Source organism: Aristolochia californica, unplaced genomic scaffold (genome assembly GCF_029961685.1).
Source record: "Aristolochia californica isolate CCGP_79_NKW_82.1479 unplaced genomic scaffold, dmAriCali1.0.hap1 SCAF_6, whole genome shotgun sequence".
In the NCBI taxonomy this organism is placed as follows: domain Eukaryota; kingdom Viridiplantae; phylum Streptophyta; class Magnoliopsida; order Piperales; family Aristolochiaceae; genus Aristolochia; species Aristolochia californica.
The window spans coordinates 5,978,875-6,050,963 of record NW_027182257.1 but is presented as its reverse complement, the minus strand read 5'-3'; the positions used below and the strand labels follow the sequence as shown (position 1 = coordinate 6,050,963).

General features: G+C 36.3%; 2 protein-coding genes and 3 non-coding genes across 6 annotated transcripts; 3 read left to right on the top strand and 2 right to left on the bottom strand.

Annotated features, from left to right (window-relative positions):
- Positions 1 to 14,193: 14,193 nt before the first annotated feature.
- Positions 14,194 to 22,342, bottom strand: LOC137934083 (RNA-binding KH domain-containing protein PEPPER-like). The gene is made up of 6 exons (XM_068778303.1): positions 21,825 to 22,342; positions 21,452 to 21,695; positions 16,190 to 16,338; positions 15,862 to 16,101; positions 15,516 to 15,710; positions 14,194 to 14,655 (listed from the first exon to the last, which is right to left on the bottom strand). The coding sequence occupies exons 1-6, from the start codon at positions 22,215 to 22,217 to the stop codon at positions 14,479 to 14,481; spliced, it is 1,398 nt and encodes a 465-aa protein (XP_068634404.1). The 5' UTR covers positions 22,218 to 22,342; the 3' UTR covers positions 14,194 to 14,478.
- Positions 22,343 to 39,925: 17,583 nt separating this feature from the next.
- On the bottom strand, positions 39,926 to 44,877 carry LOC137934628 (protein ORANGE-GREEN, chloroplastic-like). 2 transcript variants are annotated; one of them, XM_068779076.1, is made up of 9 exons: positions 44,325 to 44,877; positions 43,821 to 43,935; positions 43,568 to 43,684; positions 43,381 to 43,467; positions 42,860 to 42,936; positions 42,111 to 42,238; positions 40,815 to 40,951; positions 40,631 to 40,729; positions 39,926 to 40,527 (listed from the first exon to the last, which is right to left on the bottom strand). In XM_068779076.1, exons 1-8 carry the CDS (start codon positions 44,519 to 44,521, stop codon positions 40,652 to 40,654), a joined length of 936 nt encoding a protein of 311 aa, XP_068635177.1. In that variant the 5' UTR covers positions 44,522 to 44,877; the 3' UTR covers positions 39,926 to 40,527; positions 40,631 to 40,651. The 2 variants fall into 2 exon arrangements, with proteins under 2 accessions (XP_068635177.1, XP_068635176.1); XM_068779075.1 differs by having other exon boundaries at positions 39,926 to 40,729.
- A 20,729-nt stretch (positions 44,878 to 65,606) lies between these two features.
- LOC137935579 (small nucleolar RNA Z107/R87) lies at positions 65,607 to 65,708 on the top strand. The gene has a single exon (XR_011109280.1). It is a non-coding gene; the product is annotated as a small nucleolar RNA Z107/R87 (small nucleolar RNA).
- A 124-nt stretch (positions 65,709 to 65,832) lies between these two features.
- On the top strand, positions 65,833 to 65,932 carry LOC137935596 (small nucleolar RNA R30/Z108). Its single transcript, XR_011109296.1, has one exon. It is a non-coding gene; the product is annotated as a small nucleolar RNA R30/Z108 (small nucleolar RNA).
- Positions 65,933 to 66,033: 101 nt separating this feature from the next.
- Positions 66,034 to 66,120, top strand: LOC137935586 (small nucleolar RNA snoR31). Its single transcript, XR_011109287.1, has one exon. It is a non-coding gene; the product is annotated as a small nucleolar RNA snoR31 (small nucleolar RNA).
- The last annotated feature ends 5,969 nt before the right edge of the window (positions 66,121 to 72,089 follow it).

The following is a 72,089-nucleotide window of genomic DNA, read 5'->3' as shown; positions in this document are numbered from 1 at the left end:
GTTAATGTGGAATATTTAATTTTTTAAGTTAGCTTAATGACAAGAGAACCATATCAAGTTTGGTTAATGAGGTAGTTTAATTCAAGTTTTTAATCCTTAGAACCAAGTGGCATTGATTTGTCTCCGTAAATCAATTGCGCCACAAATTTCACTCATACTTCTCAAACTAGAAGGGTTTGAATTTTTGTTTTTATTTTGAGGTTGGAGACACCTAACTTCCAAGGTCTGAATTGATTATACATTTAACCTAAATCTTTGGACAATGATAACCTTGCTTTATTTCACATGTCTTAGCATACTCTAAATCACACAAATTTATTTTTAGCTAAGATGTCAAAATAAAGTAACTATCTTGGAGTGTGGATTATAATATATCTTGGATAGGAATAATAGGCTGACTTGTACCAAAGTAACAAATCATGGGTTCTTGGGTAACTAATTTGGCTTATTGAGAGTCACCGAAGGCTACCTTTATTGGATGATTACAAGACTTACTAAAGTATTATCTATCTGATAGATGAAAGTGGATGCTTCAATCAAATCAAGCCACTAATAACATAAGTTAGATGGTATCTAATATGAGTGACTTGTTATTCTCTCGAGACACTCCAAAAAGCAAGATGTGTAATCCTTTCTAAATTATGAATTCTCTTTTGATGCTATAAGAAGATAGGGAATGCATGAGCACATGACAAAGGAAAGCTACTCATTTTAAAGAATTTCTTTTTTTATGTCTTAGTGAGTAGGCCTTATCCCTTTAAGGCTTGTTGTTCTAGTTAGGCATGGGTCGATTCTTGTGAATCCCATGTAGTGATTAAGATGGACATGGATTTCAGAATATGAGTTTAGAATGTTCATGTTGACATGAGTCAATCAATTGAGCCATAACCACTTAATTCAACAAAAACTATGGATCAAGATTAATCAAAAGAACACTAATATGCACAACTTTACCTAAGAACCACCAATTTTATTTCCAACACGTGTCAACTAAATTCATATTGGTTAGGAAACTTACATGATCTTTACTTGACATGTCATTGACTAATGATAATCTAACAAGCCAATGGTTGCTAATGTGCTAGTTCATATAGGATTTTGATTTTCATAGAAATTTCAAGTCTACATAAACTAGACAAGGATTGGTATGTGAGGTTAAATGATGAAATTATCATTGAGTCAATCCTCAAAACCAAGTCCCATACAAGAAATCTCTTAAATGATATGGACATAAAATTTAGAGTTCAATTTTCAAAATTCATGTCCCAAAAGTTATTTTAGGTGATTTTCATGTAGTATATAGCTTGAGTTGGAGAATTCACTCCTTGCTTGCAATCAAGTGACCTTGGGAACCCAAATTTACCCGAGTCCCATCATCTTAACTTTTGAAAACAAATATAGAAGTTCCTTGGGAATCCAAATTTTCTTAAGCTCATTTAGCTTTGATCTTCTAGTTGAACACTCAAATGCATAAAAGCCTTTGTTTCCACATTGGTAACACCCATCATTATGCATAGGTGATGTTGTGACCTTTGTCACTTTTGTCCAATGAGAACTAGATTTCTTTCTATTCTAGTCTCATGAACCTTAGTTCTAAGTTCTACTTTTTCACATATTGTATATGATGTTTTCATTTATTCAAATGAGTGATTTTTCATATCATTAATTTCTCTAAAGCATAGGGTAAGTCGAGGGTTTTTCTATCAGCTACACATTTGTGGGATTTTAGAAAATTGTTTTCTTCTTGAAGTTCTAAAATCCTAAAGCAAAAATTATCATTTTCATTTCTCAACTCATGAATGTTTGAAGAATGGTGTTCAAGTTTCTCATATTCTGAGATGAGCCTATTTTTTTTCTTTTTTAAGCTTGCTTTTCTAGCTTGGAGGAACAATCAACTTTTAAAGATTCAATCTTGTTGAAGTAGTATGTGTGACTTCTATTGTAATTAAGTGAGTGCGTGGCGTGATTTATAATTATGATAGGTTTATGTTCCTTTTATTTTTTATCCATGTACTGGGGTTTCTACCCTAAAAATATAAGTATCAATCTAAGGGGGAGAGCTCTAATTCCTCACTTTTTCCATCTCCTTTCTTGCCTCATGTGCCTAGCCTTCTCATCTAAACACTCTTATCTCTTTTCCTCTTTTCTCCTTCTTTTTTGCCTAAACTTTAGTTGTTCTAAGCATGAAACCCTAGAATCTAACATGGTCTCAGAGCAAGGATTTTAGTGTTTCAAGTAAAGTGTCTCCCAAAGTGTTCAAAGTGTTCAAAGAAGAAAAATTTTCCAGCTATTGAAGGAAGCAAGGTGCTGTATTTTTCAAATTCCAGCAAGGTTCTAAATCAAATCAGTGATTCTTTATCCTTGAAACTTGTTTTAATTCCTCCAAAACTAATTCCTAAACATTCCAATTTCTTTTTAGCTTCGATCTCCATGATTTGGTGAAAAACAAGCCTTTTCATAGTCATGTATGGCGGAATCCAAATTTGTTTTCTATGTTCTTATATCTCAATTGTTTGGCCCTGAATTTGATGCCAAAGCTTCAGGCATTCAATTTATAAAAATTCTATTTTAATGCTGGATTATATCTCCATTTTTCAATTAAAAATTTACTTTTTAAATCAATGAAACCTTAAAGTAGGGTTTGAAGTTAATTGTTGAAGGAAAAGTTTTTGTGTAAGTCAACCTTCGATCGCACCTTTAAGTGTGTTGTCGTGGGTTAATCATCATGTTTTGAGCATTGATTCAATGTTTAATTGCTGGAATTGATTCAAAATTCGAATTTTGCATGTTTAGTTCATATATGAACTCATATTCTTCATAGAGTTATTTTACATCTATTCATCCATACCTTGTAAATTAGTGTTAATTCTAACTAAGAAATTTTGTATTTCCCTTTCTAATATATTGAATTAATTGTAAAATAGAGTGTTAGTAATTATATTTTTCACAGAGTGTTTTTACACCAGTCATGTGCCTTGAACAACCGCTATCCAAAATCTCAATATTTTTTGGTGTCTTGGTTCAGAGACAAACCTATCTTGCGTGCGAATTTTTGAGAGAGAATTTTGACTTCCTAGTCCAAGTCTATACACGTTTTTTCAAATGCAAGTCTATCACATGATAGCTTACCTATCCATCCACTTGGCCTAAAGGCACTAAATTCTTGTTTGAGCTTCGCAATCTCGTGTCTTTGACCATGACATTACTACCTATTTAGACTCTGAATGGATTTTTTTTAATAACAATTCACACTCATTTTCATATTCTAAGTCACTTACCTCTTCGGAAGTGGTAGACTCATCATCATCTTCAATAGCCATGAGTCCAAGATCACTTTCTTCTTCGTCTAAGTGGCTAGACTCTTCATCCATAGCATCCCAAACTGAGATCAAGACCTTCTTCTTGTTCATAGGATCTTTGCTTGAGGATAGGGTTCTTCCTTTTTCATCACTCACTTTGGCCTTAAGAGCAATAGTTTTCTTTTGGGTTGCTCTGGCTCAATTTCTTGAGGTTTCATCTCATGTGTAAGAAGGATTCCATATAGCTCTTCTGAGCTCATTGTTCTAAAATTTTAATTTTCACGATTGGTTCTCTTCCTCATGTCCCATGACTTTGGAAGCGCCTTGAGAAGCTTATCATTTTGCGCTTATCATTTTGCCTATAAAATGAAATCTCTTCTCCTAAGATATTCAATTCATTGAGGATATGAGTGAACCAATAGTTCATCTTAGCTATTAATTTTCCCACTTTCATCTTAAAATCATTATATTGGGTTATCAACAAACTAATTCTACAGTCATTGACTGTAGTGGTTCCCTCATGTGTGACCTCTAGTTTTTATCAAAAAACATTAGCGGTCTTACATGTGGAGACCCTATTGAACTCATTTGGTCATAAGACACATAACAATAAGTTGATGGCCTTGTAATTTGTTTTGATCTGCTCTTTGTCTTTCCTAATCAACTTTATAAAGTCCTTACTGACTAGAATACCATTTTCCAACTTTTGAGGTTTAAATGGTCCATTCTTGGTCACATGTCATATGTCAATTCTTGATTCTTCAAGAACAACCAATAATTGAAGAACAATATCATCATGAGGATATTCCTATAGATCCAGTTACTTAGCATTCTTAACCTTGAAATATTAAAGTACCATTAAGAAGAACTTCAAGAGTTAGGAAACCTACAATTACTTCAGTATGAAGTGTACCTTCAATAATCTGACATGGATATTAGTGTTAAAGATGATCCTATTACGTTTCACAAGCTATGAGTGAAAATAAATTAACATTATGGAATGATGTCATGAAGGAAGAGTTGGATTCAATGGCATTGAATGTAAGTAGGTTTTTAAAACCAAAAGAAACTCTTTAGGCAATATTAAAAGATATAAGACAAGACTGGTAGCCAAAAGATTTACTCAACAAGAATAAATTGATTATCATGATACATTCTCTCCTATTTCAAAAAGAGATTCATTTCGGATAATCATGACATTAGTAGCTCATTTTGATATGGAGTTACATCAAATGGATGTGAAAGCAACTTCTCTCAATGGAGACCTAGAAGAAGAGGTTTATGTGACACAACCTGAAGGTTTCAATTCATAAGGGAATGATCACTTGGTTTGTAAACTTAAGAAATCTATAAGAAGAATGAAACAAGTCTCCCATTAGTGGTATATAAAATTCCTTGATGTTATTTCTTCATTTGGTATTACGAAGAATATCATGGATCAATGTATATACCATAAGGTTTGTGGGAGCAAAATAATTTTCGTAGTCCTATATATAGACGATATTCTACTTTCTTCAAGTGATTTAGGATCACTTCATTAGGTTCAATGATTTCTCTCGATGAAATTTGATATGAAAGATAAGATATGGGTGAAGCTTCTTATGTCATAGGCATAAAGATTGATAGAGACAGATCCCAAAAGACATTAGGATTTAGTGTAAGTAGGTTTTTAAAACCAAAAGAAACTCTTTAGGCAATATTAAAAGATATAAGACAAGACTTGTAGCCAAAAGATTTACTCAACAAGAATAAATTGATTATCATGATACATTCTCTCCTATTTCAAAAAGAGATTCATTTCGGATAATCATGACATTAGTAGCTCATTTTGATATGGAGTTACATCAAATGGATGTGAAAACAACTTTTCTCAATGGATACCTAGAAGAAGAGGTTTATGTGAAAGAACCTGAAGGTTTCAATTCATAAGGGAATGATCACTTGGTTTGTAAACTTAAGAAATCTATATGAAGAATGAAACAAGTCTCCCATTAGTGGTATATAAAATTCCTTGATGTTATTTCTTCATTTGGTATTACGAAGAATATCATGGATCAATGTATATACCATAAGGTTTGTGGGAGCAAAATAATTTTCGTAGTCCTATATATAGATGGTATTCTACTTTCTTCAAGTGATTTAGGATCACTTCATTAGGTTCAACGATTTCTCTCGATGAAATTTGATATGAAAGATAAGATATGGGTGAAGCTTCTTATGTCATAGGCATAAAGATTGATAGAGATAGATCCCAAAAGACATTAGGATTTAGTGTAAGTAGGTTTTTAAAACAAAAAGAAACTCTTTAGGCAATATTAAAAGATATAAGACAAGACTTGTAGCCAAAAGATTTACTCAACAAGAATAAATTGATTATCATGATACATTCTCTCCTATTTCAAAAAAAGATTCATTTCGGATAATCATGACATTAGTAGCTCATTTTGATATGGAGTTACATCAAATGGATGTGAAAATAATTTTTCTCAATGGAGACCTAGAAGAAGAGGTTTATGTGAAACAACCTGAAGGTTTCATTTCATAAGGGAATGATCACTTGGTTTGTAAACTTAAGAAATCTATCTGTAGAATGAAACAAGTCTCCCATTAGTGGTATATAAAATTCCTTGATGTTATTTCTTCATTTGGTATTACGAAGAATATCATGGATCAATGTATATACCATAAGGTTTGTGGGAGCAAAAAAAATTTCGTAGTCCTTTATATGGATGATATTCTACTTTCTCCAAGTGATTCAGGATCACTTCATTAGGTTCAACGATTTCTCTCGATGAAATTTGATATGAAAGATAAGATATGGGTGAAGCTTCTTTTGTCATAGGCATAAATATTGATAGAGACAGATCCCAAAAGACATTAGGATTTAGTGTAAGTCGGTTTTTAAAACCAAAAGAAACTCTTTAGGCAATATTAAAAGATATAAGACAAGACTTGTAGCCAGAAGATTTACTCAACAAGAATAAATTGATTATCATGATACATTCTCTCCTATTTCAAAAAAAGATTCATTTCGGATAATCATGACATTAGTAGCTCATTTTGGTAAGGAGTTACATCAAATGGATGTGAAAACAATTTTTCTCAATGGGGACCTAGAAGAAGAGGTTTATGTCAAACAACCTGAAGGTTTCATTTCATAAGGGAATGATCACTTGGTTTGTAAACTTAAGAAATCTATATGTAGAATGAAACAAGTCTCCCATTAGTGGTATATAAAATTCCTTGATGTTATTTCTTCATTTGGTATTACGAAGAATATCATGGATCAATGTATATACCATAAGGTTTGTGGGAGCAAAATAATTTTTGTAGTCCTATATATGGACGATATTCTACTTTCTTCAAGTGATTTAGGATCACTTCATTAGGTTCAATGATTTCTCTCGATGAAATTTGATATGAAAGATAAGATATGGGTGAAACTTCTTATGTCATAGGCATAAAGGTTGATAGAGACAGATCCCAAAAGACATTAGGATATAGTGTAAGTAGGTTTTTAAAACCAAAAGAAACTCTTTAGGCAATATTAAAATATATAAGACAAGACTTGTAGCCAAAAGATTTACTCAACAAGAATAAATTGATTATCATGATACATTCTCTCCTATTTCAGAAAGAGATTAATTTCGGATAATCATGACATTAGTAGCTCATTTTCATATGGAGTTACATCAAATGGATGTGAAAACAACTTTTCTCAATGGAGACCAAGAAGAAGAGGTTTATGTGACACAACCTGAAGGTTTCAATTCATAAGGGAATGAACACTTGGTTTGTAAACTTAAGAAATCTATATGAAGAATGAAACAAGTCTCCCATTAGTGGTATATAAAATTCCTTGATGTTATTTCTTCATTTGGTATTACGAAGAATATCATGGATCAATGTATATACCATAAGGTTTGTGGGAGCAAAATAATTTTCGTAGTCCTATATATAGACGATATTCTACTTTCTTCAAGTGATTTAGGATCACTTCATTAGGTTCAATGATTTCTCTCGATGAAATTTGATATGAAAGATAAGATATGGGTGAAGCTTCTTATGTCATAGGCATAAAGATTGATAGAGACAGATCCCAAAAGACATTAGGATATAGTGTAAGTAGGTTTTTAAAACCAAAAGAAACTCTTTAGGCAATATTAAAAGATATAAGACAAGACTTGTAGCCAAAAGATTTACTCAACAAGAATAAATTGATTATCATAATACGTTCTCTCCTATTTCAAAAAAAGATTCATTTCGGATAATCATGACATTAGTAGCTCATTTTGATATGGAGTTACATCAAATGGATGTGAAAACAACTTTTCTCAATGGAGACCTAGAAGAAGAGGTTTATGTGAAACAACCTGAAGGTTTCATTTCATAAGGGAATGATCACTTGGTTTGTAAACTTAAGAAATCTATATGTAGAATGAAACAAGTCTCCCATTAGTGGTATATAAAATTCCTTGATGTTATTTCTTCATTTGGTATTACGAAGAATATCATGGATCAATGTATATACCATAAGGTTTGTGGGAGCAAAATAAATTTCGTAGTCCTATATATAGATGATATTCTACTTTCTTCAAGTGATTTAGGAGCACTTCATTAGGTGCAACGATTTCTCTCGATGAAATTTGATATGAAAGATAAGAAATGGGTGAAGCTTCTTATGTCATTGGCATAAAGATTGATAGAGACAGATCCCAAAAGACATTAAGATTTAGTGCAAGTAGGTTCTTAAAACCAAAAAGAAACTCTTTAGGCAATATTAAAAGATATAATACAAGACTTGTAGCCAAAAGATTTACTCAACAAGAATAAATTGATTATCATAATACATTCTCGCCTATTTCAAAAAAAGATTCATTTCGGATAATCATGACATTAGTAGCTCATTTTGATATGGAGTTACATCATATGGATGTGAAAACAACTTTTCTCAATGGAGACCTAAAAGAAGAGGTTTATGTGAAACAACCTGAAGGTTTCATTTCATAAGGGAATGATCACTTGGTTTGTAAACTAAAGAAATCTATATGTAGAATGAAACAAGTCTCCCATTAGTGGTATATAAAATTCCTTGATGTTATTTCTTCATTTGGTATTACGAAGAATATCATGGATCAATGTATATACCATAAGGTTTGTGGGAGCAAAATAAATTTCGTAGTCCTATATATAGATGATATTCTACTTTCTTCAAGTGATTTAGGATCACTTCATTAGGTGCTACGATTTCTCTCGATGAAATTTGATATGAAAGATAAGATATGGGTGAAACTTCTTATGTCATAGGCATAATGATTGATAGAGACAGATCCCAAAAGACATTAGGACTTAGTGTAAGTAGGTTTTTAAAACCAAAAGAAACTCTTTAGGCAATATTAAAAGATATAAGACAAGACTTGTAGCCAAAAGATTTACTCAACAAGAATAAATTGATTATCATGATACATTCTCTCCTATTTCAAAAAAAAATTCATTTCGGATAATCATGACATTAGTAGCTCATTTTGATATGGAGTTACATCAAATGGATGTGAAAACAACTTTTCTCAATGGAGACCTAGAAGAAGAGGTTTATGTGAAACAACTTGAAGGTTTCATTTCATAAGGGAATGATCACTTGGTTTGTAAACTTAAGAAATCTATATGTAGAATGAAACAAGTCTCCCATTAGTGGTATATAAAATTCCTTCATGTTATTTCTTGATTTGGTATTACGAAGAATATCGTGGATGAATGTATATACCATAAGGTTCGTGGGAGCAAAATAATTTTTGTAGTCCTATATATGGATGATATTCTACTTTCTTCAAGTGATTTAGGATCACTTCATTAGGTTCAACGATTTCTCTCGATGAAATTTGATATGAAAGATAAGATATGGGTGAAGCTTCTTATGTCATAGGCATAAAGATTGATAGAGACGGATCCCAAAAGACATTAGGATTTAGTGTAAGTAGGTTTTTAAAACCAAAAGAAACTTTTTAGGCAATATTAAAAGATATAAGACAAGACTTGTAGCCAAAAGATTTACTCAACAAGAATAAATTGATTATCATTATACATTCTCTCCTATTTCAAAAAAAGATTCATTTCGGATAATCATGACATTAGTAGCTCATTTTGATATGGAGTTACATCAAATGGATGTGAAAACAACTTTTCTCAATGGTGTCCTAAAAGAAGAGGTTTATGTGAAACAACCTGAAGGTTTCATTTCATAAGGGAATGATCATTTGGTTTGTAAACTTAAGAAATCTATATGTAGAATTAAACAAGTCTCCCATTAGTGGTATATAAAATTCCTTGATGTTATTTCTTCATTTGGTATTACGAAGAATATCATGGATCAATGTATATACCATAAGGTTTGTGGGAGCAAAATAAATTTCGTAGTCCTATATATAGATGATATTCTACTTTCTTCAAGTGATTTAGGAGCACTTCATTAGGTGCGACGATTTCTCTCGATGAAATTTGATATGAAAGATAAGATATGGGTGAAGCTTCTTATGTCATAGGCATAAAGATTGATAGAGACAGATCCCAAAAGATATTAGGCCTTAGTGTAAGTAGGTTTTTAAAACCAAAAGAAACTCTTTAGGCAATATTAAAAGATATAAGACAAGACTTGTAGCCAAAAGATTTACTCAACAAGAATAAATTGATTATCATGATACATTCTCTCCTATTTCAAAAAAAGATTCATTTCGGATAATCATGACATTAGTAGCTCAATTTGATATGGAGTTACATCAAATGGATGTGAAAACAACTTTTCTCAATGGAGACCTAGAAGAAGAGGTTTATGTGAAACAACCTGAAGGTTTCATTTCATAAGGGAATGATCACTTGGTTTATAAACTTAAGAAATCTATATGTAGAATGAAACAAGTCTCCCATTAGTGGTATATAAAATTCCTTGATGTTATTTCTTCATTTGGTATTACGAAGAATATCATGGATCAATGTATATACCATAGGGTTTGTGGGAGCAAAATAATTTTTGTAGTCCTATATATGGATGATATTCTACTGTCTTCAAGTGATTTAGGATCACTTCATTAGGTTCAATTATTTCTCTCGATGAAATTTGATATGAAAGATAAGATATGGGTGAAGCTTCTTATGTCATAGGCATAAAGATTGATAGAGACGGATCCCAAAAGACATTAGGATTTAGTGTAAGTAGGTTTTTAAAACCAAAAGAAACTTTTTAGGCAATATTAAAAGATATAAGACAAGACTTGTAGCCAAAAGATTTACTCAACAAGAATAAATTGATTATCATGATACATTCTCTCCTATTTCAAAAAAAGATTCATTTCGGATAATCATGACATTAGTAACTCATTTTGATATGGAGTTACATCAAATGGATGTGAAAACAACTTTTCTCAATGGAGACCTAGAAGAAGAGATTTATGTGAAACAACTTGAAAGTTTCAATTTATAAGGGAATGATCCCTTGGTTTGTAAACTTAAGAAATCTATATGAAAAATGAAACAAGTCTCCTGTTTGTGGTATATAAAATTCCTTGATGTTATTTCTTCATTTGGTATTACGAAGAATATCATGGATCAATGTATATACCATAAGGTTTGTGGGAGCAAAATAATTTTCGTAGTCCTATATATTGATGGTATTCTACTTTCTTCAAGTGATTTAGGATCACTTCATTTGGTTCAACGATTTCTCTCGATGAATTTTGATATGAAAGATAAGATATGGGTGAAGCTTCTTATGTCATAGGCATAAAGATTGATAGAGACAGATCCCAAAAGACATTAGGATATAGTGTAAGTAGGTTTTTAAAACCAAAAGAAACTCTTTAGGCAATATTAAAAGATATAATACAAGACTTGTAGCCAAAAGATTTACTCAACAAGAATAAATTGATTATCATAATACATTCTCTCCTATTTCAAAAAAAGATTCATTTTGGATAATCATAACATTAGTAGCTCATTTTCATATGGAGTTACATCAAATGGATGTGAAAACAACTTTTCTCAATGGAGACCTAAAAGAAGAGGTTTATGTGAAACAACCTGAAGGTTTCATTTTATAAGGGAATGATCCCTTGGTTTGTAAACTTAAGAAATCTATATGTAGAATGAAACAAGTCTCCCATTAGTGGTATATAAAATTCCTTGATGTTATTTCTTCATTTGGTATTACGAAGAATATCATGGATCAATGTATATACCATAAGGTTTGTGGGAGCAGAATAATTTTTGTAGTCCTATATATGGATGATATTCTACTTTCTTCAAGTGATTTAGGATCACTTCATTAGGTTCAACGATTTCTCTCGATGAAATTTGATATTATGTCATAGGCATAAATATTGATAGAGACGGATCCCAAAAGACATTAGGATTTAGTGTAAGTAGGTTTTTAAAACCAAAAGAAACTTTTTAGGCAATATTAAAAGATATAAGACAAGACTTGTAGCCAAAAGATTTACTCAACAAGAATAAATTGATTATCATGATACATTCTCTCCTATTTCAAAAAAAGATTCATTTCGGATAATCATGACATTAGTAGCTCATTTTGATATGGAGTTACATCAAATGGATGTGAAAACAACTTTTCTCAATGGAGACCTAGAAGAAGAGGTTTATGTGAAACAACCTGCAGGTTTCATTTTATAAGGGAATAATCACTTGGTTTGTAAACTTAAAAAATCTATATGTAGAATGAAACAATTCTCCCATTAGTGGTATATAAAATTCCTTGATGTTATTTCTTCATTTGGTATTACAAAGAATATCATGGATCAATGTATATACCATAAGGTTTGTGAGAGCAAAATAATTTTCGTAGTCTTATATATAGATGATATTCTACTTTCTTCAAGTGATTTAGGATCACTTCATTAGGTTCAACGATTTCTCTCGATGAAATTTGATATGAAAGATAAGATATGGGTGAAGCTTCTTATGTCATAGGCATAAAGATTGATAGAGACAGATCCCAAAAGACATTAGGATTATCTCAAGAAACCTATATCAACAAAATTTCAAAGAGATTTCATATGAAAAATTGCTCATTGGTGTTGTACCTATTGTCAAAAGGTAACAATTTAAGCTTGGAACAAGGTTCAAGTAATGATTTAGAGAGGGAATAAATGAAAAATATTTCATATGCTTCCGTAGTTAGGAATTCAATGTATACTCAGGTTTTCACAAGACTTAACATAGCATATTTAGTGGGAATGTTGGGTAGATATCAAAATACCCCAAATTTGGACCATTGGAAAGCTGCAAATAAAGTTATGTGATACCTTCAAGGGAATAAAGACTACAAGCTTACGTATAGTTGATCTGATCATCTAGAAGTGATTGGATATTCAAACTTTGATTTTGTTGGCTGCCTTGATTCGAAAAAGTCGACATTGGGATATGTCTTCATATTAGCTGGAGGGGTCATTTCTTGGAAAAGTGCAAAACAGTATTTGATTATTACTTCTACCACAAAGGTAGAGTTGTACCATGTTTTAAAATGAAATCACAGGCTATGTGGTTGAGGAGATTTCTGAGCTTGAAATTAGTGTTTTTGGCCATGAACAATAGGAGTTGAAGGCGTAGTAAACATATTGACATCAAGTATTTGGCTATTCGAGAACATGTCAACGCAAACAAAGTGGTTGTGCAGTACATCAACACTAGATTAATGATTGTTAATCCGTTGACAAAATGTCTACCACCTATTGTTTATAAGGGACATGTTGAACTCATGGGACTCAGTTATACAAGGTAATTGAAATTCCCTTTATGTTTATATCCCAATTTTGGTCAATTGAAAAAATTCATTAATTTCATATTTGTCTTCTCTTATTTAGTTGTATACATAAAGTTTAAAGAATGACAATTTAAGTTTAATGATCCTGAATGAGCATTTAAAAATTCATTTATAAAGATATACATATGGTTCTCATTCAAAAGGAGATAGTTGCATAGTTCCATTTAATAGATAGCAGTTCTTGTTTTTTAGGGATGACCAATTATCCCTTAGATGTAGATAAGATAGGCATTTTGAAACCTCTATTTTTTATGAGAAAATATGTATTTAAGAACAACGGATGTGGTCTAGCCTATGACTCTTCCATCGAGAAGCCTCAAAATAGACGAAACGATCTTTTACTTTTCAGGGATAATCCTTATCCATTTAATTCTATTTTTGTGAATTTCATAATATTATAGAAATTCATATTTAGGCTTACACTAAGAAGACATGTTCATGACTCAACGCGGTAAGAATTAGTGTTAAAGAAAACAAAGATAGCAATAATTTGACACGCTTACGATTGTATAGTGTCGGACATCATAGACTTATTTGGCAGAAGACATGTTTTATGTGCCCATAGGATTTTTCATGAGTGGAAGCAAGCAAATAATAGTATGAGGCTTGTAGTGATAGGAGCAACAAGCTGAACATCTCCAAGAGATGAAGTACTATGACGAGTATCTATGTCAGCCACCTAATGAATCTCTTTGGTGCCATCATGATGCTAAAATAGGATTTTGTTTTCCGTCTATCACTTATTTAGAGAGTGAACTGGGTTCGATGGAGTAGAAAACTGTCCTTACTGCTTGGAGTTAGTCATCGCTCTATTAACAGAAAATATTCATACCAAATTACATATTTCTAGGATGTATACTTATTTGCTTAATGAATAATGAGCAACAAAACAAAAAATATTATACGGGCAACTGTTTACTATTACACAAACCAGCTTTTTCTTCGCACAAAATACAGTTTTTCTTTCTCGGTCGATCGTTCGTCGATCACTACTTCCCATACTACAACCACAACCCGATGCCTTTTTTTTCTGTGCCTGATGGGTTACTGGAAGTACGATTAACATTCTTAAAAATAAGAAAGGAGATCAAATAAGTAGGTTTTTCCTCTGGAATGACCGAATCATTATTTAAGCTCGATACAGTAAAACCACCACCACCACCACCACAAAGCCTAAAAGCAGGGAGAAGAAGAAACTGCAGTGTATAGGGCTCTCATAATATTAACTGCGTTCTAATACTACAAACAGAAGATCTCTAATAATTAATCTGAAACTTTACAAAAACTGTGATGCAGATAAAAGAGTTACTCAAACAGCCGAGAAGCACCCTAAAAGATTTGAGTTTCTGTTTACATCCTGTAGCTGCTATAACCTCCTATGCCAGGAGGACCATACCCACCAAGTGATTGTGAAGTTAGCGATGATGAAGGGTAAGAACTATTTGGCATCTGAGAGTAAGACCTCATACCAGAATCAAGCATTGAATAGCTACTTGATGCCGGCTCTTTATGTCCAGCAATAAAATCCTGCGGACAAGATGCAACACAGGAAGGATAAGCTTACACAAATAGTAGAAGAATTCAGTAACTCAAATAGGAACTCCATGAATTCAACCAGTGGTGCTACTACTCAGATTAGTCAAATCCTGAAAGCACATAGTGCAGAGGAAGGTAGTACATTTCAGAACCTGGTGCAGTCATTTACCAGGGAGCACATTTAAAAAACTGAAAATAAATGTCTAGAGATCTTTTATGGAATGCCTCTAAAATAAAACAGCTTTCAGAAGCCTCTTTAGATATCCTTGGAACTTTAAGATAATAACATGACAGAATTGTCAATGAACCAGTTTTACCATTGCTTTTAGATATTTTTGGCACAGACTTAAGCAATGCTATTCAACACTTTGCCCAAACATTCACATATAATCCATTCACAGCTTAGTTTAATCATTCACAACACAGTTTATTCCCACAAAAAAAAAAACAAAAAAAACAGCCATCATACCAGTGATTTAATGGAGTAAAAAGACACCAGGTTAAAAAACAAAACCAATCAAATCAAAGAGTTTACACTCAAAAGTCGATCTATAGTGGCATCCTCGTGGCCCACACTAATGTTTCACTCAAATAATTGAAACAGAACAACCAGATTTTTTATAAACAAATGAAAAAAAAGTAAATGCCATTTAAAATCGTTTTAATAACAATGCGGTAATTCCTGATGGCTCATCATCTGGTTTAAACCAAAAAAACTTTCTCCAGAAAAAATAGACGTATCCGTCTACTGGTTTATGTAGCCCGTCTTCTAACATATTATTAGTTTACCAAATTTGTGGTGCCTACAGGTTTCCCACCTTCACAAGAGAAGTGAAGAGTAAACATCTCACCTGAATAAGCTGCTGAGCAGTTTGAACCTGTGTTGATGTTCCCTTAATCTCTACCGTGATCTCATCACCTCTACCAATAGTCTCTTGGACAGTTAGAATAGCACCACTTGTTCGGCGAATATATGCAATGTTGGCCCCTCCAACACCAATGATGTCCTCAGCGTATGACAATGGAATTTGCATTGTTTGAGTTATCTGAATTGAAAGGAACACTTTAATGGAGAAAATAGGCAAATACACAAAAACACAATTAATTTGAACCTGTGCAGAGCCAAGAAGTTAAAATGATGTTTTGAAGTGTATCCACACCGTATATTTTAATGTGACTGGATATTCTAAAACTTACCTGAGTAACAATAGCACGTCCAAGCCCTGAAGAACGTAAGCCAGATATAGCAGGATCTTGTCCATATAAAGATAATCCAGAGTGTGGAAGTGGGTTCTCCAATGGAGCTTCTCGTTCAAGAAACATTGAGTCCCTCTTTAAGGATAGAGAGTATTCATTGCTGTAACCACCTTGTGAAGTAGTATGTGATTTCTCAGACCATGGGTCTACAGCTCGATCTTGACTGATTGTTGCATTGTACTACAGAGTGGAGCCACACACCATTAAAATGCAAACATCATAGAACATGCAGTGCTGAGAATTATATATAAGTATGGAAGAAGCTTACAGTTTTCTCAAACAATGGAAGGACACTATGGTCGACCAAAAATTTACGAAGATGTCCAACAACTGCCTCTAGGGCTTTAAGAACCTTAGAAGAATCACCTTGTATGTCTATTATTCTTTCATCAGGGGATGCATAAAATGGGACTTCATCTGCAAACAGACAAAGGAGTGAGAAATAACAGAGATATCATCCCACCAGGATCATTTTTTATCCAACAAACTCGATGGAGATTATGAAAAGAACCACCAGAGACAAGAACCATACAACGGATTCAACAAATCTGTTCATATATATAAAGCAAGTAAATCTACAGTGCATAAAATTCCTGATTTCGAATATCTGAACTGATATTTAGAAGGCTGCAACAACCACCAAGCTTGACTTGACGAACCATAACCCAAATGCTTAGGAAAACATATTTTAAGACCACTCATGACACAGGGAATTCACTTGCACTGAGTTTTTTTATAACAATGAGAAGGTGGATTCCATTTAGAGAGTTCCCGGAGGAGGAAAAAGTACACAAGCAAAAAAGGAAAAGGAAAAGCAGGACGCCACAACAGATGGTGCCAAGGCAAGGTCAGAGTGGGAATGAGGTTCTTCCAGCAAGGTGCTGCCAGGAGACCCCTTCCATAGCTAACACATCAGCAATGTTATTGGCACTTCTTGGGGGATAAAGGTGGTATTGGGGCTTTTTGAAATAGCATCTGGGCAGAAAGTTAATTGGGGGAAAACCTCTCTCATAGGATTTAATGTGGACCAGGAGAATCTTGCAGAGATGGCAAGTTTATTTGGTTGTTCTACTACTACTCTTCCTGCAAAATATCTTGGTCTCCCTCTCATTCATGGGCGTATTTCACAGAGTTTATGGAACCCAGTGGTTGAAAAAATTGAAGCTTGGTTAGCAACTTGGAAGGGGCGACTCCTCAGTAAAGTAGGTAGACTGATCCTCCTCAAGTCATGTATTGCTGGCATCCCCAACTATGCGCTGTCCTTTATGCCTTGCCCGTCTTCGGTTTGCAAAACTATGGATAAATTGAAAAGAAGATTCCTTTGGAGAGGTTCGAGTGATTCCTTTAAATATCACCTGGTTAGATGGGACGAAGTTTGTTTGCCTAAGTGATTAGGTGGACTGATTCGGAAGTCAAAAGAAATGAAAAAAGCTTTGCTCCTTAAGTGGATATGGAAGTTCAACACAAATTCCTCAAACCTTTGGAAGGATATGGTTCGTACCAAGTTGGGCTGGAATTCTTCATGGCGGATGTTTGTGGGAAATCGGAGAGGGCTATCCTCGATATGGAGATCTCTTTATTTGCTTCTTTAGGATTTCTCCCCAGCTTGTAGATTCTTTGTGGGCAGCAGAAGGTCTCTTAAATTCTGGAATGATTGGTGGACAGGAACCTTTGAGAAACTCTTTTAGAAGTCTCTTCCTTCTTTCCACTCAAAGGGAGATAACAGTGGCAGATGCTTTCGAGGGGGGTGGTTTAAGCCTCCACCCCCAAAGGGGTCTTTCTGATACGGAGGCTATGGAAGCAAGTTGTTTATTGGATTCTTTGAATCACGTCAGGATGAGGCCTTCTAATGCAGACAAGCTAATTTGGTGGCCTAACAAAAGTGGTAAATTCTCAGTTTCATCTGCATACCAACACATTAGTGGTTGGGACTCAACGCAAAATGAGCATGACATCTACTTTGTTTAGCGTCTCTGTGCCCCTCCACAGGTAAAATTCTTCATGTGGAGTGCTTGCCAAAATAAGATCCTTACGGCGGATGTGCTTTGAAGAAGGGGTCACCCTTCTATAGACCTACTATGTCCTTTTTGCAACAGTGAAGCAAAATTTACCAGCCATACCCTGCTATTGTCCCAGTTCTCTTGGAAGTGTAGACCTCTGTCTTGTGCAAGTTGGGCTTACAAATATGTATATCTGCCGATCTGATATGTTTCAACAAGTCAATCTCTGGCTATCCCCTTCCTGGGCTCAATAAAATGATGCTCTCAGCATGTGTCAGTTTTGTGCCATGGGGGCTTGGAGCGAACGTAATAGGAAGCGGTTCAAGGCTAAATTTGAATATGAGGCAAGAATAGCGAAAAAAGTGACGGGTCAAATTTCCACCTGGCTCCTGACGAAGAAGCCTTTCTGCTCTTTCAAGGGCACCTCCATTCGTGAAAACTGGAGCAACCTGGCAAGGATGCATTTGGGGAACAAGGTTCAAGTTATGGAGTGGGCGCCCCTGGAGGTTGGGTACTTAAAATTGAATTTTGATGGCTCTTCTTTTGGCCATTCGGGGATCGCAGGTTTCAGAGGTGTGATTTCGGATCCATCTAACAATCAATGTATTTCTTATGCGGGTCCATTAGGTATCTCCGATTCAACGTCTGCAGAGCTATATGGTCTTCTCAATGGGCTCCGGGTGTTCAAAGATAAATGTAGTGGCCTAATTAACATTGAAGGGGACTCCAAGGTAATCATTGGTTGGTGTCGGGGCACTTCTTTTCCGCTATGGAGGCATTGGGATATCTTCTAGGAGATCTTAGAGATTACCTCATTATTTTCTTGTATTTGGTCCCACATTTCGAGATCTACAAATTCGGTAGCAGATGTGCTTGCCAAGCAAGGAGCTTCCCTTCAAAATCTTGTTGTTCCCTCTTCCTTTGTAAATTTTCGCCTTTTAATGTAATACATCTTTATCAAAAAAAAAAACTTCTTGGGGTGTGCAGCCAAAAGATGCATCTATTTCCGTACATAAATCCTCAAACCCAAATTATGACAACCACAAGTCCCCTTCAATGAGTAAGGGGGCTGTGAATCTTCCCACATAGAGTCAAATGCCCTGCAATAAGGCCTCAGCTCCCCCACAATAGCATCCCTTAGAAGCATCAAAATGACTAAAAGGAGCAAAGTAAACAAGGTGGATGTTACCTAAAGAGTCTCTAACCACACCACCCACTCCAGCTAGATCCAGATTAAACCACAAGCTACCATCAAAATTTAACTTCAACCAACCCTAAAGAAGAATCCAGTGACAAGAGTGGGAATGGCATGTTTCAACGAGTCAATTCTTACTTTCCAGATGCTTCTAGTGAGGATACTTGGGATATGGGAAGTGTCATGAAGTTTGCTTGCCCAAAGAAGCATGAAATGGTTTATTGTTTCAATAAAGCCTCCCACAAACTTTTGTTAATCTCAAAAAGTGTGTCACTTTCTGTCATTCAAAACATTCCAAACAATTGCCAAAAAGGATAGCTTCCAACAATTTTTCGCAGTGGAGAGTAAACCAACAGCACTTGCACTTAAGTTATCTTTAATCAGCCCAAAATATAGGGTTCTATTCAAACACATTGACATATGCTCATCAATGTTATTTCATTAAAAAATGAACTAGAAATTATCAATCAAATGACCAAAATATTAAAAGAAAAATTAAAGCATCATACCATGAATTAGCACAGAATAGGGGCTAAGACATTCCTAAACTCATATAAAAAAATCATATAAAAAGTCATTTCAGCAAGTGGTCAATGAGCTGGATTTGAAAAACTTTAGGTTGGGAAATTTTTAACTTAAAAAGCTCCATTAGCTATATTTAGATGACTATTTATCTCAATCAAATACACATTCTTGGATATTCTTTCAAAAGAGGACTCAGGGCTAACTTCCCTTTACAGTGATTACACTACGTGTGATCAAATTTTTGACAGTTTTTTCAGTATAATAAGAAAGAGAATTCATTAAGTGAAAGAAGAGAATACAAGTTGAAACGGCTACTAAGCAACTAAAAAAGGAAAGAACAACTAAAAAGGTACAATCAATCCACTTATCAATAGGCAAGGCATCACCCATAACAACTTGTTAACAGGAGACACTGCTTCTAGCAAGGGAATCAGCATTGGGTCTCTCTCCTAAGAGCATGCATCCAAGATATATATAATGCCAGAACAATATCCTAATTATCATCGAACAATGAAGCAAGTGATCTGGAGGCCCACTTCCCCTAGGTCGACTTTTGAAAAGACACATTCTGAAGTTTGGTTTGCATTCTTTGAACGTTTATCTTTCAAAACGAATAAACATTATTTTATTTCACTAAAAGGTACAAACATGCAGTTGACAGCTCATGCCACGAAATGATGTCTTTATTATAAAATAAGAGTATGTAATAGCTGCATTTTATAAGCTCGTAGCAGCTTTGGTAGGTCCTGATACATATTGATATGACCATTGTTATTGATCATAACTTCGTGACAGATCCAAGTCAAAGTCATAGACTTATTGATAATACATGGTTCAGTATCCAAATGAATAACCATTTACCAAACTCCTGCCAGGAACCAAAGAGTATTTGATTTATTTTAATAACAGAAGGTGCTACTTAATTGTTCTGAATAATCCACAAATTAAAAGTAATAAGGTCAGCCCATAAGAAACAGAAAAGCAGGTCTCATGCGAAATTTTTTTTCCAAAAGAGAAACTTTTATCTTGTGAAAATGTCTTTCAAGAAATACTTCTAGCATCAGCCTAAGACAGGTATTAGCTTCGAAAGATGCCTCTCCAGTATTGCCTTCAAAAAGCAAAAAATAAAAAAAAAGCACTTCTTCAGATCAATCTTTCCACCAAAATTGAATAATTTTATTAATTTATTATAGCAATGTGAATAGTTTTTCACGGCATTCTAACATAATCAAGCCATCCACTCTCTAAAGTCCTTTAGCTTTGAACCTATAACGCTGTAGAACACAACAATAGAAAATAATAATTTTAAAATAAATAAATACACTATCGTCTTAGCATCCACCAAAGACTCATATGGTCATCACAGTTGACACATTTAGGAATTAGCAATCAATATCAACAGTCAAGAACGCATTCAAAAGTTGAACACAATAGCAAAACCTTATTACAAAAAACTGGTTTGCAAAGTAGATTATCAAGATGAAATGGTAAATATAAAATAACAACATAAGTAACAAGTTATTTGTCCATTTTAGTGATTGGACAATATATAGGATACATACAGTGCTGTTTTTCATGCATGGTAGAATTATTCAAACAATGAAAGACCTAAATTAATTTAGTGTTTAGCAGTTAATTGTTGATGCCAGTATGCCAGTAATCAGCTAGAGTGGCGATTCTAAAGTCGCATCAATCAGATAGAAGAAATTACGGCGCACAACATTAGAAGCGGAGAGAAATATTCTAGAAATCGCTGTAAATAGTAGAGCAACAAAATCTAAACCACTTAAAAATAGGCTCTGAAGCTTACTCTCAGGTAGCACTCGCACAGAAGCACCACTACTCTCCTGTATTGACTTAATGACGCTGCCCTGCTTTCCAATCAAATAAATAGCCTGGGAAGAAGCCACCAGCAACCGGATCGAACACTTGCCGACTCCAGTTGCTTCACCGTCACCATCGGACAACCCAGTAATCCGTTTGAAGACTCTAAGTACGGCCTCCATGGCCGGGGATATAGGTGCGTCTGGTTCTTCTTTTCCAGATATCAACACCTAAAATAAATTTTTTTAAAAATAAACCAGCGGAAGGTGGGAAAAAATATTGTTTTCTCTTTCGAGACGATCACTCCTAGGAAAACTTAAGTCGAGAGCTAAAACCTAATAAGTTAAGAGAGAACTTACAACACGATCTGCAGTACCAAGGGCGCCTTCAAGGATCCGAATGCGAGCCCTAGTTTCTTCGCACATCTTCTTAATGAGCTCCCCTTTTCGGCCAATAATGCTACCGACCTTAAGCACTGGTACAATGAGACGAAAAACACTGTCACCCGGCCACCCCGGCCACTTCTTTTCGGCAGTCGTCCTGGTCGCGGTAGTAGGAGCTGGAGCTGGAGTCGTGGCCAGAGCAGGCGGAGGCGACGCTACTGTTTCAGGACCGGAAGACGAAGGAGTCGGGCCGGAGTCCCCAACTGGGGCTTCCGCCGTCGTAGTATCGGTGGACGGCAGCTGCGGCTCGGATTCGGGTACAATGGAAGGGCCATTCTGGGTAAGGACTGAGTCCGACGGCGTGGCCATGAGAGGAGAACGAGAATAGCGAGGAGGGGGGAAGGGCAGGGAGAGGCAGAGAAGACCGTCGTCGGATTAACAGATGATGTTTGTTTTAGGTTTTGAGAAGAAGGTCGCAAAAGCGCAAGCGCCGTATGGCCTCTTCAGGGCTCTTTTTAAACTTTCTTTATTTACGATGATTTTATGAGCTCACTCGCCGCTGTCTGTCCGGCAATCGTCCTCAGTCGGGTCGGTATATCGGTTTCGATACGTATCCGATACTCTTTTCTTCTGCATTTCTAGATCTATATGCCCTTGGAATATTACTATAATTATCTATGAACCTTTTTTTTTTTTTAAGATATGATGTAATTAGGATGTCATTGATTTAATTAGTTTATGTTTCTTGTCTCTTGTTCACTCTTACTAGGATGAATGACATAATTATAATATTGTATTTTTATGAGTTATAAATAGAGTTTAAGGGAGAAGGTTTGGAATATGTCTAAAACCTCAATTTTTCTCCTTTTTTTCTCTCTAACATGTGTTCTTTTTCTTTCTCCATGATATAATCCATTGAGTCCTGGACTTGGTATCAAAACATTGATTTTCAAGACTCGTAGTTATGAGTTTTTAGAATTTCAATCTTGTTATCTGCTCAAATTATTATTGTTACCCATTGCCTCTACGATTTAATGATCACGGTATTAACCATTCTCTGTTTTTTTTTTTTTTTTTTTTTTGCTCCGTTTCCTATATCTCCTTGTAGTTGCTACATCAAGCATGACCATCAAGAAGATTATTGTTGTTGTTGCCACTGCCAAGTAGACTCTAAGAATATTTTTCTGGAGTCCTACGGTATTGAAGATCAGGTAGTCAACTACCTTCCAGTGTTGTCCATGCCTTGAGATCGACTCAGGCCATAATTATCTGGTCTAGAATGCTTCTTGTCTTTCCTAGTTGTCCATCCTATCGATTTTGAAGGCAAAGTATTTACACATAAGGGCTTTCTATAGACCTTTTTTTTTGGTACTTTTTTTTTTTTTGTTGAAAAGAATCCCAGAGGCCTTTTCTTCTTATCTAGGTTCTGCAGCTTCTTGTTGTGGGTCATATTAGACAAGATAAGAAAGAAGCAATAACAAAAGAGAGGAAGTCATGGGTGACGCTGAAGTTCCAATAGTCCCTATATCGGGGCGCAAAAGTATCCTTCTTTGTTTTTGGCTTTAATCGTCACTCACCAATTGATTATCGTGCCTTCTTCTTGCATCAGTTTGCAATCGCTTGTTGTTCCTTATTCGATTGGTGCCTTCGAAAGTCGAACTGCTTTGCTAACTTACTCTGTCCAGCCGACTTGCTGCCATTACTCTGCTCGCTGCCATTACCAATCATCTTTGATGTTGACACTGCAATCCGTGCATTACTGCTGATTATACGTGATCGTTGTTGATTGATTCAGCTCAATCAAAGCAGCGTTGTCTATCATTTATTTCTAGAAGAATTGCATTTCCATCCTGAGCCGTCGGTTCTCTGCTTCATCTAGGAAGTTGTTATTTTTTTATTCCTTATTTGTTGTCATCCGACTGGTGTCTGCTTCATCTAGCCCTAGCTTTGCCTTCCTTATAGCCAGTCAACCGTAATATCATTTTGGAAATCCGGAATTGCTCGTTGGTTGTAATGCTAGTATAATTCCCTTGTGGTACTTCATGCATGATGTTATATAGCACTTGCTCGTTGGCATTTTTTTCTTTTCTGAAAGAATTGTTGTTGTTCCCATAATCTTCCCGTGATTGGTGTCGATAGTTGTTGTTGATGCATTGTTGTTTAAGATCATGGGATCCGATTTATATCTCGAAATAGTTTAACCAGTTGGAGGCAGAATTATATGCCGATTGAAGTTTTGTTGAATTTAGGACCCCATGATTAGAACCTCGAACAAGGTGATGAAAGACAAAGAGAAGAAGAAAGAACAAGAGAGGAGCTCGGCCAAAGAGGAGAAAGAGAGATAGAGCTTAGAGATGAATTGAGAGAAGGGGAGCACGACTTGATGCTCTACCCCAAGCCAAGGGCCTCTATTTATAGTTTTTTAGAGGATATTACAATGTCTATAATGCCCTTAGTGATAAGGACATCAAAGATGCACGGAATACTCACAAACCAATTCAAGTTCAAGTTGGTCCGGTGACAAGGGTTCAAGCTAAACAATTCAAAGAAACGCTGAATAACTTAGTTCGGAGAGTTCAACAACAAGAAGAGAGTGTGTTCACTATTGAGGGTGAACAAAGGTTGGTTTTACTCATCAAAGTTGATCCAGAAGAGAGCCAATCAGCCATACACGTCCATTGAGCCATTGCATGGCCAACTTGCATGTCCATTCCGGGATACACGTGCAAGGGGGTTTCCAAGCTGATGAGGATGTGTTGTCCAGCAAAGAATCAAGTCAAGATTACATTTTCAAGTTTCAGAAAGCTTAGAAGATTTGATCAAGATTTGATTTCTTTGTAATCCTATTTTAGTTTTAAGTTTCAATTTAAATTTTGAATTTTAGTTCCATTATAAACGTATTTAGGAGGAAGGAAATTTTGAGTCAAAATCTAATCCCATCCTAGGATTTTTAGGCGAGATTTTAGGAATCTTTCCTAGGATTTTTAGGAATTTTAAAATTCAAAATTTTCATTGTAATTTCAGTTATTTAAGGCGTTGAGATTATGCAATGGAGTTTTGATGTGTTATTCATATTGTGAGTTATTCTTCTTGAGTTCTTGAAGAAACTTTTCAAACTTATCAAGGTTTCCTTGTGGCATTCAAACTGACTCATCAAACGGATTTTCCAAACCCGTTTGTGGCGTCTTTACCATACCAAAGTTCTTGCTTTGCTAAACAACGGGTCGTGGTTTTCATCAAACTTGAAAGATCTTGGGGTTGATTTCCAAATTGGGTATCGGGTTTCGTCACGTGTTGACGTGGTTCGTATCAGTTGGTATCAGAGCTTTGATTCATCAGGTTTGCCTATCCTTTTCTTGTTTATTTTTCTTCCTTGCTAAAGTCATGCATTTTAGGTTTAGGTTTTCAATTCGGCCAACAAAAAAAAATTATTGGCCAAATTGTTGCCTTTTCGTCGTTCTTGGTTGAATCTTGATTTCGATTCTTCGTTCTTGATTGAGTCTTGCTTTCTATCCTTTTCTTGATGTTAGTGTTTGATTCCCCTATGTTTAAGAACCCTAGAAACGTGAATTAGGGTTCTAGGTTTTCTAAAAATCCGATTCTCTTGTTTCATTTTCCTTGCTAATCGTTACTGTGACATCAACAAAAAGAAAAGAAAATAAGGCAAAAGAAAAAGAAGAGGATCCAGAAAAAAAAAAAAAAAGTCTGGGAACCATTCTTACAATGGTTTTGTTTTAATCTTGTTTCTCATGTTATAGATTCCCTTTTGCCAAAACCCCACGTTTGAGTGTCAAAAATCATTAGAATCTGTGACAAAATTTGATTCGTTTGGTTTGTTTCTCGTCTTGATTTGCTGCTTGAATCCTTCTTATTATTATTTGATTAGTTTTGAAAGAACTACAAGAAGAATACAAGTGGAAAAAGGCAGAGTGTGTGAACGTATTAGAAGGTAAAAGCCAAATTAAATTGAGTGAAACACGAGTAGATTTGAGTGAATTATTTTTTGAGTGAAACACGTGAGGGAGTGAGGTGAGGTCCTTTTATTTATTTTTTTGTTTTTTTCATATTGTTCTAGCCTTGTTTGCATATTTCAAATCATGTCGTATAATCAAGAGAAAAACATAAACGAAGAGATTCCATCACCCGTTGTTCTAAATCTACAAATGCAAGCATTAATGGGGGAGATGAGACAGATGATGAGGTCGGAGTTAGAAGATATACATGGAAGGTTGGATAGGGTAGAAGAGGGAACACAACAGGGACAACCATCATTTATTCTGAACACCCCAAGGAGGAAGAGGTTGCACCGAAGGGAAGTTGAGGATATGGATGAATTTGAAGGTGACGATTTAGAGGAGGAGTCTTATAGGATGTCAGTGGGCAGCCATAGGAGATATGGCCGGGATAGAGAAACTAGGAACCAGGTAGATAACAACTTGGGTAGTATCAAGATGAAAATTCCTACGTTTCAAGAAAAAAGTAATCCTGAAGCATACCTCTAATGGGAAAAGAAGATGGGGTTGGTTTTCAATTGTCACAACTACTTTGAATTAAATAAGGTAAAACTCGATGTAATTAAATTTACTAATTATGTTATTGTGTGGTGGGACCAGTTGTGCATCAATAGGAGGTGGAATGGAGAATGTCCTATTGAAAATTGGGATGAGAGGAAGAGAGTGATGAGACGAGGATTTGTACCAAGTCACTACTACCGAGATCTATACCTCAAGCTGCAAGGTCTCCATCAAGGTAACTGGAGAGTTGATGAGTATTATAAAGAGATGGAGATAGCTATGATTAGAGCTAATGTGGAGGAGGATCAGGAGGCGACAATGGCCAGATTTTAAATGGTTTAAACCGAAAGATTGCTAACACAATCGAGATTCACCATTATGTGGAATTGGAGGATTTGGTGCATATGGACATCAAGTTGAGAGGCAACTCAAGAGGGGTGGTACACGGCCAAGACCAACCTCATAGAATTCGAGTGCAACACCTTGGAGGTCAATCTATATAAAGAAAGAAGAAAATATGTCTACCTTCAAGGCCAAACCCGAGCCCAAGACAACCACCACTACCACTACTTCTCAAGGTAAATCAGCCCATATTTTGACTTGTTCTAGTGAGATTAAATGTTTCAAATGTTAGGGGAGAGGACACATAGTTAGCCAATGTCCAAACAAGAGAGTTATGGTGATCCGGTAAAATGGTGAAATTGATTCCGAAGACGAAGCTGATCTAGATGACATGCCACCATTGGAGGACGACCCCATAGGTGATGAGGACTTTGGGGCTGATCATGGTGAGATGTTTGGACTAGTCGCATGATGAGCCTTAAACTTGCAAGCTAAAGGAGAGGAAGAAGAAGTAAAATGGGAAAATATTTTTCACACTCGCTGCCACGTAAAAGACAAACTATGTAGTGTTGTTATCGATGGCGGTATTTGCACTAATATTGCTAGTACTTCCATGGTTGAAAAGCTATGGCACAACACTTAAGCACCCATGTCCTTACAAGCTGCAATGGTTGAATGATAGTGGCGAAGTAAGGGTTACGAAGTAGGTTGTTGTATCATTTTGAATCGGTAAATATGAGGATGAGGTATTGTGTGATGTGGTACCAATGCAAGTAGGACATCTCCTCTTAGGAAGACCATGGCAATTTGACGGACGTGTGCAACATGACGGCTTCACCAACAAGTACTCATTCACATGCAATCAGCGGACAATCACTCTGGTTCTGATGACACCAAAACAAGTCTATGAGGATTCAAGTGACGTTGCAAAAATTGAGTGAACAAAAGAAACCGAGAGATCAAAAGAACTTGAGAGAGCAAAAGAATGAGAGTGAAAAAAAAGCGAGACTGTGCATAGTGAGAGTGAGGGGAAAGAGAAACACATGGCCAAAGAGGGAAAAAAAGAGAGCAATGTCTAATCTGGTGAGGTAAAAACAGAGAGAAAACAAAGAAATTTCTATGCAAAAACAAGTGAGGTTAAGCGAGTGTTGATTTCAAAACGGCTAATGATTGTACTCATGTACAAGGAGGTTCTTTTAAACACTAACCCACTTGACGCTTTTCTACCTAATGTTGTTGTCTCTCTTGCAGAAGTTCGAGGATTTGTTTCCCGAGGATGTACCAAATGGGTTACCACCTATTCGAGGGATTGAACATCAAATCGATTTCATTCATGGTGCATCAATTCCAAACCGACCAGCATATAGGAGCAACACGAAGGAGACGAAGAAGCTTCAAAGGCAAATTGAAGAATTGATGGAGAAAGGGCACGAGAGGGCAAACATGAGTCCATGTGCAGTTCCTGTGATTCTAGTGCCTAAAAAGGATGGGACATGGAGGGTGTGTTGATTGCAGAGCCATCAACAACATAACGGTAAAGTATCGACACCCTATCCCTCTCTTAGATGATATGTTAGATGAGCTACATGGTTCTTGTGTGTTTTCAAAAATCGATCTTAAGAGTGAGTATCAGCAAATATGAATGAAAGGAGATGAATGGAAAACATTGTTTAAAACTAAATATGGATTGTATGAGTGTTTAGTTATGCCGTTTGGATTAACTAATGCACCAAGTACTTTCATGCGCTTAATGAATCATGTTTTGCGTGCTTTCATTGGTAAATTCGTTGTTGTTTATTTTGATGATATTCTAATTTATAGCAAGAATTTGCATGATCATGTCTCACATTTGCATTCGGTTTTGGATGTGCTTAGAAAGGACAAGTTATATGCTAACCTCAAAAAGTGTAATTTATGCACCGATAAGTTTGTTTTTTTAGGTTTTGTTGTGAGTACTAAAGGTATTGAGGTAGATGAAGAGAAGATCAAAGCCATCTGAGAGTGGCCGACCCCTTCCAGTGTAGATAATGTTAGAAGTTTTCATGGGCTTGTGTTATGGACTCCAAAGCATCTTGGATAATAAATAGATGTAGGAATTAATTTATGTAATTTCTTTTTAGGTGTTATGTTGGTTTAATTGTAATTCTCGTGAACCTTGTGCCCCTCGATTTGGGCTGGTTATTTGTGTCCCTAATCCTCTTTATATAGGAGAAGGGTTTGAATGAAAAGGCAAGCATTGAAATCAAAATTAGAGTAGAGGTCGGATTCTCCCTTTCTGAGGTCTAGGTCGAGCCTCCTTCAAGGCTCAATCGTTTCCATACCATTGCCCATTCGAAGAATAGAAAACTCTTATCCTTGTCAATAGAAATTCTGGAGGAAATAGGAGAAAGAAGGGTGACACGATCCATGGCAAGGGCAGATCCTAACATCTTGGTATCAAACAGGACCACCCTTGGGGATTCCTCTTCCCAGATTGATTTGGGTCACGTCGAGGAGGAATTCCAACATACCATGGAGGGAAATCGACGACACACTGATTCTGCAATTTCCGCCATTAATGATACTCTCCAACACCTACTCCGACGAGTGGAGGAAGGCTTTGCTCGCGGTCCTACACCGCCGGGCAATTCCACAATTCCGGCCGAGCACCTCCCTCCCCACCCACCCCCACGACAACTGCGCCACCAACCTCCCACAACCATGGGACCTCACGGACCAGGCCACAATACGGTTCCCAGGTATGCCAAGCTGGATTTTCCTACCTATGATGGGTCTACGAATCCTTTGATCTGGTTACACCAGTGTGACCAGCTCTTTTACAATCAAAGAATGCATAATGAGGACCGCGTCCATTTAGCTGCATTCCATATGTTTGATGAAGCGCTCCTATAGTATCACCAAATTAATTCGGAGCACCATGTTCTTGATTGGGATTTATTTAAAGAATATTGCATGTTGAGGCTTGGCCCCCCTGCTCGTAGCAACCATTTGGGGGATCTGGTGAATTTGAAACAGACCGGGACGATTGAATAGTATCAGAAACAATTTCAGGAATGCCTGGCCCATGCCAGTTGATTTGTGAGTCCTTCGCAATATGTGAACTTATTTACTGCCGGGTTAATGGAGGCCTTGCGTCTGGAAGTAGAATTGCATGACCCTCAAGATCTGGTCCATGCAATGAACCTCGTCGGGACTATAGATGCCAAACAGAGTGTACTCAAGGAGTCTCGGTCAGAAGACCCTCTTGGCCAAGCAGGGTGCCCACCATTGCCCCCTCATCCTATTCAGGGACTCCACGCTCTGGGCAAAATTCAGCACCACGTGGTGACAATTCTCCTACCACGCCTCCAGCCCAATACATTCATCGCCTATCTAGACCTAAGATGGAACAACGCCGAGCCAAGGGGCTGTGTTTTAACTGTGATGAACAATATGTCTAGGGTCACCAATGCAAACGTTTATTCTGGTTGGAGGTATTGGATGACACAGAGGAAGATCCACCGTTGGAAGACAGTGTTGAGGCCGAACAGGATGAACCAGCCATATCCCTCCATGCTATGACTGACATGCACAACTCCAACACGATGCAAGTCCATGCGGGTTTACAACATCTGCAATTATTGGCTATAGTAGATTCAGGCAACACTCACAATTTCATTAGTGAGCCAGCCGCACAACAGCTTGGATTGCTGATTAAAAATAACACAGGCATTTCAGTCTCAGTGGCCAATGGGGCAAAATTTTCAAGTGCAGGCATTTCTCCCGCAACAGACTTTTGTATTGAAGAGCATTCATTTGTAGCAGATTTTCTGGTCATTCCCCTAGCTGGGTTTGACTTGGTCCTGGGCATTAAATGGCTCCAGATGTTGAGACCCATCTTGTGGGATTTCCAGGCGTTCACCATGACATTTACGGCCGACCAGCATCAGATTACACTTCATGGCACACATGCTCCCAAGCCAAGAACTCTTCAAGAAATTCAAGTCCAGGACGCAGATACCTGTAAGTTAAATGCTTCACTTACAGAATTTGGTGACTTATTTCAGGCCCCTACTGCACTTCCGCCTATACGCCATTGTGATCATCTTATCTAGTTGAAATTGGGTACTGAACCGGTAGTGGTTCGCCCTTACCGCTAACCACACTTACAGAAAGATGAAATTGAGAGCCAGTGCCAGACTATGCTCGCCCAAGGGATTATTCAGCCCAGCAGGTCTCCATTTTCCTCACCAGTGTTACTCGTCAAGAAGCATGATAAATCATGGAGGTTTTGTGTTGACTACAGAGAGCTCAATGCTCATACCATTAAAGATAAATTTCCCATTCCAGTGGTTGGTGAACTATTAGATGAATTCCAGGGCGCCAACTTATTCACCAAACTGGATTTGAAATCAGGAGTGGAGAAGACAACATTTTGGACGCACCATGGGCATTTTGAGTTTTTAGTCATGCCATTTGGTCTCTCCAACGCACCCTCCACTTTCCAAGCCCTCATGAATGAGGTATTTCGTTCTATCTTAAGGAAGTTTATTCTTGTTTTTTTTTATGGTATCCTGGTTTATAGTTAGCACTGGGACGAGCACCTTCAACATCAACGCCAGTTGTTCACTATCTTACGCTCCCATCATTTGGTTCTCAACCAATCCAAATGTTCCATGGGAACGTCAGGTAGCATATCTGGGCCACGTTATCTCAGCATCTGGCGTGAAGGTAGACCATAGCAAAATTCAAGTAGTGGTCGACTGGTCTACTCCCACAACAGTCTCAGCGTTACGGGGATTCTTGGGACTAGCAGGTTACTACAGGAAATTCATTCGTAATTACGGTCAACTTGCAACTCCTCTCAATAATCTCCTTAAGTGCAATGCTTTTATTTGGTCAGAGGCAATAACTTTGTCTTTTGAAAATTTGAAGACAACTTTATCATCCGCACCGGTACTTTAGCTGCCCAATTTTTATGAATTGTTTGTTATTGAATGTGATGCATCTGGAGGGGGTATTGGCGCGGTCTTACAACAGCACAGCCACCCCATAACTTATTTTAGCAGGCAGCTCGGCCAACATCACCACAAATTAGCTGCCTATGAAAGGGAACTGATCGGCTTAGCCAAAGTCATTTAGCACTGGAGGCCCTATCTCTGGGGGCGCCCCTTTATTATCCGGACCGATCATTGCAGTTTAAAGTACTTACTCGAGCAGTGTCTCACCACATCCCCATAGCAGCATTGGTTGAGCAAATTGATGGGATTTGATTTTAAGGTTGAGTATAAACTTGGCCACCTCAACGTTGGGGCAGATGCATTGTCCTGCAGGGACCTACCTGAGCCTAAGCTACACGCTATCAGTCAACCCAGATTTATTTTGCTAGATTTGTCAGCGGAACAAAGCCGAGTCCTTAAGTCCAACAGGGTTGCTCCAACCCCTTCAGTTACCTTCACTAGTATGGCCCGATATATCCATGGACTTTATTGATGGACTTCCCCCATCTTCGGGCAAATCAATTATTTTTGTGGTAGTCGATTGCTTCTCCAAATATGCACACTTCTTGGCCCTGGCGCACCCTTATACATTAGCTCACGTCGCCCAACTCTTCATGGATCATATTGTCAGATTACATCAGGTGCCTGCGTCCATTACCAATGACCGAGATGTCGTTGAGTACTTTCTGGAAGGAACTCTTCAAGCTGCACGGGACGAAGTTGGCCTTCTCCTCAGCCTACCACCCACAGACCGATGACCAAACAGAGGTAGTCAACTGCACCATTGAAATGTACCTCCGTTGTTTTGTCGGCGATTCGCCTAAAAGTTGGGTCAGGTGGCTGACATGGGCGGAGTTCTGTTATAACACGTCCAACCACACCGCACTTGGCACCACTCCTTTCAAGGTCGTCTATGGCAGAGATCCTCCTCGGCTCTTATCCTATGAACCTGGCTCTTCTAAGGTGGTAACTCATGACCAGGCTTTATCGGAACGTGATGCACTACTCAGCCAGGTACGCTTTCATTTAGAGGTTGCTCAGCTGACAATGAAAGCCAACTATGGTAGACTTGGTCTTTTCTCCGGGGGGATTATGTGTGGCTTCGTCTTCAACATTACCAGTAGCTCTCCCTTACGGCCTCCCAATGTCACAAATTGTCCCCCAAGTTCTATGGCCCATTCCAAGTCCTGGAACGCATTGGCACGGTCGCCTACCATTTGCAGCTTCCACCAGATGCAAGGCTACATGATGTTTTTCACGTCTCTTAGTTGAAGGCATTTAGCGACGATTCTCCATTAATCCACACACCTTTGCCACCAATTCAGGAAGGACGTGCGCAATCCACTCCAACCAAGGTGTTGCAGGCTCGCCGAGTTCAGGGCGACTAGGAGATTTTAGTGCAGTGGGCTGACACTGACCCACTTGACACTACATGGGAGCCCTTGGCGTCTTTTAAGGCTCTCTATCCCACTTTTGAGCTTGAGGACAAGCTCATTCTCCAAAAGGGGGGTGATGTTATGGACTCCATAGCATCTCGGATAATAAACAGACGTAGGAATTAATTTATGTAATTTCCTTTTAGGTGCTATGTTGGTTTAATTTTAATTCTCGTGAACCTTGTGCCCCTCGATTTGGGCTGGTTATTTGCATCCCTAATCCTCTTTATATGGGAGAAGGGGTTTGAATGAAAAGACAAGCATTGAAATCAAAATTAGAGTAGAGGTCGGATTCTCCCTTTCTGAGGTCTAGGTCGAGCCTCCTTCAAGGCTCAATCGTTTCCATACCATTGCACGTTCGAAGCATAGAAAACTCTTATCCTAGTTAATAGCAATTCTGGAGGAAATAGGAGAAAGAAGGGTGACACGATCCATGGCAAGGGCAGATCCTAACAGTTTGCTAGTTTTTATAGGAGGTTTGTGAAAGATTTTAGCACCATCTTTGCACCGCTTACCGAAGTTATCAGGATGAATGTTGCGTTCAAATGGGGTGAAGAACAAAAGAAGGCATTTCAGCTTATTAAACACAAGCTTACTCACACTGCTTTACTTGTTTTACCTAACTTTTCTAAAATGTTTGAAATTGAATGTGATGCTTCTAGTGCAGGTATAGGCGTTGTTTGTGATTCGTACGGATCATGAATTCTTGAAACATTTGAAAGGTCAACACAAGTTGAACAAGAGACATGCTCGATGGGTTGTATTCATTGAAACTTTTCCTTATGTTATTTGGTATAAACAAGGTAAGGAAAATGTGGTTGCGGATGCACTTTCACACAAATATACTTTAATCTTTACTCATGATGCTAAATTCCTTGGTTTTGAGTACATTAAGGAACTTTATCATGATGATTTTTGGGGAAGTTTATAGTGCTTATAAAAAATCTGCAGAGGTAAGTTCTATAGGCATGAGGTTTTTTTTTTTTGTTTAGAGATAATAAGTTGTGTATGCCTAATTGTTCAATGACAGACTTGCTAGTTCGGGAATCCCGTGGTGGGGGTTAATGGGACACTTTAGAGTAGCTAAAACCCTAGCTATTTTGCAGGATCACTTCTATTGGCCACACATGAAACGAGATGTTGAGAGAATTTGTGGTAGATGTGTCACTTGTAGGCAAGCTAAATCGAGGGTTCAGCCGAATAGTCTTTACACACCTCTATCTATTCCTAGTTCACCTTGGATTGATATTTCGATGGACTTTGTTTGGGGTTTACCTAGAAGTAGGCGTGGAAGGGACTCAATCTTTGTGGTTGTAGATTGGTTTTCTAAGATGGCTCATTTTATTCCTTGTCATTTTATTTCGATGGACTTTGTTTGGGGTTTACCTAGGAGTAGGCGTGGAAGGGACTCAATCTTTGTGGTTGTAGATTGGTTTTCTAAGATGGCTCATTTTATTCCTTGTCATAAGACTGACGATACTTCTCATGTTGCAGATTTGTTCTTTAGGGAGATTGTGAAGTTACATGGTATGCCTAGAACAATCATGTCAAATCGGGATGTTAAGTTCTTGAGTTACTTTTGGAAGACATTATGGGAAAAACTAGGAACGAAACTTTTATTTTCTACTACTTGTCATCCTCAAACCAAGGGTCAAACAAAATTAGTTAATAGGACTTTATCCACTTGGTTGAGGGTTGTCATTAGTAAGAACATTAAGACTTGGGAGGATTGTTTACCAAATGTTGAGTTTGCTTATAATCGTACCATTTATTCTGCTACTAAGTTCTCACCGTTTGAAATTTTTTATGGTTTTAATCATTTAACTCCTTTAGATTTATCACCTTTACTTGTTTCCGAGCATGTGAACTTAAATGGTAAGAAGAAGACAGAATTTGTGAAGCAACTCCATAAGAGGGCACGACTCAACACATAGAGGAGAACCGAACAATACATCAAGCAAGCTAACAAGGGACGTCACAAGCTAGTTTTTGAGGCCGATGATTGGGTGTGGTTACACATGAGGAAAGAAATATTTCCGGCACACAGGCATTATAAGTTGTTGTGTTATGGACTCAATAGTCGAACGAGTCATCCAAAGGCAACGCGATTGAGTGGGTGACTCAGAAAAGATCACTCAAGTAACTTAGGACTTATATGTTAATTTATTTCAGCTCACGTGTAAGCCAGCAATGGCAATAGTGTAAAAACTTGTAATTGGTCCTTAGCGTGTTTAGCTTAAGAGGACGGAAGGAATGGAGAAAGACAAGTCAAATTTCATTCAAACAGGATCAGCGTTCTCCTTTAAGGAACCTAGGATCGGCATTCTCTTCAACAAACCCAAGGTTCAGGTCTCCCTTCAACGAGCCTGGCTTCCTCTCTTCACGTCACGAATTCTCCTCCCTTCTAACCATTCTCGGTAAAGAAAGGTCGACCAGGGAAATTAGTTTGAACATATCCCTTCCCGAATCCCCTTGACGATCCTACTTCTTGTCGAGTAACGAGGTCTATGGTCAAGGACCATAACATGTTGCCCCAAGGAGATGGTCCTTTTCAAGTGCTAGAACGGATCAATGACAATGTTTATAAACTTAACTTACCTGGTGAGTACAATGTTAGTGCTACTTTCAATGTTACTGATTTGAGTCCTTTTGATGTACGTGATGATTTGAGGACAAATCCTTCTCAAGAGGGGATGAATGATGAGGACATCAAGGCTGCACGGAATACTCATGAACCAATTCAAGTTTCAGTTAGTCCGATGACGAGGGCTCAAGCTAAACAATTCAAAGACATGCTAAATAACTTAGTCTGGAGAGTTCTACAACAAGAAGAGAGTGTGTTCACTAAGGGTGAACAAAGGCTGGTTTTACTCATCAAAGTTGATCCGGAAGAGAGCCAATCAGCCATACACGTCTATTGAGCCATTGCAGGGCCAACTTGCATGTCCATTCTAGGATACACATGCAAGGGGGTTTCTAAGCTGATGCAGACATGTTGTCCAGCAAAGAATCAAGTCAAGATTACGTTTTCAAGATTCAGGAAGCTTAGAAGATCTTATCAAGATTTAATTTCTTTGTAATCCTATTTTAATTTTAAGTTTTAGTTTAAATTCTGAATTTTAGATCCATTATAAACGTATTTAGGAGGAAGGAAATCTTGAGTCAAAATATGATCCCTTCCTAGGATTTTTAGGCGTGATTTTAGGAATCTTTCCTAGGACTTTTAGGAATTTTAAAATTCAAAATTTTCATTGTCATTTCGTCTATTTAAGGCAGATGTTGAGATTATGCAATGGAGTTTTGATGTTTATTCATATTATGAGTTATTCTTTTTGAGTTCTTGAAGAAACTTTTCAAACTTATCAAGGTTTCCTTGTGGCGTTCGAACTGATTTATCAAACGGATTTTCCATACCCATTTTTGGCGTCTTCACCATACCAAGGTTCTTGTTTTGCTAAACAACAACGGGTTGTGGTTTCCATCAAACTTGAAAGATTTTAGGGTCGATTTCCAGACTTGGTATCGGGTTTTGTTACGTATTGACGTGGTTCGTACCACTTAGGGCTACAAGTTTTACATAAGAAAAGACATAAATAGACATGTTTTTCCTTGACTAATTACACCCTTGTGCCGTCTTTACAAGATGTTTTTCCTTGACTAATTACACCATCATGCCACCTCTCTTGGACGTGTGGACCTTCTCCATACTTGTGTGAGCTTGAGCCCATCTTTTGTCACTCCCCCTCAAGATGGGGGTGAGAAAACATCATAAATGACCACCTTGTTGCAAATGGTGGATAGGATTTTGTGAGTGACAGGCTTTGTGAGGATGTCTACAGCTTGTCCTTGTGATGTGATATGTCTGAGGAATAATATGTCGGTTTGGAATTTTCCTCGTATAAAGTGGCAGTCCACCACAATGTGTTTTGTTCTTTCATGGAACACCGGATTTGAAGTGATATGGATTACCGCTTGGTTATCAATCCCAATTCAGTAAGAAGATATTTGATCTATAGGAGCTCACTGATTTTGTGTGTCATAGACTTGTATTTTGCTTCTACATTGGACCTTGTAACTACATTCTACTTCTTGTTTCTGCATGTAACCAAGTTTCCTTCAACCATTGTACAGTACCCAGAGGTGGATTTTTTATCATCCGGGGATCCGGCCCAATCTGCATCCAAAAACCCTTCTTTGTTGAAGTGACCAAGGTTTTTATAGAGAATCCCTCTTCTTGGAGCTCCTTTCAAATATCGTAATATTCTTTCCAAAGCTTGTCAATGAGTAAGTTATGGTTTGTGCATGTATTGACTTACTACACTTAGTGCATATGCTAAATCTGGTCTTTTAACATAGAGGCAAATAAGTTTCCCCAGCAGTCTTCGATATTTTTCGATATCCATATCTTCTCCAAAGCCTACAGATAACTAAGTATTTGAATCCATGGGGGTATCTACTGGTCTACACCCCATCATTTATGTCTCTTCCAGTAGATCAAGAACATATTTCCTGTGAGATAGTTTACATGTTTGGACTGTAACACCTCAATACTCGAAAAGTTTTTAAGTAGTCCAAGGTCTTTTGTCTTGAACTTTTTACATATCTTATTTTTGGCCCCTTGAATGCAATCGGAATCACTGTCGGTCAAGACAACATCATCTACATAGACTGCTAGCAGTACTTTCCCTTCGGGGTGTCTTTAATAAATATGGAGTGATCTACTGAGCATCGGTGGAATCCAACCGGTAACAGTGCTTGGCTAAATTTGTCAAACCAAGTACGAAGAGATTGTTTCATACCATATAGAGATTTTCTCAATCTACACATTGCAATCGTCCCCGATGACGACCTCTGAGCAGTGTCGAGCGGGAGTTCCCTTGCACAAGAGATCCCTTGAACCGCATGGACGGAAAGATTGCGCCAGACAGGAGTTCCCCTACGCAAGAGCTCCTCTGAACCTCACAGGACGGAAAGGCTTCCGTCGTCTCCACAAAGTCGTTCCACACGTCGGAGGTTCGGCCAGAGTCAGTGGTTGTTGTGACTGTCGCTCTGTTTTCTGCCATTTTTGGAGAGGATTACTTCCCACTATTTTCGATTCGGGAGATGGGTCTACAGTCGAGGAACAGAGTCTTCCCTCCGTCACAGGACCGGAGCACATCAGTGTCGTTGCCAAAAGAAGTAACCCGCTCTGATACCATGATAAATTTCACCGGGAAAAAAACTTTCTTTTATATATTCAAAACTCAACTTTACACACTTCGATGTACATATTTATACAATCCACAAAGAGAATACATAGATTACAAGATTCTATCCCGTAATCTCTCAGAGGATAAATCAAAGGAAATCTTCCTCTTATTTCTCTTGGACATAAATCAGAATCCTCTAATTTATCGGGATACAACTCTCGCTAACAAATATTTGGTGGGGCAAGTTAGAGGAGACTGACCTAGAATAGAGGGGGCAAGTCTGATTGCTGTGCTGACCTATTCCTTTCAAAAATTGAGTTGACTTGTTGGGGAACCAGGTTGTCGGCCCTCTTTACCTCTTCTTTGGGGACCTTGCTAGCCATCACAACTAGTGAATGTGGGAAAGGCTGACCCAATTGACCAAGTCAGATCAACAAGTTTTCTTGTTAAATTGGTAAACCTAATTGGTACAATCAGGTGTTTTTTGTTCCTTAATTTTTCCTCTTGTACACCCTAAATAGGGGATCGAGTCTGGTTGAGCCTGTTTCAACCTGTTAGTTCAGTCCGACTACCAATCATATATACAGTTTATACTCTTATTATAATAAATTAAAGCAAGGTAATGAAACTTGCATCAAGAAATGATATTTTTGAAAAACAAGTTTAGATAACATTTTTAAGTTAGAATAATAGTATCCATATATCATTTATTTAGTTTAAATACGATCTATTAGGAAGTGAATATGATCATTTGATTAAAGAATGTTTTTAAGCTTTTTTTTAAACAACTTCCCCAAAGTGATATTTTACTTCACCACAACCTCCATTCAATTTTTTATCTTTTTTTAATAAGTCGAGGCAACACTCAAAGTGATATCTTCACTTCCCCCTTCTTTTGCTCTACGTTCTTCTCCACTTCCACCAGAACCATCCCCTCTTTAGTTGTCACCCCCTCTGACTCCTCCCAAGGGTGGTTGTGAAAACTAAAACTCACAATGGTTCCACACACCTGAAGTCTCCTACCACTAAACCAACTCCCTTCAACGTTGAAAGATCAAATGCATGCAGGACACTAGAGCCCCTATTAACCACCAAAAGAAGAACAATTGAAGAGGAAGAGGAAAAAGAAGACAACGAAAAGAAAAAGGGAAAAAATTGATTACTTAAACACCACAAATTGATGGAAGAGCATGTAAGAGACCAAACAAGTAGGATAAGCAACCAACTCTCCTTCTAGATATGAAGATTGCTACAAGAATAAAAATAGAGAAAATAGTAAAAACTCCATTAAAATTTGAACCGACATAAGACTGATAAGAATGGAATCAGACAGAAAGAGATAAAACAATCTTTGCATGTCATATACACGATTTATGCTCTAAAAAGCTCTGCAACTCTCTACCTTGTATACCTATTTCAAAGAACTTTCAATTCCTTGAACCTGGTTGAATGACCTCTGCTTACAATCCAGTCTTGAAAACAAAAATACCAAAAAATCTTTAATGTTCCTATCTTTCCATTCGTTAATATTTGTTATCTCTGCTCTTTCCTCCCGTTTTAATGTTATTTGCCGCTTGAGCTCTCTTGTTTTTTTCCCTGTTAAAAGAAACACCTCCAAGAAAAAAAAAGAATGATTTAAAACAAATTTATTTCATAAAAAGTTGAGGTGTGAGTCTGTGACTAAAAGGGATTTTGAGCAAGCTCAAGGGCAGTTGACTGAGCTGTGTAAGATGCAGTGTCAGCTCAGTTAATGAGCCCATCTCAAAGTTTGAACTTGGTTTGAATAGGCATATATGGTACAACATACATCGCATTGCAACTAGACCAATATCAGATGTGACTCTACCTCCAGTTTCAAGTGCTCTGCCACTGGTATCATAAAGATCCCCAAATACTGCAACATAGAGAGGTTCACCATGAAGCAGTATAAACATCACTGAGTTACCTACGGTATATCACCTCATATCACCTAGTATATCATCTCTGAGATATGGGTTGCGCTTCAATGCCTCTGAAAAGCATGATTTTCAAAGTTTTATTATGCTGCAAGACTTCAAACTTTCCCAACCAGAGACTCTGGAACTTCCCGCTATGTAAGCTCATCAAAATTCCCATCTTGATGCTGATGCTTTTAGTACCAACTCTTTGACTATTTTATTAGAGGCAGCTACTAGGAATTATATTACCTATTGTAGATGTGATGCTTCTTTCAAGATTTTCTGCGGAGAACGAACCCCATGCCCAGGTTGATTGTTGCCTATGTACAGAATATATTGTTGAATCATATTGAAGGTGCAAGCTTTAGGACATGTATCAGCTCACCTTACAATGACAAAAACACCTCTAGTCAAAGGGATCAATGCGGGGGTCATGTTCGCTTGCCATGGCCATCCCTGTACACAAGCACGTTGGACACATGACCTGCAATGCAGTTGGATTAGTATGAGCATTACAGGTGGAGAAGGACAACACGATTGGCATTGTATAAAAGTGCACTGTTTTCTACCTTTCCTGTGCCTGAACAGTTTGAACATCTTTCTGTTTTGGGTGCTGATAAAGGTTTGTCATCACCATTACTAGTAGCCACTGGCTCAATGAGAATAAGTGATCCTGTGCTTGAACAGCGAGCACAGGCAAGGTATCCTGCACCAACAGATCAGTGGAATGAAATAGGGGCACTAGATATCTCAGACCATAAAACACTTGCAAACGATACCATGACCCCAAAGAAACATAATATAATTGAAAGCCAAATTGGCTGCAAAAAGCATCACATACAAAATAGCCAATAACAGCATCATATGTTTTTCATTTAGTGATTGATTAACCCTATATTGCAGTAAAATGGAATCTCAGGAGCAACAATAGGAAGAGAGGTAGTAAAAGGTTACATGGAATCACTGTCTAGACTGAAACTTGGCATTAAAGTTGGATTCTTGTAATGACTTGCTGACATTGGGAGGCCTTTTCTCAACCAACAACTACAAGATTTTTCCACTGACAGCTTCCCTCATGTCTAAGATCATACAAATGGACAGTCGACCAGAGATGTGAACAACAAACAACATATAAACTAGGCCCGACAAAACAGATGTTCTGCTCTGATACCATGTTATAGTTAGATCCAGGTCTATTCCAAAATGACTAGCCAAAGTTAAAAGGTTTTTCCCAACTAAAAACCACAAGATTTTTTTCCTATTAACACTTAGTTTGCAAGCTATCCATATACATAAGATCCTTCTTAACATGCCCCCAGTCTAAGATAAAGGACTATATAAATGATGCATACTGATATACTAATGGGGAGGCTTCAATAATCTTGAGCAACTTGAAAGTGAACTTATATCTAAGACCCACAAAAGAAAATCACATTATACAAAAACAATGAGGAAAATCAAAAGATGTAATGTGCCAAGTGTCAGACAAAAATCCGACCAAGGAAAAAATCCTGCATACTAAGACCCCATTAAAAGGTTGGAGGCTTCTCAAGACAGTGCAATAACCTACTAAGATAATAACTGTAGGACCATTATCCAGCACTCTTAAGTTGTCACAAACCCCAGTACTATTGGCGAGGAAAATCCCTGCACTGTGTTTTGATAGCCTTGCATCATGATCATATGCCTAAGAACAAAAAACGCATGGAAGACTCATTGGAGATAGTAAATACAGGCCATGCAACATAAATATCTCATATATGGCTCAAGTCATAGGTTCTAGAAGTGACAATGAGAGACAATTGATTGCAGCATGACATTTCCATGCCTAAAATTCACCAAAGGGTAGAGTATAGAAAGATTACCAGTTCCAAGACAGTACTTGCACCTCTTATGTTCTTGCAGCTTGACATTGTTGATTTCAACCACCATTAGAGCTGAAATGACACCCACTGCTCCTCCCGCAAAAGATGCCACAATTGGATCAACCTGACTGCAGATTTTGAAGAAGCAGGAAGTATTTAGACATGCCAAGAAGGATGGAATGTTTCAAAATGTTGACATAGAAATATATGCACACTACTTCTAGGCACTGGTGACCGGTAAAAAAGTTGTAGGAGGAATGAATCGTTTTAATGGATTGTGTGAAAGGCACATATAAGAGATTTTTGGCACTGAACTAAGATAAACCAGATGTCCAATAATGAGAACAACAGATTCAGTCCATATGGAAAAAAACGTTTAACAAGATTATTATAGCAGGCATAAACAAAGTTAAACCACAACACTCAAAGAGTTCAGCTCTCGAGTATTTACCAAGCCAACAAGGGAAGTTCAGGACAAATCAAGCAGAGAGTAAAATGTACTAAAGTTATACACTCAAAATAAACTTTGTACAAATAGACAGGCTCCATCATACACTGCAGCACCTTTTGCAGCTAAGGACCAATTAAGAAAATAAAGGAAAACAACAATAAGAGCACCTTATCCTCCTTGAGAAAGATCATCTAGGGCACTGTGATGTGGTACCACTGCAGGTTTGGTTGACAGTGGCTCTCAATTTCTCAATAAGGGCTTCTTACATATTCATAATATAGTATTTTAAGGGGCATACCTTAATTGCATTGGTAGATGCATATTACGAATGAAGTCTTCATATGATGTGCCTCCCAAGCCCAACTTAAGCTCCAGCTGAATGATCAGAAACAAAAAGGTTAATAACATGTAAGAAGACTAGAGAAAAAATCAGTAACATTGACACTCTCTAAGCATGTATTTTACTAGATACACCATGCAATTTTTTATTGATATTTTAGTAGCCTCATCAAAACGTTTTTCATTGAGTAGGTCCAGCTTTCAAATTTCACTAAGGATCATCTAGGCTCTATTATGATGAGCACCCAAGTATGCTTGAAGGGCAACCAGTAATTGAATAAAAAAAAACATTAAAGCAACATTTAATTAATGAGCATAATACAAGTTTTCAGGTAAAGAATCAGTAGGTAATAAACCGCATCAGTGTGAAATGTTTCACTTAAGGTACCAGTCCTCAGAAGATAAAAAGTAGTTGGACTTTCAAAAATATAAAACAAAAGAAACCATCATAGGAAAATATAGCATCAAAGCAAAACTTACTGTCGGAGCAAGAAGGCCACCAAAGAGCATAATGCCTGCAATCAGACTGAAGCAAACGGCATAATACTGCTTAAGATTTCCTGGACTCTGTTTAAAAATATTTAAAACAAATTAGGATCAAGAAGATAAAAAATTCAAAGAATGAAGATTATGCAAAAAAAAAAAAAAAAAAAAAAACAAGGCGTACCAAAGGAGGTAAAAATGGTATAAAAGATGGAAAATCAGGGAGTTCGTTTTCATGCTCTTCACTAAGAATTCCCAGTTCAGCACTTTTTATTCTTTGTTGTATCCTTAGTCTTCGGACCTGCAGCAGTTCCACAATAAAGCGTATCAAACATAGTAGACCTTCTAAAAAAAGTCTACCTTAGATTCGTTCATATTCATCTCTACAGTTGCCGACCAAAAATAAATCTCGATATAGAGATTTTATGAAATTTTACCTCCTCCATGTGCAGGAAAATCTTATTGCGCCGACTTCGAATGTTGTCTTGAATTTCTTGCAACTGCATTTTAGCAAAATCTTGCACTGTTTCGGGTCCTTCTATAATGCAAAATCTGCGTTTATAGAAAAATCCCCGATTAAAAGGACGTCAAATATTAGGTGACTCAGGAGATCAACTAAATCTCAGCATATACAGCAATCGTCACATGGTAAGGCATTAAAAAAGCTGATGAACACCCAATTCAGAGTCAGAAGGTAACGTAAGTCGGTCTTCGGAAATCCAATTGGAGAGATAGCCCCACAGAACGCATGGGTCTCGCGAAAAATTCAGAAAGACACAAAGTAATTAAAAGGCAAAATAACAGCAACAGAAAAAACCGAAATATATCAAGACCCATCTTACATAGAGAGCGGAATCAGGAGAGACAGAAAGGTGGTCGATGAAAACAGGCAAAGCTAATTATGACAAGAAAAAGACGTGAAAAGATGCGATCGAGATTACCCAGCATTTCTTTCAGTAGCATCCGAATCAATAGGCGGAGCAAAGGAAGATGAATCCGATTCAGTCGCCATGCATCTCCATTTCAAAATGGATTTAAGGGGCCCCTGTGGTAATCTCGCGTTGGGATTCGAGAAACAGTAATGAACACGAGGCGTCGGAGAACTACACAACGTCAGAATCCGACCGGAGCAGATCATAGTGGACCCCAAAGTTTCCAACCCACTGACCGAACTGGAAGACGCACCGACTCGGGCACTCTGCTACTTATACCAAATGAAAAAAGGCGATGGCGGGAACTGGAAAGTAACAGGGACGAGAGTACTGCAAAACTCTGACACCCAACTCCAGAGTCCAGACCGGAAGAGAAGAGTAGAGCTCAAATTCTGATTTCCGTGAGAAATACTCCTGTGATTTCCTTCGCCGGTGGATTCCCGGTTCCACTTTGTTTCGTTAATGGCGTCTCTCAGGTATCTTCTGCGGTGTTGTTTGGTTTTCCTTATTTATTTCCGCAGCCCCACTTCGTTTCGTTACTGGCGTCTCTCAGCATTTCACTACCGCCATTGCATTTTGTCATCATTCGTTTCGATTTTGGACAAAGAGGTGTCATGGGTATCTTAGGCTTTTACTTATTTAATAGAGGATTTCTGTGGCCGCGTCAAGGACAATCCTGCTTTTCTCCTCGAACTAAATAATGGTTCGGAATTATTCACACGATGGGGAAGAGCCAGAAGGCAGAAGACAGGCTCCACCTCTGTTCTTTGGATATCCAAAGTCCAAAGTCTAGGTGGGTGTGGATCGGGTTCCAATTAAGCTTTTAAAATCTCTTCTCCAGCTCTGGAAATAAGTTACCGAGTTTGAAAATTTAATGGCTGTTATGAATTTTCTAACCAGATTCAAACAGTTTTAAATATCAATAAAAATAATTATAGTGGTTCACAACCCTCTCAAAGGATTGTTATGTCTACTTCCAAGGTATTTTGTACCTCAAAATAAAAAAGGTCAAACAACATATACAATAGCATACTTAAGGGGTCCAAGGTACAACAAGTGTCCAACATTTAGAACATATTGTCACCTAGACCCACAAAGGGATTTCAATAATTATCATTAACTTATTCAAGTCTTGATTGGTTTATAAAAATGTAAGGGTCTCCATATTTTCTTTAAATCTCATTCTTATTACTTAATGTAGTGGTGGGACACTTATAAACATTTTAGAGACAAACAGCTTCCGAATTTGGACTTGACATAATGTAAATTTGAATTTTGTAGAAAGCGATAAGTGAGATGTATGTAGTTTTCTTTTTTGTCTTAGTAGCTCTTCTACTTGCTCAAAAAGCCAATTCTCTATTGCAAACTTACTATTTAAAGCGGTTCATTTCGTTTTCTACCTCTGTTGCTTCTACCTTTTCAAAGGGGTTGACTCATTTCGTTTCAAAACTCATTATTTTGACGGGTTGACTTCTTTTATCACTATCTCTAGTTCAAATGGTCAACTCCTTTTAGTGTGGTGGAGTCTTCAACTCTCCTATTGAAGGAGTCGATGAAAAAGAAGAAGTTCAAAGACATCTCTAAGTACCCAAATTTTGATGATAACAAATATAGACAATTGATGAATTCACTCTTAAGTGTGAAAAAAATTATTTTCAAATTAAAAAATGTCATAAGGAGTTGAGTCCACATGAAAGGAGTCGAGTACATGAAAAAGAAGAAGCCCTCAACCATCAAATTTAAAAGACAACAAAACAAATTTGAAAAATTGTTATAAGCAGCAGTTGAGAAGAAGTTGAGTTGAATCCATACTCATATGGAGTCAAGTACACTGACATGGAATCGGATACTCAAAATTAAATTGATCCTGATTTTTAAATCAAGTTTAAGGAAAATTGCATGAAAAGGATTTGACTTATAAAAGACATGGGATTTGAGTGATTTGATCCTTAAAAGAGCTGTTGGAGTAGACAGGATTGGATCTCAATCTCTTATAAACTATTCCAGAGGCTATATCTCTAGCTATGGTTATTCAAATTGTTCAAGTGACCTACCAAAATAACAAATAGCATAAGTAGAATATTTTGATTTATTCTTGTTTAATTTATGAAAAAGAGCAAAACCTTATTGACTTTATGTAATCATAGTATATGAACCCCTATTTATAATAGAGGAAAGTAGTAGAGTCCAATTACAATTAAACTCCTTTTGTCCCAATTACACCAAAACTTTAAAACTTAAAGATAAGTCCTAGCATAATTAAATAACTCAACATAAATAGAAGACTAGCATAACTAAAATACCTTTAAACTGAAACTCTTTTGTGAGACCTCTTTCTATAATAAGTGTGGCTCTGTAAGACTTCTTATTATGAGAGTCATGTAACTCTTTTCATATTTGCTATTCAACACTCCCCCTCAAGGTGGAGTTTATAACTTTAACTTGCAATGAAAAGGATTATTGGTCTTCAATTTTTCTTTGTTAAAAAAAATTCTTGACAAATACAATTCTTCATAGATGCAAAACATTGTCTTGAATATTTTGGTCACATAAAACTTACCACAACATATGGAATAAAATACTTTTTTCTTGTACTTCTTCTTCTACTTCTCGCCCTCAAACTTGGAGGTAATGACACTGATCCCAACTTGAAGCAAATAACATAGATGTAGTAATTAGCTCCTCCATCACGGTGTCAAACCACCGACTCTTAAAGGTAAAAATGAGTGATAAGTGGGTAATAGCTGTCATTCACAAGACAGTGATAAAGACACAAATATATATATATATAAAAAGTCTCAAGGTTTCATTTGGTCATACTTACTGGATACTTTAATTCCATGGGAGCTTATTGAGAGTGGAGTAACGATTTGAAATAGTGATTATGAACCATTATAAAATCTTAATTGCATATATGTATGAGGGAAAAGAACTGTGGAAAAAGAACTAAAAGTTCATAATTTTAATAGTAAACGTATCACCCCTCCCAAGGTTTACTTAAAGTAAATCGTTTCAGTGGACTCTTTTTAAAATTTACAACTCATTGTTTATAGTGGTCGACCCCCTTTTAACTTTTGTTCTTCATTTTTCAACCAAAGGGGTCAACTCCTCCACATTGTTCGACTGCTTTTAGCCTTTGTTCTTCACGTCTTCATCTTCTCTATGAAAGTGCTCGACACCTATGCATGGACTTATCTCCTTTTTTTCCAATTTTTTCTATTAATGATGAAAAACATGTTATAGAGCATATAGTAAATATGTAATATATTTTATTATTTTTTGAATTATTAGTTTTTAAATATATGTGTTGTTCTCTCATGGATGTTCATATTTAAAAATATTTTTAAACTACTTTTGATATTGATCAATTTAATGATTTTGTTGTAATTAATAAAATTTACTTGAAGCTAATAAAATATTAAGTGTTTATGGTTATATCAGATTATCATATTTTTACTCTTCTATATCAAAATTTTGAATATACATATACCATATATATTCTTCTTCAGTCTCCCTCATTATTTATATACGCATTATAAACTAATATTTTAGATTTAGTTTAAATATGTTTGTCAATTACAAATAAATTAAAAAATATAAAAAATTATTCTAATCCGCAATACGATCTACTCCAATCCACACCAGATCTGATTTCGTATACAAACAAATCACATGTGGATTTCGAACTTAAATCGATTTGCAAGATTCGTAAATAAAAATCGTTAATTAACCTAATCCGATCGGATCTGATCTGATAATATGTAGGTCAACATCTCAAAACTTAACCTTCAATGAATTGTATGTGGATCTTCCTGTCTCCAAACCCACCTGACCCATTGCCAACCCTAGATTCTTAGAAATGTTTCATTGGTGATGGCAACGAACTGTGGCCTCCAATTAATCCTAATTCATAAGCGGACGAGTTTGAATTCTCAGTCACATTTGTGATGGAGAGAAAGATAAGGCGGGGTCGCCCCCTTTATAGCTTCAGAAGTGACGTGAAGAATAGTTTTAAATCAGAGAGTCCCATCGGATTTGCACTGTGTCATTTTCCTCTTTGCCTCTCTCTTCTCTGAGTTGTGTGGTGGAAAGCATCAGTCTTTAATGGACACTCACGATACTTCAAAAGATTATTAAGACATAAAGAAATGCTTGGGGTGCATTACTGAGCATTCTTAAATTAGTGCCACAAAAAATAAGGATTTTTCTTTATAATGGGTGCGGTTTGATTAAGCCAAAAGGCAACCACAAAACACAAACATCAACAAGGAAAGTCTGTTACAACGAGAGATTGAAGGGACACCCCCTGCTTATCTAAAGAATCGGCTAAACTAGTAGCTGGTCTAGGAATCAAACTCCTTTAATAAATATAAAAAATAGTTAATTTAGAATATTATAGAAACAATGGAAATAACGACTGGGAAAAGATTTCTTACCATCACACCGACTAATCATACTTTTAGAATCTCCCTAAACATTAAGTTGGCCTTGAAATTCATCACGAAAAATATGAAGGCCTTGCCTAAGAGCAAGAAGCTCTATTGAAGACGAGTTAGAGATTCCAATAGGCCTCGAAAAGGAGGCCAAAATGCTATTGAATGAATCTCTAAAAGCACCACCTACACTTGAAGGCCCAAGATTCCCCCAAGATGATCCATCAAAATTAATTCTATAGGATGAGAATCAGACGGAGACTACAAAAACAAAATGATGCAAATCTAGCTGAGCCCAACTGTTCCTCAACATGGCCTTAGAAATGTCATTAAATAATTCCAAAAACTTCAGCTGAACTATAATTTGTGACAAAGCACTCATAACCAAGGACTCCCATGAAGAAGACACTTGCTAAAAATATCTAAAATTCCCCTTGGATCAAATTAGCCAAGGAATGAAGGTAAACAAGCTTGCATCGTTACTTTCCCAAACATAGGAGGGAGGATCCTGAGCAAAGAGAAATAAAATCAGAAACAGATGATGGGAGACATAAACTCATAACAAACAAACCCAAAAATCTTTTCCAAAAGCATTGAAAAAATTGCAATTAAGGAGCAAGTCGTTGACTAATTCATTCTCAATTCTGCAAAACAAGCATAAAGGGCTAGAGATAAAAGAAGCACGACAAATTCGATTGTCTCAAGTGAGAATCTTCCCATGCAAAGCACTCCACAAGAATTTTTTTGCCTTTGAAGACCCTGATAGAGACCACTCAGCTTTTCCGGCTTACAAACATCCTTTGAGCTGACTAAATGATGCTTGAAACCATTAGAGACTCCTATGCATAGAAAGATCTCATAATTTGCTCAATGTTGTTGGTGACACTTTTGAGACAATACATAAAAAATAAAAAAATAAGCAAGACTTCCAGATAAACACGATTGAAGCAAAACCAATCTGCAAACTTTTGAGATTAGTCTTTCTTTCCATGAAGAAAGGAGCAATTGAAGCTTCTAAATAACAGATAGCTCCATAAACCTTTATGAATTCTGCTAGAAAATAAAGGTAATCCCAAAAATGAGTTAGGTAAAGAGGCAACACAACAACCCAATCTACTAACCAATGCATTTAGATCATTCTGCTCCATGTTGAATCCACAAAGAGAAGACCTCTACCAATTTATCTTCAATATTATTGTGTCATCTGCAAATTGAATCCTGGGATTATAAAATCTATCATCAACAACTAGAGAAAGCCAATTTGGATCACAAACCAACTGAAATAAACAAGTAAGACCCTCCATGACAATATTGAAGAGGAAAGGTGAGATAGGATCAACTTGTCTGATACCTCTAGAACTTCTAAAATATCCACAAGCAGGTCCATTGATAAGAGTAGAGAAAGCAGTTGAAGAGATATAGCTTTGCATCCAGTTGCGCATCAATCCCCAAATCCCATATGAATAAGCAACTTTAGCATAATCGGGGGTGTAGAATCCTTCTTAACTTCATGGACTCCCATAGCTTCATCCAATATACCCTCTCTTTCATAAATGAGCTTTGTTCTTTACTAATAATGTGCTATGTAAGAAAATAAGGGGAGATGATGGATTAAAGAGAAACCAGGAGAAGAGGAAGAAGAATGAACCGAAGAGTTGGAAAGAGAGTTTAGTTTGCTCGATGGGGGGAGAAATCGACCCTTACCTATCTTTTATTATTTCACTTAAGATAGGTTACAAAAAGAGCAATTTGTGCCTTACATGGGGATGTGTACATATGTGAGAGAAATTGCCTTCTAAACAAACTAGAAGATGCATAATAACTACTCCAACACCACTACCAATCTGGGATCTTTTAGATACATTACTAAAATTTTAACACAGTTATGACATCACTAAAATACTCTTAATACCAACTTGGACGAAACAGACAACCCATGCATTTCCCTTCAAATAATAAACCACCTCCAAACTAGATAGATAAGAAAATAAGTAAAGACAACGACTCAGAAAATCGTACCTATGGGGGGGAGGGGGGGGGGGGGGGGGGCTGGGGGGTTAGTCAAATTGAAGGACGAGATGATCTTCAACCGTATAACGCCCTTCAACACTTGAAGTCGTTAGTGGAGCGCAGATGAAGCTTCATCTCGATGCAGGGGATGAAGGGGTCCTTCATCTCCACGGTTTAATTTCGATCATCTGGAAGAAGGCCTTGTTTGATCTTCTTTGAATTGAAGGACGGGTGACGCTGGTTTTTTCCTCTCTCTCTCTCCTTGCACCCCCCCCCCCCCCCCCCACGCGCGTCATCATTTCTCATTTTTTCTTCCTCTCTCCTGCACTCCCTCTCTCGTCTCCGTGACCCCCAACGTCACTGCTGCCATAAAATAGATCGGATTTTCGTCTCCGGCCTCATCTCTCAGTCTTCTCTCAGCCTCGCCCTCTCTCTCGCACCCCCTCTCTCATCTTCGTGACTCCCTCTCTTCTCTCGGACTCGCTCTCTCTCTCTTCTCTCTCTTATCCCTCCCGACCTCCCTTTCTTCTTTGTCTTCTCCCTCTCTTCTCCCTTTCGGCCTCCCACTCTCTTCTCTCTCTGGCTAGTCTCCTTTCCCTTCAAAATACCTTCCGATTTTGTTCGATTTCCCCATTTTGATTTTCTTCGATTTTGGATATTTGGGCATCGATTGCTTAATTTTTACTTCGATTAGGCATCGATTTCACCCTTCGGCTTCGATTTTCCCCAAATTTCAGAAGGAATGCCTAAACCCTATTTTTTTCATTAAATTAGTGTTTTATTTGATTTAAATTTATTTTCAGTGTGTAATTGGGGGTTATTTATGCATTAATTTGGGATTTAGGGTTACGGTTTATAGTCTAAATTCTTGATTCGTGTATGTATTATTTTTAGGGTTTGCTTCTCGATATTTAAGGGTCCTGTAATTAGGGTATTTTAGGGATTAGGGTTTTTAAGGTTTTGGGGGTTTTGTGTTTTTAAGCTATAGGGTTTTTTGGGTTTAGGGTTTGGAATTAGGGTGTAGGGTTTAGGGTTTAGGGTTTAGGGTTTAGGGCTTTTAAGGTATTAAGTTCTAGAATTAGTGTTTAGGGTTTAGAGTTTAGTAGGTGATAGGGTTTAGGGTTTGATGGTTTAGGTTTTTTTTTATGGTTTGTGTTTCGGGTTTAGGTTAAGGATTTAGGGTATTTTAGGGATTAGGGTTTTTAAGGTTTAGGGGGTTTATGGTTTTTAAGGTTTTGGGGGTTCTGTGTTTTTAAGCTCTAGGGTGTTTTAGGGTTTAGGGCATTAGGGCTTTTAAGGTATTAAGTTTTGGAATTAGTGTTTAGGGGTTTTAGTCCAATTCAAACAAGATTGAGTCGTCTACACAGGCGTCCATTAGCCAACGAAACCCGACCCCCATCACTGTCGAGGTACAGTTCATAGTGACTATGAAGTTATATGGGGCTCTACCAGGGGTCTTTAGTGAATTTGGACTTGATGTGTGTGTGTTCTCATTATTTAGTGCATATGCATTAGTGAAAATAATTTAATTAATTTTGAAATGTGTGAGAATGTTGTTGAGAATTTTTGAAGTGCTATGGAATGTTTTTGCCATGTGGTGAGGAGATTCGGGTATTATACATATCCACCACATGGTATTTTTTTTTTTTTATGGTTTGTATTTACGTGACGAGTAAAGATTGTCTGATAAATTTTTTTTCGTGAGGACCGTCTCGGATTTAGATTATACATGGCTGCAAGAAGACAACCAAGTGGTCGAACATATGATATTTGGACATTCGATGATGATAGCAAAATGCTCGATCTCTTGGTCGAGCAGGTCAATCTAGGGAACAAGTTGCCTAACGGGGTGTAGAAGCATGAGGTATACATGGACTGTGTAAATAAGTTCAATGAAAACGCAGTCATGAAAGAAACTATTGAGCAGGTAAAGAATCGAATAAGAGCATGGAAGAAAACATACCAAACGGTAACGAGCTATATCAACACTAGTGGGTTTGGTTGGGATGCAACCACACAATGAGTTACTGCATGTAATTCTGTATGGCTTGACTACATAAAGGTCAATAAATCTGTATGGCTTGACTACATGATGTACTATAAATTATTTTTTATGTTTTCTTCGTTAGTATAACTCTATTCCAAGACGTCTAAATGATGTTTTATTCTTGTAAGAGCATAAAGATGCTGAGAAGTACAGACGTGAAGGCTGCCTCCTGTACGACAAATTAGTTGTGGTGGTGGGAAACACAATAGCGGTAGGGTCAGGAGGTGCAACCTTTGTAGATCAGGGCGATGAGGTGATCCGTGAATCTGAACATGTCCCGATGAATGAGCCAGAGGATGTTGATATAGCTAGGGATACTCCATCACCATTATTAAGTATGGATGAGTCTCTAGGTAATCAATCTGAAAGAAGTAAATGGTCACCTTCAAGTCGTCATAGAAACAGAACCGAAATGCCCGATAATGACACTAGTAGAAGATTCTTGATGCAATAGATCGAATTGCTAAGATATTTGAGAATTTCATGATGAAAGACGCTATTGAAAGAGATTGGGTCAAAGCCCTCAAGGAAGTCCCGGACTTGCCTACAAAATTGAAGTTTCGCGCTCCTTCATGGTTGGATACGCCAAGTAAGAAGGTTATGTTTACGGAGATGACAGTGGAAGAGCGGGTCGAGTGGCTTAAATTTTGTTTTCAAATTTTGTTTTGAAAACTAATTGTAATGCATTATAAATACACTATTCTTTTGGAATATTTTTATGTATTAGGTATGATATTTGAATCATGACGTTGCAAGACTTATTAGTATGGTTTGTATTTAAATTTGATATGTTGTTGTGTTTATATATTGCATGGATGAATATGGTGTTTTGAGTATGGATGTGGACAATTAAATGAATATGGTTGCATACGGATGTGATTGAATGTAGGATGTGGGAATGTGGATGAATATGGTTGTTTATAGGTGTGATTGAAAATAGGTTATGATTGAAGATTGATGTTTACTTGTGTTTATGAATTTTAGGCGATTGAATTTGTGGATTTCCATGGATACTATGACAAACGATGAAAAGGTTGCAACTATGGTTGCATTCACAACTTTGTTGATCGCCATGGAAAGATACTATCGGTACCATTGCAACAGACGTGTACCATGTTCTTGTGAGATGAATGGTCTATTGTATTTGTAAAAGGCACTAGACAAATCACCAGTTAAATTTCGAAAATTTTATAGGATGAACCAATTGGTATTTCACAAATTGGTAGATATACTTACTAGTAAAGGGTTTTTATCAGCCACAAAGACCATCTCAGTTGAAGAAAAACTTGCATATTTCCTCCTAACTGTTAGTCAAGGGCAAGCGTATAGTGTCGCAACAGAGATGTTTGATAGATCAAACTGGACCATAAGTAAGTATTTCAACAATGTGTCGGATTCAATCCTCAAACTTCACTCTGATTATGTCAAACGGCCTTCGGAACGTACACACTCGAAGATTTTAACCAATTCAATGTTTTATCCCTACTTCAAGGTAACATCACTTCCTATAACTAAATAATTTTAGATTAATATAAAAAATTAGTAAATATTGATTGAAAATGTATAATTAGGATTGTATTGGAGCTATTGATGGAACTCATATCAAAGCCAACATTCCACTTGAAAATCAACCAAGGTTTTGGAATAGAAAATGCTATCTCTCACAAAATGTGATGGCAGCATGTTCACTTGATATGCAATTCACTTATGTACTTGCTGGATGGGAGGGGTCAGCAGCTGATTCTCGTGTACTGAAGGACGCATTGACTCGTCGAGATAAAATATTTGTACCTGAAGGTAAGGAATATATTTTTATGCAGTCATTTTTTATCTATTTTATCTTCAATTATTTTATGTGGTATATAATTTCAATTATAGGAAAATATTATTTAGTCGATGCTGGTTATGCAAATCTTCCGGGATTTTTGGCTCCATATTGAGGAACCCGATATCATATGCAAGAATTTGGAGACAATATTCCTAGAAATGAAAAAGAATTATTCAACCGAAGACATTCATCTTTACGGAATATTATTGAGTGAACTTTTGGTGCTTTAAAAGATCGATTTCAAATGTTAAAAGACACTCCTCCATTTTCTTTTAAGATCCAGGTGAAAATTGTACATGCTTGTTGCATATTGCACAATTATATACTTGCAGAAGATTATGATGATATATTTGAAGATGAAGATGATGATTCGGGTGGCGAGCTCGGTGGAGGAGGTGATGCGGTCCAATTAGGTGCAATGGATGATACAGACAGCGATGATCTTGAGATGTGGGTAGCCAAGTAACAAGCATTCGGAGGCAGAGTGCATTAGAATCCACAAGAGCCGCACAATTTCGAGATGCCATATCGACTTCCATGTGAAACGATAAATGATGTTTTACACTTATTACTTTTGAACATGCGTCATTTATATGTACTAAACTTGTAACTTGTTGATTTTAATATTAAAGGCATGAACTCGTTATTTGAATAATTTTTTTAGGTTATTTTCAAAGTTGTATATGTATTTATTTATTATTTTTTTCAATTTTATTACTATATTAAACTTCATATTTAAGTCTCTGGTAAATAAAATATAATTAAAGTATGCATTTGATTAATTAATTACTTTTAATTTTGTCAAAATATATTATTAATTAATACCATGCAAATCTATCTTATGTTATTAATATAATACTTTTTTTCATTAATCATATTTTTTATTTACTCTATTGTAGTAGTGATTTAATAGTGGTAATTAAAATATTGTTAACTCAAACACTTGGTTTAATTAACTTATTTTTATAATTAATAAAATCAATGGTTTTAAATTTTGAAGATGAAGATGAAGATGAAATTGTTCACACTAACACCCTATTTCGAAGACAAGGTTCACACCATAGATGAATACTAACCCAGTTGAATAAGAAAAGAAGTTCAATACAAAAATAAGGAGTTTGATCTTTAGAAAATAGAGTCAATTTCACAATATGAGTTGTCATGGGAGATAGACAAGTCATATAATCAAACATTAGAAAACTTATGGTGAGAGAAAGAGAGAGACAAGAACAATTAACGTATACCAAGAATACCTCACTCAAATTTGACCAAGATCTCATAAATAAGGACATAAAAGGACTACCATGTGCAACATATATAACACTAACAACTGTTGTAAGTATCAAAATAGGAAATTTTCTTGAAACAAAAAACAACATAAATTCCAATTTTTATCAAAAAAATTGAAAGAAAAGAACTCTTGCAAAAAAGATACATTTCAATAGAGACTTCCACTAGATTTTTGAAGCAAATGGAAGACTTAGGCAAAGAAGGAATAGCAAACGAGAAAGAGAAAGGAAAAATCAGCTTAAAATTAGGATTTCCACAGGCAACAGGTTACCAACATATGACCTTTCATTCTTTGAATGTTGATATATCTCTCTCTAGAAATATTAGATTGAGAAACCGCTTATTAGGTCACGAAATAGATTCATAGAAATTTCTTTTGAGATATAATTTCTCTATAAAAATTCTTATGGCACAAAATGTCTCAAAAATAAACTTTTTGATGTTGCTCATATCTTTGTTGAGGCCTGACTTTTGTTGCTTTAGGTGTTGATTTCTCTTTGTCTATGATTGCCAAAACTCGTGATTAGTTGGATACTAGACTCAAAGAGTTTTTCGTTAATATGTAATATGTAATATGAAAAATGTGTTATGAAGGTGTAAACTCCAAAGAAAATGGGTATTGGGACATAAAAACATCAATGAGAAAGAAGACCAAAGGGAAAAGAAAACTAAACTAAACTAATAGAGATGATATATAAGAAAAGAAACACATTGTCTTTGTGGGTTGACCGAGTAACTCTTAGAACCTGTTCTGATACCATGTTGAATTTTTTGTTAAGAAATTTTGAGTAATGTAAATTGAGTACACTAAGTCTCTATTTATAATAGAGAGAATATATTAAATCTGAATTAAATTATACAACTCATATCCTAGTTACATCCAAAATGTAAAACTCTTAAAAGATAAGTTCTTCAATAATTAAATAACTTTGATAAAGTAGAAGTCTAATAATACTAAAATTTCTCCTTGACTGCAGCTCCTTCCCATGAGAATCGTTTCCATGAGCGTTACATAAGATTATTTCATATTTATTCATCAATAGATAGGAATTTTAAAATCAACACAGATAAGGAAATCATAAGTATATAGACGTGTAAACATATTACTGGTGAAGTAACAGAGGCTGATGAGAATTGTCTATCTTCAGGCCAAAACTTTCAGGAACACTTTAGATTGAAAGCACAATTTTAGATAATGTGAGATATTTGATGTTAAACATTTAAAGCCAAGGGAATCTTATGCAAACTGTTTTTCTCAATGATAGCACATCATAGAAGTTCAAACAAAGTAGGAACATAGCAGGTAAGAATGAACATATCACTTGAATTGAATATATTCAGCCATTGTAGTGAATGTAACAACACATATGAAAGCATGATCCATACATTTAAATAAATAATTAACAAAAATATATTTTGTCATGAATTGTACTCTTAGTTATGATGGTTTCTCTTAATCTTCACTAAACGAACTCTCAATTATGATTGTTTCTCTTAATCCCAAGTACAACATACAACAATTCATTTAGTGAGAAAAGAGGCTTCATTCAAGAAAACTAGAGATTCATTTTTCTCTTAGGGCAGGGCTAGGAAGTTTATTTAATTGCTTCCCACAAAATCAAAGTCAAGATTGCTTCCAAGATAAAAGATCATTTTTTTACTAAGAATTGAAAAACTATAGATAATTTACTTTATTGTGCTCTTCAATGAAGATAAATGCTTCAAAACCTTCAGACATTGCCACAGTGGCTTGAGTCATTTAGGTAACTCATCTCTAAGTTTTAAACTTTAAAAACAATGACAGAGGTAACCCAAATATAAATTGGGAGAATTGCACTAAATGTGTTAAACAAGAAGAGGGAATTATCAGTTTCAAGCTTGATGAAACAATTAATTACAAAGCTATATAGACAGTGACGAAAAAACAATCACAAAGTTATCATAATTTTTTATAACAATAAATTTATCATAATTAAACCCAAAAATTTGTTCTTTTAAAGATAGAGTTGTGCATACCTATCATAAATTGAAATATACAATAACATAAAATAAAACAAGTAACTATATTGTCTACTAGGTCAAAAGAAGATATAAGAACAATTTCCATAAAACAGACTCAACACTAAATTCTTTTTTCTTGAAATTGGTGATTTCTTTATTTCATGAAAATAATTACCATGATACAAGAATCGAGCATTCATCAGGGTATAACAAAGGGAGGGCTTTCTAAAAGCAAGAAACACCAAAAAAAATAAAAATAAAAATTTCTTAAACTCTCCTTCCTCATAGCTCTTGAAAAAAAATTAAAAATACATTTTATAGAAATAAGTTTCTATGACCTATTAGTGTCTCATGTTTTTTTAAACATTTTTCTAATTGAAAATTCTTATTAAAAATCATATAATTTTCTAGGTAAGATTTTCCTACCAAGATGGGGTAGAAAACTGTATAGAAATTTTTTAAATAAGTATTTACAGTTGATATTGTAATACTTTTAGCATCAAGCAATTATCATTGCAATTTCATGTTTGACATTTTATTTGATTCAAATTTTATCGATAAGTACAATAATATATTAGATTGATTATTAATTTTTATTTATTTCCCTAGAAGAGGCAATAAAAGGTCCATTTAACACTCCTATGAAAATTTTAAAATATTTCTTGTAATTTTCTAATAAGTCACTAATAGTAAAAGGATTTTATTTAAAGTTTTTTTCAGGAATGAGTATCATAGAAAAAATATTTCTAGTTTTTTCTAGAATATAAATTTTCATTTAGGGGCACTAAGGAGGCCATAGTAAATTTATGGCCAGATTCAAAAATTACAAAACAAGCTAGACAACAATTGGAGTAAAAAAGATTAATATTGGTGCATTTTAATCCATTGTTGAAATTCAATCCTGAACCTCTCCTATCATTATTTTTTTTAAATGTATGCATAATTTTATATATAATTTATTCGAAGCCACCCCTACGTGTGAGATCATAAACAAGGAAAAAAAACTCTCTGTCCCTTCCTCATGGCTCTTGAAGAAATTGAAAAGATATTTTAGTAGAAATACGTTTCTAGAGACTATTAGTGATTTTTTCAATAAATGTTGAAAAAAAAAATTAGTAGAAATATAGAGACAATTAGTGCCTCATGTTTTTTGAAAATATTTTTCTAATTATAAATTCTTGTTAAAAAATTATATAATTTTCTAAGTAAGATTTTCTTGCCAAGATGGTCTAGAAAATCGTATAGAAAAAAATTGAATAAGTATTTGACAGTTGATGATATAATCCTTTTAGCATGAGGCAATTTTCATAGCAATTTTGTGTTTGACATTTTATTTGATTAAAATTTATCGATAAGTATAATAATATATTAGATTAATTATTAATTTTTATTATTTCCTTAGAAAAGGTAATAAGAGGTCCATTTAACTTTCCTAAGAAAATTTTAAAATATTTTTTGTAATTTTTTAGTAAGTCTCTAATAGTAATAAGATTTTATTTAAAGGATATATAGTTTTTATTTGGGTGATTGTAAATTGATAGTGATATTTCATTTAATTTTGTTGTGTTTGATTATTGTATGGAGTTTATTCATAATGTTGTGCATTGTATGGAGTGTTTAGACTATTTTATGGAATGTATGGAGTGTATAAACAATTTCATGGAGTGTTTATGGAATGTATAGATAATTTTATGGAGTGTTTATGCAGGTATTATGTATATAGATTATGCCCAATTTTAAGTAGAGGTCATGCCGAATTTTATATAAGTATTATATAAATAGATTATGCTCAATTTTAAGTAGAGGTCATACCCAATCTTATACATGTATTATATATATATAGGTCATGCCTAATTTTTTTGTAGAGGTCATACCCAATTTTATGTAAAATATATGCATAATTTTATATACAATTTATTTTATATATATTTTTTTGAAAAGTTTTTAATGTATGTTGAAGCTCGAGCTCAGCTCAAACTTGGTTAAAATTTTTGGGCTCGAGCTCGATAACAATTTTAGGCTTGAGACGAGGTTCAACTCGAACATAAGCAGGTTCGGGCTCAGCTCGGCTCGATGCCACCCCTAATTAGAGCAATTGATTTGATTACTGTGAGCACATAGAAACAATCTTCCTTCTCTCAAGTCAGTAATTCTTCCAAAAAATGAGATTTCTTCAAATTATTGTTGATTGAAGGTAAAATTTCGATTTTTCTTTCTTAATTTGTGCCATAACCTTGGGGTTAATGGCTTGTGTTTTCGATTGAGCAGTTATCTATGGTATTTGTGCCCCTAAAGGGTTGTTAGTATTGTGCTTTCAATGTCTGATTTAAGTAAAGTTGTCTCTTTGCTAAGAGATGGTATATATTCAAAAGGGAGGGATGCAATTATAAGTACTACTGAAAAACTTGGTGGATCAAACTACTTAAGTTGGGGTAGACCTCTCAAAATCTACCTTCAGGTAAATCTTCTTAGCAGATTTGGACAATTCTAGAATCACTTAATGCATAGGAGAGTAATATGTTGAGACTCTATTAGTTGTATCCCCATATGTTTACTCTAAAAAAGGGAGATAGGTATGTGATTGATTACTTTTGTGAGTTCTAAGGGATTCTATAGGAAATTGAGATGTATCATCCATTCACTACAAATGAAACAAAGGGAGATAGGGATTCTATATAGATTATGCCCAATTTTAAGTAGAGGTCATGCCGAATTTTATATAAGTATTATATAAATAGATTATGCTCAATTTTAAGTAGAGGTCATACCCAATCTTATACATGTATTATATATATATAGGTCATGCCTAATTTTTTTGTAGAGGTCATACCCAATTTTATGTAAAATATATGCATAATTTTATATACAATTTATTTTATATATATTTTTTTGAAAAGTTTTTAATGTATGTTGAAGCTCGAGCTCAGCTCAAACTTGGTTAAAATTTTTGGGCTCGAGCTCGATAACAATTTTAGGCTTGAGACGAGGTTCAACTCGAACATAAGCAGGTTCGGGCTCAGCTCGGCTCGATGCCACCCCTAATTAGAGCAATTGATTTGATTACTGTGAGCACATAGAAACAATCTTCCTTCTCTCAAGTCAGTAATTCTTCCAAAAAATGAGATTTCTTCAAATTATTGTTGATTGAAGGTAAAATTTCGATTTTTCTTTCTTAATTTGTGCCATAACCTTGGGGTTAATGGCTTGTGTTTTCGATTGAGCAGTTATCTATGGTATTTGTGCCCCTAAAGGGTTGTTAGTATTGTGCTTTCAATGTCTGATTTAAGTAAAGTTGTCTCTTTGCTAAGAGATGGTATATATTCAAAAGGGAGGGATGCAATTATAAGTACTACTGAAAAACTTGGTGGATCAAACTACTTAAGTTGGGGTAGACCTCTCAAAATCTACCTTCAGGTAAATCTTCTTAGCAGATTTGGACAATTCTAGAATCACTTAATGCATAGGAGAGTAATATGTTGAGACTCTATTAGTTGTATCCCCATATGTTTACTCTAAAAAAGGGAGATAGGTATGTGATTGATTACTTTTGTGAGTTCTAAGGGATTCTATAGGAAATTGAGATGTATCATCCATTCACTACAAATGAAACAAAGCTTTGCGAACAACATGGTGAACTATATGTGGCTAAATTTCTGTATGGTTAGTATGATGCAGTTAGGACCCAAGTTCTTCCAGCCATAGATGTACCATCACTTCACAAGGTGTTTAACCGATTTATTCAGGATGAAAGATCTATAATTCCACCTAGTAGCAAAGGCGATAAAGACACAAAAGTTGTTGCTCTTATTATTTAGCTAGCATATTAGTGCTCAGATTCTAGAGGTGGACATGGTCAAGGTCGTAATGGTAGGAGTAGAGATAATATATGCTTGAGGCAAAAGTCATGGAAAGAGTAGTGGATAGGAGGTGTGCTCATTGTTGGTGCACCAACCATTACTTAGGTAAGCGTTGGGACATGTATGGCACACCAACCTGGGCAAACTCAAGCACTAAAGGAAATGGGCAACCTCTACTTATTGTGTCGTTTGGAATTGTTCTTGGTGCACTTGATGAGCTTTGGGAGCTAGCTCAACGTATGGCTCAATTGGTTACGTCTTCCTCGTTTGTGAATCAGACTATTCCCTCTGGTACTTCACTATTGCCAATTTAGATATGTTTGCATTTCATGCAACTTTAGTCTTTTCATGGGTCATTGGTTTGGTGCTTCTTTGCACATGTTAGGTATGGTTAATTTTTTTTCTTCACTTAACCAATTTGTTCTAAAAAAGTAAAAAACTTCATTGACTTGATGCAATTTGAGTACAATGAGCCTCTATTTATAATAGAGGAAACAAGTAGAATCCAATTACAACTAAACTATCTTTATCCCAGTTACACCCAAAGTTAAACACTAAAGATATGTCCTAGGACAATTGAACATAAATAGAAGACTAACATAACTAAAACACGTTTAGCTGAGACTCTTCTGTGAGGCCTTCTCCTATGGTAAGGCTCCACCGTATTATTTTTGGCTCTGTGAAACTTCTTAGTTTTTGGTTCTTCAACACTCCCCCTCAAACTGGAGTTTATAACTTCAAAGTGCAATGAAAAGGATCATTGGTCCTCAATCTTTGTCTTCAATCTTCATTGGTTAATTTTTTTTCATAAATTTTAAATCTTCATCATTTTTCTCCCCTTTTCTTGAATATTTTGGTTACATAAAAATTACCACAACATGTATTACCTTTTCTTTGGACTTCTTCTACTTCTCTCCCTCATGCTAGGATAAAAAGGAAATAGAGACCCAACTTGATCAAAATACAATGTGGGAGAAGAAAATCACTCTTAGCCGTATGACAAATCTCCATACACCAGTCAAAACAATCATAATCTGAAACACACTCCACTCAATTTTAAAGGCCGAAAAATGGCCCAACTTTAGGGTTTAACAAAGAGACCACTCACTGTTTAAGGGTAGCTCAAACACAAATCACCTCTTGGGTGAAAAATAAAAAGATTTCACTCAAGCTGGATGTTGGGCACACGCCTATACTTTTTAAGTAGTGGGTTTAGGCATTACTCTGAAGTGATGAAAACACAAGAAGATAAACTGAAGAAATACTAGAGGAAAACAACTTTAACTTGAAGGATGCGATTATGCAACATTCATACGTCCAAAAGAATTGAAAATATGACCGTTTTAAAAAAAAACTAGGGGAGACTATAACGATAGAACTTAATAAATTTGACCAAGCATAACTTTTTTGGGGGTGATCACAATTTTCGGAGTTGATGATGTGTAAGATACACAACCAAGTAACAAAAATGCAAAACTTGAAAACAACATCAAAGTAGGAAATTTTTACATACCTTGAACAAGCACATCATGGAGTGATTAATTTTGACAAAAAAAATCTCTGATTAGAAGAGAAATTTGACAAAAAAAACTAGGATTCTAGGAGAAATGAAACTCAATTCATGACAATAGATGATCAGATAATAGGAGAGAAAATAGGGGGACAAAAGAGATTTTCAATAGAATTGACCTTTAATACTTATGATATAAATATCTCACACAATATAGATCAAAATCACAAATTGTTTATTTCTTAAGAAACTAGCCTCAAAGAGATTTAATTTGATGCATAATTTGACATAAAAATCTTCGTTCTTGAATATTTTGTGACCTCTTAATTTTTTTCATTATCTAGCTTGATGGTTTCCTCTCCAATGCGAATATCTCCTTACATATAAATCAGATTGACATGAAATTTTCTCATCTTGACACTAGATTTCGATAAATTTCATTCAAGTATAATATTTCTTCATAAAATATGCTTCTTTTGATAGAATGAATCTAATTAGATTTCAGAGTTTGTAATATGGTGGAACTAAGTACTCTTTTTTCTTTGGCTAGCATGACCATTTACTCTTCCGATATTGATATCTCCCTTTAGAAAACTCAAATTGAGAATTTGTTTAACAGGTAAAAAAAGATGTAAAGATATTTATTTTGGCATATAATTTTCCATAAAAAGTCTCATTCTTGATGGCTTAAAATGCCTAAAAAATTGAAGTTTTCTCCTGCTATCAAACCTCTATAGCGGTCTGACCTTTGCTACTTAAAATATCGATTTCTCTTCGTAGAAAAATCTAATTGCCAAAATTTATTTTGCGTTGGAAAGTAGACTCAAAGATATTTTTGTCAATATATAATTCTCAATACAAAAAGTTCAGTAGGGAGGTGTGAACACCAAGAAAATAACAGGTATACGGATAGGAAACAAAAAAAATATATTTAATTTTATTATATCTAAATGCAAGAGTGAGAAGGTAGAATGAGAAGAACAAGAGAGAGAGAGAGAGAGAGAGAGAGAGCGAGTGAACACGTGAGTGAAAATGAATTCACTAGCTTTAGGGAGTGATTTGACTTTCACTCATTTTTCTTAAGAATCCTTGCCATCTACAGTGCCCACTAATAGGTTTTGGGTTATTTTCACTTGTGGTAGTACCTAACCTTAGGACATGTTTGAAAACCACCAAAAAGAAGAAAAAAAAAAGGGGTGAAAAAGTTATTTTACAATGTTTGGCAATATATATTCTTGAAGAGAAAAGAAAATATGAGAGAAACCTTCTTTCTCTCTTAGTTGATACTTGATAGACTTTCTCTCAAAAGAACATAAATTTTGGAGAGAAAAAAAAAGAGAAATTACATAATTTTTTTATAGATAATAAAAATTATTAAAGCTAAAATAAAATTATCTACAATAATTTAATACTTATATATTAAAGTTCTTAAGCTTGTATATAACTTTAATTATTAAAAAATTAAAAATTACTAATTTTTATTTCTTTTTTATTTTCCATGTGTATCCAAAATAAAAGAAAAAATGTTTCTTTTTTTTATTTTCTTTCTTATTTTCCATAAGCTTCCATAGAAGAGAAAAAAAAACTTCTTTTTTTCTTTTTTTCTCTTCACTTTTGGTATTCCAAACATATCCCTAATATTCTTTCCCACTAATTTTTTTTTTTTTTTACTATCTTCCTTTCATTTATCTCCGGTTTCAATTGTACAAAATGGGGTCCAACTAATTGGCCATATGGTAGGTAACACTTGGAAGCTGATCTGCCCTGACTTAATTGACCTAAGTAAGAAATCTAGCTTTCAATTTTACCTTTATAGTGAAGGCACTCCATGTCACTTCTCCTCAGCCAAGTCAATCAATTTTTTGTTACCTTTTTATTCTACCTTTGTAATCCGGACCACGAACCATGTCCAATTGAACCTAATACAACCAATAGGTCCGGACCCATTTTTGTAGGTATGAGCTTCGCCTTCAAAATATAAATAAAACTATATAAAAAAAAATAAAAAAAAGAGTTCGAGTTCTGCGTGTACCTGGCACAGGGGTTCAGTCAGCTGAACCGGTGCGGTTATGATTGGTCGAATGAACTAACCGGCTAGGTCTGAAACCCTAATTCTATCACTATAAATAAGCTGTTTCGTATACCAAGGGTTTGTAGGTTGAGCGTTTCTTCTCTGGCGCTCAGGCCGTCGACTTGGTTTGGGAGATCGTTCTATCCGTGGATTTCTGGTCTGCAAGTTTCTGCTCGGTTTTCAATTCGCTCTTATTCGTATTTGTTTTCTCTTTTGTCATCTATTATAGGGCGAAGTTAGAGAAGATTGCGGTGATGACTCATTAAATTCAAGCTCAACAGACCGGATTGCAGGTCTTTCTTTTCTGAGGATTTGCATGTCGAACAACCCGCTGAACTGAGCAATCTACTTTTACGCCTTTTTTTTTCTGTTCTTAGTTTCTAGTGTCCGTCCTTTTTTAAACGATTATGGCTTTCTTCTTTTCCTCTTCATTGTTTTGGTTTTCAAAATCGCGTCTTTGGGGGAAGTGTAGAGGTTGCAATGAGGATAACAAGCTCCCTCTTCTGAAATTGAGTTGAGGACAATCGCTGGCAGAATCGAACCTAATACTCTCTCGCCACCACTGAGCAACTTAAGGTTTTCCTCCGTGAGTGTTTTACATTTCTCTTGTCTGTTTTTTTTAACAATTTCGTCTCTTATGTGTTCTCTTTTTATTCACAATGCGAAGTCTGCAGATGAAGATGAAGTAAAAAGCTATTATCCAACACTTGATCTGACGATTTTCTCAGTGATGTTAATGAATTTGCTTCTGAATCTGTTGTCTTTTCATTCGTTTTTTCAGTCGTGATCCGTTCTGTGTTTTTTCATTTTGTTGTTTGTATCAAACGAAATCATAGGACACCTTCCTACACAGCTGTTTTTTAGTGCAGGTAGGGTTCGTCTATTTCCCGTCCATTTTCTTGTAAGGGGCTTAGTAAAGAAATTATTATTAAGTAACAATAAGATAATGATTAAATTTTTTTTTACTAGTTATTTTTTATTTTTGAAAGTGAATAAACAGTGAAAGTTAATTTAATATAATAATAAAATATATCAACAAAATAAATAACTAAATAGAATATGTTTATTAATAAATTAAGATTTGTAGTTTAGTTAAAATTAATAAAATACTTAAATAAAAGTATGCTTTTATAATGTCTTGATGTATTAATTATTACTCTTAAATTACTAATTTAATATAATATTAATAGTAATGAATATAATCAATAATTAAATAGGTATTCTATTAATAAATTAATATAAATTGTAATTTATTCTAAATTAATCCAATAATTACAAATTAAAACTAATAGGTTAGTATTCCTCTAGGTACGTATGCCTAGCCACTTGTCTAGGTTGAAATTGGTACCTTTAGTTGGTGGATGGTGTTAAATGCATTTTGAACTTGTGAGGTGGGAGTGATCTCCTCCACCGTTAATTGCTCTTACTACACCATTAAAAGGTGTTCTTGAGTGTTGGTGTAACCATAGAAGAGTGACATGAACCACCAAATTTGTTGTGCGAAATATGAGAGAGATTAATGTTGAGAGGTGAGTTTTTAGCATATTCTTGGAGTTCTTTTAAAGGACTTTTGCATCTTCTATGAGTTCTAATATCAATAAGAATGTGTTTTACTCATTGTGTCTTATGGTATGATTTAGTGATGATAAAATTTCATTCATGTAGGGCCAATTCTAATAGACTTATGATATTTAATGAGCGATCCTCAATGGCATCCAATTTTTCTTTAGATTTCTTCCCGTTTAACACATTGATTCATATGATCACCATCAAGTTTTAATCTTCAAATTATCTCCTCTGGAAGAATCAATTTCTTCCCTTGCTTGACAGTCAAGGTTTGTTGGGCCATGTAGACGGCATTCTTGTGCCACCACCTCCATTTGAGTCTCCCACCTCTCGGACGCCAAATCCCAAATTTCTGGCATGGAAGGCGACAGACCAACGCCTTCTCAGTCTTCTACTGTCGTCTCTCTCAAAAGAGGCCATGGCAGATGCCGTTGGCTTGACCACATCCCGTGAGGTGTGGATTGGCCTCGAAAACATCTTCAGCCACCGATCAAAGGCCCGTGAGATTCGTCTCAAAGACGACCTCCAACTGATGAAGCGCGACACTTGTCCGGTCAGTGTCTATGCTCGAGCTTTCAAAGCTCTGTGTGACCAGCTTCACGCCATTGGGCGTCTCGTCGACGACACCGACAAGGTATGTTGGTTTCTTTGCGGTCTTGGCCCCAATTTCTCCAGTTTCTCCACTGCTCAAATGGAGCAAACAACTCTCCCCTATTTTTTGGACCTCATTTCGAAGGTAGAAAGCTTCGAAATTTTTCAAAAGTCGATGGAATTACCGGCGACCTCCACTGCTGCATTCACGGCAAATGAGACCTCCTCTTCCCGTTTTGGCAACTCCTCTCGCCCTAATCGCAGTTGAGGACACAATCACAACTGAAACTTTGGCAATGGCACACGCAGCTCCTCCAGCCACGGCCACAACGGTGATTTATCTCACGGTCAGGGTCGTTCCAACCCTACCCATCGTTGTCGACCACCATGATGCCAGATTTGCCGTCAGGACGGCCATTAAGCCAATCGATGTCACCAGAGGTATTCTCCGTAGGAGGAATCAACGCAGCTTGCCGAAAATTTCAATTCGACACTCTCTCTGTCCGAACCAAATGACGCGTCTGATTGGTTCGTGGACACAGGAGCTTCGGCCCATATGACTCCATCCCACTCAAGGCTAGATCAGTCTGTCTCCTACACGGGTAAGGATCGTGTAATTGTAGGGAATAGTGTGTCCCTACCTATTACCCATACAGGTCATATTTTCCCATCCCCAAACCTCAAACTGTTAAATGTCTTAGTTGTTCCCCTCACCAAAAATCTCTTGTCTATTAGTAAATTAACAAATTATTTTCCTTTATCTATTACATTTACTAATGATTTTTTCACTGTTCCGAATCGCCAAACGGGAAAGGTGGTGGCAACCGGTAGACGTGATGGAGGCTTATATGTGCTAGAGTGTGGAAATTTAGCCTTTATTTATGTTTTGCAAAATCAAACTCTTCATGCCTCATATGAATTGTGGGGTGCTCGTCTAGGTCATGTGCATCATTCTGTTCTTTCTTTATTAAATAAAAAAAGGCCAGTTTTTTCTTACTTCTTTATTGCCATCTTCTAAATTATGTGACACGTGCCAACTTGCCAAAAGTCATCGTTTACCTTTTTCTCGAAACGATAAAAGGTCATCTCAAGTGTTAGAGTTAATTCATTGCAATATATGGAGTCCGTCTCTAGTAACATCAAATTTGAGGTTTGTTTACCATGTTTTATTCATTGATGATTTTCTCGATTTATTTGGCTTTACCCATTGAAATTGAAATCTGACTTCTATGGTATCTTTCTTCAATTTCAAAAATTCGTGGAAAATCAATGTTCTGCTCGTATTAAAATTTTCCAAAATGATGGTGGTGCAGAATTTACAAGCAATTGTTTTAAAATTTTTCCATTCTCATCTCTCCTCGTTTCTGGGTTGACACCTTTAGCACTGCTGCCTATAGCATCAACCGCTTGCTAATACCACTTCTCGGAGGTAAGTCCCCCTTTCAACTTCTCTATAGTTGTCTTCCCAATTATGCAAATTTCTATCCCTTTGGTTGTCTTGTTTATCCTTGTCTACGTGATTATATGCCTAACAAATTTTCCCCGCGTAGTCTTCCATGTCTCTTTATGGGGTATTGCTCATCTTAAAAAGGTTTTCGTTGTCTTAATCCCATTACTTCTAGGATAAATATCACCAGACATCCTAAATTCGATGAGACATTTTCCCCCTCCTTAGCTTCTTGTCAGGCTCAACCCCTCTCCTCTGTCCAATTCTCCAACTTTCTGGAACCCGGTTAATCTCCTACTGTCATGTCCCCATCTCTTCCGACGCCTCATTCCCCACACATTACTCCATCCGGCTCCTGTCCATGTGTTATTTGTATTGATCCTGTGGATGAGTCTTTGCAGGCCACTGATTCTCTTACAGGTCCACCTCTACTGCCCCCTAGATTTTGGTTCGCCTGGACCCACTGCGCCTATTGCTGCTCTCGCGATGAGATCTCATCCCATGCTCACACCTGCCAAGGCTGGTATTTTCAAACCCCGTCACTCGGCTGATCTTGCTTATTCTGGCTCTTCTGGTTTCCTTTATGCTCTCTTGACCTCTACTGCGCCCAAAGGATTCAAATCAGCTGGCAAAAATCCTACCTAGCTTGCTGCTATGGATGAAGAAATTCAAGTTCTACAAAATAATCGTACCTGGATTTTGGTACCTCGACCGGCTCATACCAATATTGTAGGTTCTAAATGGGTATTTTAGACAAAATATTTGCCTGATGGGTCTATTGAACGATTCAAAGCTCGTCTCGTCGCAAAGGGGTTTACACAAGTACCAGGGCTCGACTACACTGACACCTTCAATCCTGTCATTAAAGCTACCACTATTCGGGTTGTGCTCTCTCTTGCTGTTACTAATCGATGGTCTCTCCGTCAATTGGATGTCAAAAATGTCTTCCTCAATGGTCATCTCAATGAACAAGTCTATATGGAATAGCCTCCGGGGTATATTGATCCTCGTTTTCCTGCTCATGTTTGCAAGCTTCAGAGAGCTCTTTATGGCCTCAAGAAAGCACCTCGAGCTTGGTTTCAGCGGTTCAAGTCTTTCCTTACTCATCTTGGCTTCCACTGTAGTCAGGCTGACCCTTCACTTTTCGTGTTTCATCGGCACTTTGACATCCTTTATTGCTCTTATATGTCGATGATATTATTATTACGGGAAACAACTCCTCTCTTCTTGATAACTTTGCCAGCAAGCTTCATTCTGAGTTTACTACAAAGGATTTGGGTTCCCTCAGCTACTTTCTTGGTCTTGAAGCTACACCCACCGTTGATGGACTATTTCTCAGTCAGCTGAAATATGCGCGAGACATCCTTGCCCGAGCTCAATTACTTGACAGCAAGCCTGTTCACATTCCTATGGTGGTTTCTTAGCATCTATTCTCTGATAGTCAGTTATTTTCAGATCCTACTCATTATCGATCTCTTGTTGGTGCTCTTCAATATTTGACCATCACGCGTCCCGATATTGCTCATGCTGTCAACTCTGTCAGTCAGTTTCTCCACTCTCCAACTGCTGACCATTTCCTTGCTGTTAAGCACATTCTTCAGCATGTCAAAGACACTCTCCATTATGGTTTGTCCTTCCGTCCATTTGCTTCACCGGGATCTTTAGTTGCTTTTCTGATGCTGACTGGGCCGGATGTTCTGATACTCGCCGCTCTACCTCGGGTTACTCTATTTACCTTGGTGACAACTTAGTCTCCTGGAGTGCCAAGAAGCAACCTACAGTTTCTCGTTCCAGCTGTGAGTTTGAATATCGTGCTCTTGCTCTCACGGTTGTTGAACTTCTCTGGCTCACACATCTTCTTCGTGATCTCAAAGTTTCCATTCCCGAGCAACCTCTTCTTCTATGTGATAACAAAAACGCTATTTTCTTGAGCTCTAACTCTATTGTTCATAAGTGGGCCAAACATGTTGAGTTAGACATCCACTTTCTGCGTGAATTTGTTGTTGCTGGAAAGATTTGCACTCAATATGTGCTATCTCATTTACAGGTTGCTGATATCTTCACCAACAACATCTTTTGGCCTCTATTTCAATTTTTTCGATTCAATCTACACGTCTGTCCTAATCCCACGCTTAGTTTGCAGGGGGCTGTTGAAGATACTGCCTTAAGAGATGTTGATTGAGAATCATTGCCCAATTTAGGGCTTTCCTTGCAAAGGAATTGATCCTCCGTTACAGGAGCTAATTAAGCTCAATCATTCCTTTTTTGTACAAATCAAATCCACTGTAATCAGTTGTAAATCCCTGTAATTGGGATATCACGGTTATAAATTAATGAAAGAAAAACACCCTGATTAGTGTGGTGAATTTTTTTGAAATTCTTCTCAATATTGCCTCCACCAAAGACTAATATTTGACTACAACAAATTATACCAAAGAATGGTGCAAAAATGGCTTCCAACTGATATTTGTTTTGTATGTTGTATCAAAACAAATTAGTATATCACAAAAATAATTGTAGTCAACACTAAACCTACAATATGCCAAAAAGTAAAAATATTAATCATTTGTTCATCTATAACTAACTAAAAAGAGTAGAAATAAGATGGTAGTATCAAACCTTAAGATGAACATATGAAAGTATCAAACTAGGTACTTACAATGATTGCTCTTATCGCATTTGCTTGAAGGCACCAATAACTCTCTAGGAAGTTTCAAACCAATTCTTTTCGCAAACTATTCTTTTTGCACACCATGTAATGTAATCAGCAAGAAACACTCAAAAGCAACAAAAACGCAAGATTTTTGAGATCCAACCTTAGACAGATTTGTAGAAAAACAACATGGAAAATCGACACAGTTAGTCTCTACGAAACAACAAAAAGAGAACGAATAAACATTGCCAAGGAAACCTATAGAGAAAGTAATTTCAAAGCAAAAATTTCTTTTGTTGGGAGAGAAGAAATTTATTGACAACAATTGTAGACAGTTCAATGTAGGCCAACAAAGACTTTACTGATGGTTCGATAAAGTTTGACAACAAAAGCCTGCTGTAAGAAATCAAGACAAAAATTGATAGCATTTGACGCTTTGCAACACTCCATTAAGGTCATAAAATATAATG

What these genes read in the sequence shown, in the direction of transcription:
- LOC137934083 (XM_068778303.1), bottom strand. Translation starts at nt 22,217, where the DNA reads ATGGCCACGCCGTCGGACTCAGTCCTTACCCAGAATGGCCCTTCCATT. An exon ending in TGTGCGAGTGCTACCTGAGA is followed by an intron (nt 16,339 to 21,451) that starts GTAAGCTTCAGA and finishes GTCTGTTTGCAG; the next exon opens with ATGAAGTCCCATTTTATGCA. An exon ending in CTGCTCAGCAGCTTATTCAG is followed by an intron (nt 14,656 to 15,515) that starts GTGAGATGTTTA and finishes TCTTGTCCGCAG; the next exon opens with GATTTTATTGCTGGACATAA.
- LOC137934628 (XM_068779075.1), bottom strand. Translation starts at nt 44,521, where the DNA reads ATGATCTGCTCCGGTCGGATTCTGACGTTGTGTAGTTCTCCGACGCCT. An exon ending in GCTACTGAAAGAAATGCTGG is followed by an intron (nt 43,936 to 44,324) that starts GTAATCTCGATC and finishes CTATAAACGCAG; the next exon opens with ATTTTGCATTATAGAAGGAC. An exon ending in CAAGTACTGTCTTGGAACTG is followed by an intron (nt 40,952 to 42,110) that starts GTAATCTTTCTA and finishes CTGTTGGTGCAG; the next exon opens with GATACCTTGCCTGTGCTCGC.